Consider the following 72,089-nt stretch of genomic DNA (forward strand, 5'->3'; position numbering starts at 1 on the left):
GAGTGACATGCCAGGTAGCTTCCACACTGTGTTGAGCAGCTGATGAAAATATAATGCTGCTCGAATTATTTGAAATGAGACCTCAGCTTCCAAAACAGAGATGATCATCAGCACACTGCCCACTCCACTCTCTCCTCAGGTGCCCCAAATACATGAGGAATTGAGGAAGGGAGCATTTTTATGATGTAAAATACCCAGGGAGGTGATTTGTTTTCGTGGGGCTGATGGTAACGGCCCATATTTTAGTAGCATGCTTCATGTTTGGATGTAGTGTCTCCAACTTCTCCTTAGAGTGGGCAGTAATCACAAGGTCATCCGCATTCATAATATGATTTAACAATAGAGATTCATACCATGACCGGCTCGGGCATCGATCAGCCTCCCATTATATCTATACCAGATATATATTCTACTGGTATATCCATGGAAATCGTCTCAAACTACGTAGTCAAAGAAAATGTTCAGTCGTGTAGGGGCCAGAGGACATCCATGTCGCACATTACTCACACATTCTATCATCCCTTAGCTCCATTACGTCGATTTTTCATGAGACAGCAGTTGGCTTTCTATTGTTTATATATGCTTTATCGAAAGAAGAAAATAGTATATTTGCTTTAATTACTGTAACTCTGTGTTTTATTTAGCTTTGGTAATTTGGGTGATCCAGGTCTCTCTTGCAAATGAGACTCATCCTGGTCGCTTTAGTTCTCGCCTTGTTCAACTCAATAAACTGGTACTCACTCCATTATGAACTCACCCACTTCCTTAAATCTATGACTCACGTAAATACTCACTCTCTCTCCTCATGAGTCATATATTTACCTGATCACACAATCACCCGATCATTCACTGTGTCAACCTCACTCACGCACTTTTTCATGCTCTCAAGAATGACCCACCCATTCTATCACTACATTAATCATCATCCCCTTCCCTCATTGACCCACTGGTAAAATTAAAATGCTCGACAGCAACAACACGTGAGATTGTACTCAGGCTTACACTCACATGTGTAAAGAAGCTCCTTTGCAGGTTCCATTTGATAGATGATTTATTTCACGATGACGTATTTACAACGCAAGAGTACGACTCACACGAACCTTCCCCCGTACAGTAACCTGTACCTGTTTCAACCCATCTCCACTGCCCCCACTATAAACTTTGCCATCCAAGAGAAGTGAAGTAGAAGAAAATAGAGTCTGCTGAGAGAATCTACCGGGGAAAACTGCTGGAAGTTACCAGGGCGTGGCCATGCGGGTATATAAGGGGGAGCATGGCCCGCAAATGGGGTGATGCCTTGGGGACTGAAGAACAACTGCAGGTGGACGACATCGGGGCCGACTGTTGGAAACCAACATGGTGGAAACCATCAAGAAAGACTGTTCGAGATTAATCTACTCTATTAGAAACCACCGGGACTGCAGATAGTCATAGCCTTGTGCAACGTGTGAGTCGTACTCTCACCTTGTAAATATGTTATCGTCGGGAATAAATCATCTAGAAAATGAAACCTGCGAAGGAGCTTCTTTACACATGTAAGAATGCAGGACATGCTTTATCAGCAGGCCGTTGTTTTTGTCTACAACAGACCTACACTCAAAAAAATGATAATTGGTAGTTGTTGGTCCAAAGAATGTAATTATGTTTAAATTAAATAATGCTCTAACGTTTGTGCATTAAAATTAAAACAGTTGTGTTGACAAAATTAGAAAAAGTGATATTTCCCATTTACACAGCTCACTTGTGTTAAATGAATGAAATTCAGTTGTGTTGCTTCTGCAGTACTGCACTTTGGTCAGCAGGTGGAGCGATATCTGCGCATGCGCAGATGGAAAGCACATCCAACGATCAACTTTGATCCTTCAGCTCACTCAAATTCCCTCATCGCCATTTTGTGCAGTCAAATGCAACATTTCACAATCAACGTTTTGTCTTTGTGGACACAGAGGTGAGGTATTTTACTTTTATGCATTTATATAGGCTAGAGGCTGTCAGTAGATGGTTTATCGCGGATATCGTGTTTTGTATGGTATTTTAATGAAGTTGCCGCATTCGTGTGGTTTTCGCATTTTTGTTAGTTAGGCATATAACGTTACATTCGTGTGTTTTGATCTTATATAATATATACTTGTTGAACTTTGATGTGAATTTCCCCACACAAAGACACAAATTACTTATTAAATTGCTAGTTAATAAGAGTTTCTCCACTTATGTGTTAACGGATTGTTGTGTGTGATGTTACTGTATAAAGCAAAGCACTTTTTCTCATTTTAGTAATGTCAGTTTTAATAACTGTCTCAAATAATGGTGTTGAGCATTTTTATTTAATGTAAAATGTTAACATTCAAACTTTGGAAAACCCAAATAACAGCTATAAACACATTTGACACATGAATAAAATGGCATTGATGTTAGCTAACAAGTAATGTAAGCTTGGCGGTTCGGCCTAATCTAAAGTGTAAACTATTTACCAAGGATATATACAGATTTTTACTGTATAGCATACCACTTATTCATAATTTATGAACCTATTAACTAATAATTTATAAATGACATATCTGAATTAACAAAAGCATAGAAACATTTAGCATATCACTTATTAGTCATTTATGAATGTATAGTCATGTTTTGTAAATGATTAGTTCATCATTAATAACCTTACAACTAATTTAACAAAACATTCATAAAATGTTAGCACATTACTTATTAATCATTTATGAATGTAGACATGTTTTGTAAATTATTAGTTTATCATTAACTAATCTCTTATAAGTCACTTATAACTGAACGTTATTATAAAGTGTTACAGTGTTGTTTATATTATTATTCTTTGGTGACTTACATCTTTTTTTTCTCACAGAGTTTTGGAGTTCTAGAGTCCTACATGTGGCTGTGCAGAGATTGTGGCTCGTCTCACATATCTAGATCAAAACTTTTAAAACACTTAAGGTTGGTACATGGACAATATGGCCGCAGACACGCATATCCATGCGCATATTCTTACTGTCCATGCACTTTTAAAACCTGGAATGCACTGCGGTCCCACTTATGCAGATCACATGGTAGTGAGCAGCAACCTCAAAAGCAAAATTCTAGCGAAAGTACAAAGATAAATTGTCATGTTTGTGGTGTTACTGACATTCGTTCAGTAAATGATTACTTTCTCCACATAAGTAAGCATTTGCGCAGTCATGAGACAGTAAGTTTTATGTTTGACTGCTCGTTTAAATCAAATGTGTATAGCACATTCAAATCATATAAGAGGCGAAAACATTGTCAGTGTTCGTTGACTGATTTTAAGGAAGGAATAGTGAAAACAAGAGGTAAGAGGAATATCTGATGACACTCTTTCAAACGAAGAAATAAATACATCTACGTTAGAGGAGGATTCCAGTTGTATTGATACAGGAGAGGTTCCAGAGAACTTGCCAAAGTTGGTAGAGCTTAAATTTGCTTCTTTGCTGTTGAAGCTGGAGAATCACTATCATGTCCCAGGCACAGCTGTCGATGAGTTGTTGGAGGACTTGCATTATTTACTGAGTGATGCTTCTTTCCCTTTGTCATACAGAATTATTGTAGACACCTTACAAAAGCACAGGATTGACAATTATGAGTTTCTAGTCAAAGACCTTGTTACATCTTTAAGTACAACACATCCTTTGCTCACTGCAATAAAGCATGGTGGACCACTCGCCTCTGCATTTAAGCGTAAAGAATATTACAGGGAAAATTTTAAAGTTGTAGACTCCGTGGAGTATGTTCTTGAGGCCAAGGGAAACAGAACTTTTGAATATGTTCCAATACTTGAGTCTTTACAGAATCTACTTGGTCAGAATGACCTACTAGACAAAGTGGTCGAAAGTCACAGTTCTCAACAGTTAAGAAGAGATGTCCATCAGTACAGGTCAATTCAGGATGGTCAGTTTTTTAAAGCAAATAATTTCTTCTCAGATGAGTTGAAGATATCTGTGTGCTTATATGTCGATGACTTTGAAATTTGCAACCCTCTCGGGACATCAAGAAAGAAGCACAAGATATGTGCAATCTACTGGATTTTGGGTAATGTGCCATCCATGTTTCAGTCAACTTTGTCTTCAATTTATCTTACCGTTTTGTGCAAAACAGAAGACGTGATAACATACGGATTTGAGAAAATCTTGCGACCTCTTTTGCAAGATCTCCAAACTTTGGAACAGCAAGGTGTTTTTGTCCACCAGCTGGGAACATTCTTTAAAGGAACAGTTCAATTTGTTGTGGCCGATAATCTTGCTGCACATTCAATGGCTGGCTTCATTGAGAACTTTTCAGGAGAGTACTGTTGTCGATTTTGTACAGCTTCTCGTGCAGATTCTCAGACCAATGAAGTGAAGGCAGGTGAATTTACACTAAGGACTGCAGAAGAACACCAGGGACATGTGAAACTTGCAAAGGAGAAAGGTGTGAATGTCATGGCTGTGAAAAAAGCATGTGTTTTCAGTGACAGCCTTAGCTACTTTAATGTTACAACAGGCTATTCTCCTGATTTGGCTCATGATCTTTTTGAAGGCATAGTACCAGTTGAGCTGGCAGAGTGCTTTTCTGTACTTATTTCAAATAAGATCTTGTCTCTTGATCTGCTCAATGAACTCATCCATAATTTTCCGTACAAGTGGGGTGATAAGACAAATCGACCTCAATTGGTGCCACAGACATTTGCAAGGAGAAAATCAGTTGATGGCAATGCGCATGAAAATTGGTGTCTGTTAAGACTGCTGCCATTTATTATTGGGCATTTGGTGCCTGCAGATGAAACCTGTGTGGCTTTTGATTTTAAACTTGAAGGATATTGTGGAACTGGTTGTGTCTTCAGTTCATACAGATGAGACCATTGCATATTTGGAATGCAAGATCTCTGAACACCGTCAGATGTATCAGGAGCTTGTCCCACTTAAACAGCTGCTTCCAAAGCATCACTTTTTGGAGCACTATCCAGAAATGATTCGCTGCTTTGGTCCTTTAGTTTTTCTTTGGACATTGCGTTTTGAAGCTAAGCATAGCTCTTCTTCTTTGGTTCTTTCGGTAAAGTCACGTAGAATGAGAATAAAATAATAAATTGATAAAATAAAATAACACAATATTATTGTGGGTTCTTTCGGTAAAGTCACGTAGAAAGAACCAAAGAAGATGAATCATTGCAGTCACGAAAGCTTTAAATCGAAATCTAAGCATAGCTACTTCAAACAAGTAGTTAGGCACACAAATTGCTTCAAGAACATAACACTAACTTTGGAAAGAAAACACCAATTGATGGTTGGATATAACCTCCACATACCCAGCCCTGAAAAGACCACCTTACAGGTCAGACGTGTCTCTACCATCACGATCGAGGTCATGAAAGAGGATGTCGTACGTTGCCTTTATTCTAGATATCCTGGCATCACCACTGTCAATGTTGCTCAGAATGTTTCTTATGATGGCATTATGTATCGAAATGGCATGATAATTGCCCATGGGTCTCTTGGTGGACTTCCAGAATTTGCAGAAATTGCTCAAATTTGTATAATCGAAGACAACCTTGCTTTCATTGCCAAAAAAATGTGTTCATGGTATCGAGAGCACTTCAGGGCGTTTGAATTGGTACCAACTCTTGAAATGTGCTTAATTACCCTCAATGAGTTGAAAGACCCATACCCTCTTGCAGATTATAAGGTTTGCGGTGTCCGAATGATTACCCTAAAACGACACATACTAATTGATGAGGTGTAATAACCAGCCACTGAAGTCCTCTGTGGACTTGTATATTTTATGTATATTTCATTTTATACTAAACATCTATTTAATGTCAATAGTTTGGATTGGTCTTCTGGTATTATATTCATATATTCATCCCCTCTATCTCTCTTTCAGAAAAATTTGACAGGATGGGTACCCCAGCCAAACTTCTAGTAATCTTGGGAGAAAATAATTGTGAAAGGTTAAATCTCCCAACTGGTATACCAAACTCGTTGAATGACCTTAAAAGAGAAATCCAAACACAACTGACAGTACTTGAAGATTTTCGACTTCAATTCAAAGATCCGGACTTTAATGATTTTGTCAACCTCACTTCAACTTCAGACATACAGGATAAAGCTATACTCAAGGTCATTCAGTTGCCTTCATCTACAAGTTTCCCAACTACTTCATCTGTGCCAGAAATAAATGAGACCTCTTCAGTATCATCCTGTGACACAGACATAATCTCATACTCACAGTCATCTTTACTTTCAAGTCCAGAATCTGTGTCCTCAGAAGTCAGGCATGGCCTGAACGTTTCCCAATACCACAGTTTAGTTTTGATGCTGAGATTCAACTGCAAAAAGCTCAACTTGCTTATCAGGCTGATGGTATTGTCCTGAGCCCCAATGCCAAACTGAAGTCTGATATTTTGGATACTTTAGCTTCAGAAATAATAAAGTACAAGGCATACCCTACAAGTGCAGATCTTGATGATGTTGCTGCTGCTTTGGTACAGAAGCACCCATGCCTCAAAGAAAAAGGCTCTGTGAGCGGCTACTTTGGCTGGAAAATAAGTCTGAAATATAAGATGGCAAACTACAGAACAAAATTGAGGAACATGGGATGTTCTGAGTTAAACATCAACTCCCACAAGCGAAAAGGATCCATGGGAAGTCCCAACCAAGTGAAGAAACCTAGAAAAGCCGAGGTTAATTGCTGTCCAGATTACCCATTGGGTGGAACAAAGGATACGCTTGAAAAGCAAAGGATGACACTACTGTCTGAGGTGGCTAAAATAAACAATGAGCAGGTTATCAAGGTCCTGATGGAGAGAACATTTGTGCTCCGGAGGCATGAGGTGGTAGAAGATTTGCCGTTCATCGTTGAGTTTAGGAACAGATGGCCAGCACTCTTTACTGAGAGAGAGGTAAGTCTTTGATGTAATGGATGGTTTTTATAATTCTAAAATATGAAAATGTTCATTTGTAATTTTGTATGTCATCTGTAAGTGCTGGAAAAAAAAATGTTCAATGTTTTTTAAACATGTTTATCAGCAGCCAACATGATTTGTCCTTTCAAAATTGTATTAGGTATCTGCAGAATTCAGTAGGATTACAACTATCCCTTTGGTGTTCAAATTTATGGGTCAGCTGGATAATTTCTCAACCCAGCTCCTCAGAATCTTCAGAAAGAAAGGAGGAAGAGCAGCACAGAAGATGACAAACATCCTGTAAGTTATGGATCGGGTATGTTCTCTAAATTCATAATTTTAAATCTGACAATAATTAATATTATATTTTAAAAATATTTAACCCAAAGATGGATATTCAGTCATTATGTATAGCCTCATGTTATCGAGGTGGTTAATTTTTGGGTTAAGTATCCCTTTAAAGTCTGGTATATACAGTACTCTGCAAAAGTCTTAGGCATGTTAATATTTTCACCCCAAAAAGAAATGGTTTTAAGCCAGTTATTTAAATCTTTTACTGCAGTGTGTCAGTACAAAATATCGTTTTACATTTCCAAACATTCCTTTTGCCATTAATTGTAATAATCCAGTGACATTTTTATATACACAAGGAGTCTGACAATAGCCAGTATGATCCACACAGAGATTGGATCTCATCATCATCAAGTCTGTCTGTGATTACATGAAGAAACAGAAAAACTGAGAGATTAAATCCAGAAGAACTGCGTCAACATCTCCAAGACACCTGAAGAAACCTTCCTGCGAAGCTACAGTACTTTTTGTACTGCTTTAAAACAATGCCATAAATAGATTTTATTTACTTAACTTCTATTAACTACATAAAATCAATACTCGGTGTGACCAGCCTTTGCGTTTAAAAAAGCTTTTGTCCAGGTACACTTGCTCATAGTTTTTCAGGTAGCTTTGCAGGAAGGTGTATTCAGGTGTCTTGGAGATGTTGACGCAGTTCTTCTGGATTTAATCTTTCTCAGTTTTTCTGTTTCTTCATGTAATCACAAGAATGACAAACTTGACTTGAATGAAAACAACACAGTGGGATAATCTGTATAATGCTACTTATAATGGTACAATAACAAGTCTAAAAAGCAAAGTGCTAACTAATGCTCATTTCAATTTTTTTCAGAATGACACCATCGAAAAAAAACGTGAATGCATCTTGAAAGCCCTTACTGTTTACATGAACGAAGACCTCTCAAACCTTGTGAAGGAGTACTTGGTAAGTTATTTACTTTTTTTTAAACCTATTGTATGTTTCTTTAAAACCAACTCCCACTTTCAGCCCTGATCTGTTATTAATTGTTTCTATTTGTATTTTACTTTTTTAGGACGTTGAACATGATGAAGCCCAAACTTCAATGCGCAACACCACCCTCGACATTTATGTCATCGTACATGAAGGGGCAGATGCTACAGACGCTTATGAAGATGTTGGCATTATCATTAAAGGCGTCCAAATACTTGAAGACCTGAACAATGTGGCAAATGCTTGTTCTGTGATGCTTGGTCTAATTTACGCTTTTAACTTGGCTTACCCACAAGACCTGAGGTACACTTTTGAAGTATTTCAAAATATTTTTATGGAGCTAGATGCAAACAAGCTGTCAAACAAGGTCCAGGTCCTGAAAAATAAACTGCTTTCGTAAACGCTGTAACTTGAGGTCAGGACCAAGACCCAGGACTTATGTTTTCTCCATAATGTTGCACTGTTGGTTTGGCTGTTGCAGTACATATATTTATGTACATAATACTTTTTTATTTTTGTTCTTGTGCAATTAAAAGGAAGCAAAAGAAGACTGCTATTATTTTTCAAGTATAACACTTGTATGTGCATATTTTATTAATCCTTTAATTTAAAGACAGTATGCTTTTATTTATTTTAATTTTCTTGTAATAAGCAGATTCTTTTCATTTTTAAAAGTAAAGTTAGTCTTTTGAGATTACAGATTTTGTACCAGTTATTCTTTTTGGAAAAATGTGTAAAGTAGATGCCTTTGATTTTGAAAAGTAAAGTTAGTTTTTTTTAGATTACAGATTTTGTGCAAGTTATTCTTGTTATAATTTTTTTTTGTGAAAGTTTTCAGAATTGTTATTGAATGGATTCAATAAAAAAAACTGGAACAATGAAAATGGATTATTTATTTTGGATGAATTTAAAAGTATTAATTTTAGGATAATTGTAGTTAATTAACTTTATTGTTTAAAACAAAACCAAGACTGTTAAATTGATTCAACTAAACAACATTGCATTTACCTTAAGCAATTCACTTACGTTTACCGAAATAAATAATGTTACTTAAATGCAACATAACCCAGTTGTGTGCATCCTGTTGACATAAAAAAGTTAAGTTAGTCCAACATATCATTTTTTTGAGTGTATGCACACGATCTTGAAAATGGCATTTGATTAGGATTGTCACCTGCAACCCATTCTGAAATCGTCCAACTACCAAAACCATTGTCTGCATTATACCTGAGATTTTTGACTTGTACATCTCGTAATTTTCAGACGACGGGTTGACCAACGTGGCAATGTTATTTTCTCATTTTATTGACAGTAAACAAAAAACATGGCATAGTGTTTTATTTCCCTGTTAACTTGTGGAACGGTGTCACAATGGTTTGTGCGTTGCACTATGATTCAGGCCACTTGAGTTTGATTCTCGGTTATAGTTAACATCAAACAAACTGGCCATGAGCCTTTTCGTTATCAACCCACGTTGAGAAGCATGATGGCGTATGGTGAAACAATCTCCATGACTGATCCAGTATGGGAAGACTTCACCCATGACAATGGTTATACATTTATTATTGTTTTTGTTGTATATTACCACCAAAGGAGTAGCTTCATACCTGTCAGCCAGCCTATATATACTCATAGATAAACTTTCGCCTAAACACCACCATTGGGATGAAGCTGACTTGGTATCTTCCATACTCTTTGGTTCTTTCGGTAAAGTCAAGTAGGTATAAAATAAAATAAATCACGACGTTTCGGGTGCAACACAAGCGTCCGTCATCAGATGGCAAAGCATGATCTGCTGTTGAGGCAGAATGTTTAAAAGAGTTTGAAATGGGTGTAGCCCAAGGGCCATAAATAAGCGGGCGGGGCTAGTGATGTTAATGTGAGAAATTAGCATGTAAATGTAAGAATAGGAGAGCGGCTTCCTCGTAGAGGGCATGAAAGTGGCTATGTTAATGTGAGAGATTAGCATGTTAAAGTAATATCGAAGAGTGGTGGAATCCAAAGTCATGAGAGTGCAATCCAAAAGACATGTGAGCATGAGAGATCTAAGAGAGAGGCATAGAGAGAGACACAAAGAGTCGGAAATAACAGCTGACATAGGCAGGTAGGATGGAAATATCAGTCATAAAGAAGGTACACCACTCTGTGCTATCATCTCCACCAAAGAGTATGAATCCCTGCATTCATGAAAGCTTTAATTTAAGATTATTCCAGCAGACTTTACCGTCTTCTACCTCGAACCTTCCCTCGTGCGGTACCATGCACCTGTTTCCACCCATCTCCACTGACACCACTATAACTTTTGCCATGTACAGTACCCTACATCACCCTCTTCTGCCCATAAAAATATCTGTCCCGGCTAAAACTCTAATTTAACAGGTCCCTGCAGGGTGGGCTGGTAGGAACATTGGAATTTTGCGCAATTTTATTTTTACACCCCAATAGCACGAGATTTCACTTCGTTAAAGTATTGAAAGGGGACGGACGGACGGACGCATTAATCTATTGCAAGCTGGTACACTCATCTATTGCAGGCTGGTACACTCAGTTTACAACTTCGTTCCTACCAGTAATAGGGAACTCTATGTGGGAATCAATGGGATCGCACACGGGATTCAATGATGTGGGCATGGAGTACAAAACATTTAACCTCTGGGTTAATGTTTAACATAGGCGCTTGAATCAATGGGGGGAAGACATTACAACCCAACTTGACCCTTCAGTATCATCACCAAACTCTTATGTGGGCTGCCCTATTGAAGGTGTACATTCTTAGGCAAACAATACGCAACATCATTAGCCCTACATTTACAACAAGCCATCAATATGTACTGTAGGTGTGGTCGAGCAGCACATTCGACCTGGTGACACTCCTTCTCGGCACCTCTCGAAATTAGTCCATCGGCCTCCCTCATCGTGGCCGTCTTCATTCCGGTCGATCCTGAGAGGAGAGTGCGGGGGCAGTATTTCTGTGAGGAGGATGCTCCCCTCCCTGGCATTCGTCACGACGCCCCTAGACACGGCCTTTTTGAGCCTGAACGATCCCTTGTGACGTCAGTTCTCTATATGGTTTAGGGCGACTCGGATTAACCACCCATCTCTGGCGTCCCATTTGGATGCGAACACTTTGCGGGCAGAGGATTTTAACAATTCCACTGGGCTTTGCAAAGGATGGTGTAGTTTGGCGGATTTTCTAACCCGGACCTCAGGACAGTGTAACCAGGCCCGATCAACCTGTTCAAAGGGTACAGGCGTCTCCGTTCTTTTCCGCAACCGTTTGTTTGCTATTTGCGATCTGCCTGACTCTGCTATCGCGGCTTCACGAGCTTCACAGAGCTTTTTTAGTGGCAGTCTGAGGGAGGTTGGCGACGACACAACTTTAGCAGGGAAAGCCACCAGTTGGTCCTCAATAGGTGGCTCAGGGTCTCTCCCCTACATCCAAACGAAGGGGAAGAGCCCGGCCGATGCATGTGGCACTCTACAATATGCCCCTAGGACCCCTGGGATGTGCAAGTCTCAGTCCATCTGATCACCATTTACAACATGGCACAACATTGCGGACAGCGTGCGGTTAAGCCTATCTACTTGTCCATCACACTGCAGGTGGTACGGTGGCGTTCGAATTTTCTTAGTACCCACGATATTACAAACCTCTCGCAACAGATTAGTAGAAAAATTCTGACCCTGGCCTGTTAGACGTTTCTCAGTGGGGCCCTTGTCCAATACATAGCCATGGAGAAAGGCTTCTGCTATTATTGCAGCCGTTTGGTCATGTATTGGCCATGCAACGAGCCAGTGTGTGCAATACTCCATCCCCTCGAGCAAATATTTATTTTATCCTTGCTGTTTTAGGAAATGCACCCAGAATATCCAACGTTACTAGTTCGTTTACCCTCACCACTGCGATCGACTGCAGTGGAGGCTGTATAGGATGGGGAGCAGGTTTCCTTTTTGCACACTCCTGACAATGATTACCCGCTCGCGTACATCTTTTGACATCACTGGCCAAAAATATCGAGCCTGCAGTGTGAGTAATGTGTTTCGGTGGCCCAAGTGGATTTGTTGTTTGGCGTGCACTTCTTGTAGCAACTGTTTTTGCAAGGGTTTTTGCACCACTAGGCAACAACGCTGCATCTTCATGTCCCACCTCATCAGGAGTCCTCGCCATGGGATGAATGGCTCCCCATTTTGACCAGTTTGAGCACATTCAGCTGCCTGTGCAGCCAATGACTGTATAATTTCATCCTGTTTTTGCAATCGGATTCATTCGGTCCTTATCAGCCCAAGATCATGATCTGTTGGGTGGTACATCATTTTCTATCGTTGCTGTGTTTATTGACATCACCTGTCACGGCGAGTCAGGGAGGGTCGGTTTACACCATGCTGCTCCCGTCGCTGCTGCTACGACCGATCTCACTAACTTTTTCCACTTAGCCCGAGATGTTGGCCGAATTTTCCCTGTTGTTTCATTCCAGGTCGATGTGATCGAGTGGTGTGCTAGTGATGTTGGTGATGAGGGTTTTGGAAATGAGGTGCACGTGTGATCTGGCTGGGTGTACAGGCGACACGCCTGGGTGTTTCTTGGTTGTCTCGGGATGACTTCCCCTCGGCAACCTCTCGCGATGTGGCCCGACCTCCCGCAGTGGTAGCAGTACATCACCGCATGGTCCTGAATTCCTCCGTGGTTGTGCCATGGTCGCTGATGCTGTAGTTGACACCTTGAATCGTTGAACCCCTGGATGGCCACAGCCATCTCTTCCAAGGTCGCCTGCAGATCACCCTCCATGCTGGGCATTGCGGCGGTCCCTGTTGTTGCTGTCCCTGTTGGCTCCATTGGTCCTCCTGCTCCTCCATTCTCCATCACCCTTGTCACATGGGCTGCTACTTCACATGGTGCCCTGGGATCTGTGTGTGCCCAGAGGCATTTAGCAAACTACATTGAAGTTTGCTCACTCTCTGGCAAAATCGGCAATGTAATGCCACTTTGATAGAGGAGAGTTTGTAGCCGCTCCACCACTAGCACGTCTCAGGTTGTCATGTCCATCCTTGGAAATGCCACAACTGCAACCGCATGCAAGGTACTTCTATAAGCCATCAGTGGCTCGCTATCTCCTCTTCTCCAGGATGAAAATTGCTGCCTTGCGCTGGACGCAGGACAGAAAACATCGGCCATCCCTTGACAACCTTGTTGGGTTGTGGCAGGTTGATTTTCCGGGATCATAAAGAAGGCCAATAGTGCTCTGTCATCCAACACCGTTGGCAGCAGTCGTAGCACTTCATCGTCAATCAATCGGCTGACTCTGACAGCTGCTTCAAATCTTTTGATGAATGCAATACAATCGCCTCCCGTATTTTTATGCATGGTGGTCAAGGTCTGTTGAACAGCTTCTAGTTGTGGTTGAGTCATTTGATTGGTTCCCGCCTGCTGCTCGACGGGGGGAAGCGATGGCTGCTGCCCTATGGCGCTTTCTCCTCGCCATTGCGGTCCATGGTGGAGATGGATCTGGCTTCAGCCGCGCACTACCTGTTCCTTCCTCTTCTCTTTTCTTCATCATCGAAATTATCAGTCGATCCACCACTGAGGTAAGGTGGTCCAACCTGTCCAACAGCTGCCGCCAATTTTCTTTGTTCGGCGATGCTGGTTCTTGGGTCTTTGGCGGAGCATCCACTTCCATCGGGAACTTGGCTGCCAACGGGGTCCGGCTCTCACTCCCACCATTTGCCGAGTCTCAAAAACCTGGAGCGCTTAGGGTTGATAACTCGTCCTCTGCAGGAGCTCTTCGGCGGGTCTTCCTTCTTGAACTTGTAGACTGTATCCCACCACTGCCACCAGAAGCTTCTTTGCAGGTTCCATTTTTGAGAAGAGAGTGCAACTCACACGCTTCACAAGGGTATGACTATCTGCAGCCCCAGTGTTTTCAACTACATTCATCTCGAACAATCTTTCTTAATGGTTTCCACCATGTACAACAGTCGGCCCCGATGTCATCCACCTGCAGTCGTCTTTCAGTCTCCGAGCTAGCGCCCCAATTGCGGGCCTCGCTCTCCCTTTTCTACCCACTCAGCCTCGCCCTGGCAGCTTCCAGCAGTTTCCTTGGTACATTCTTCCAGCAGACTCAACCGTCTTCTACTTCCTTTCTCTTAGATGGCAAAGGATATAGTGGTGTCAGTGTTGATGGGTGGAAACAGATGCAGGGTACTGTACGAGGGAAGGTTCATGTGAGTCGTACTTTTGCGTTGTAAATACGTTATCGTGAAATAAATCATCTAGACAATCTAACCTGCGAAGGAGCTTCTTTAAACACGTGAGTGTTAGACTGCGTATTTCCATTTTACCAGTGGGTCAATGAGGGAAGCGGATGGTGAGTAAGGTAGTGAGTGATGGGATGAGTAGGTCGTTGGTGAGATTGTGAAATAGTGCGTGAGTGATGTTGGCACAGTGAATGATCAGGTGGTTGCCTGGGTTATCAGGTCAATATATGACTCATGAGGAAGGAGAGGACGTATTTATGTGAGTCATAAAGTAAGGGAAGTGGGTGAGTTCATAATGGAGTAAGTAGTAATTTATTTAGTTAAAACAGGCGAGAACTAAAGAGACTAGGATGATTCTCATTTGCAAGAGAGACCTGGATCACCAAAATAACAAAAGCTAAATAAAAACACAGAGTTACAGTAATGAAAAGCATATATAAACAATAGAAAAACAACTGCTGTGTCTCATGGGAAATCGATATAATGGAGTTAAGGGATGATAGAATATGTGAGTAATGTGCGACATGGATGTCCTCTGGCCCCTACACGACTTAACATTTTCTTTGACTACTTAGTAATGAGACGATTTCCATGGATGTACCAGTAGAATTTATATCTGGTATAGATATAATGGGAGGCTGATCGATGCACGAGTCCGGTCATGGTATGGCTCTCTATAGTTAAACCATATTATGAATGCGGATGATCTGGTGATTACTGCACACTCTAAGGAGTTGGAGACACTCCATCTAAACACGGAACATGCTACAAAAATATGGGCCGTTACCATCAGCCCCACAAAATCAAATCACCTCCCTGGGTATTTTACATCATCAAAATGCTCCCCTCCCTCAATTCCACATGTATTTTGAGGCAGTTGTGGAGAGAGTGGAGATATTTCCGTACTTGGGCAGTGTGCTCATGACCAACTCTGTTTTGGGAGCCGAGGTCTCACTTCGATTAATTCGAGCGGCATTATATTTTCATCAGCTGCGTAACATTGTATGGAAGCTACCTGATCTGTTACTCCATACAAACCTTCATGTCTTCTGGACCACAGTTATGCCTTCCCTTATTTCTCTCTATAGGATTATCTGCAATGGTTTGAAATATTTGGTCTAGCCTGCCTACGATCTATCCAGGGTTTAACCAGACTGGACTTTGTGAGGAGGCCAAAATTTCCTGAAATATCTGGACAAAGGCTCATCAGTGGGCTCTTCCGGCAAGTCAGGCTCCATTGGCTGGGTCATGAAGTCTATATGCACTGTCACCGCATCCCCAAGCAGCTTCAATTTGGGCGGATAGATCATGCTAAACAGGCGCGGCATGGGCTACAGAAGAGATGGACTGATGTGGTACAGAAGGATGTGGAGCTGATTGAACTTGCTGATGACTGGTAGCAGCAGTGTCGCGATAGGCCTATGTGGAGGAGGTTCATGAAAGACTCTACTGGGGAGGTGGAGGCAGTTGCCCTCCAGCAATAGCGTAGGGCAGCGGAGCGACACTCATAACAATGAGCAGAGCGCTATACGACTGAAACACTGAAAGTTGGCACAGTGGGGAGCACGGCTTTTCCATCTGCCCGTCATCACCTTAAGTCAACCCATGGTACCTGTGTCTATTCATGACTTCCTGCCAGCCATCCTTCGACACTTCAAGTGACCTCAAAATGCACCAAGCACCGCACAAAAGCGCTGTGGTGATGTCACTGCCACTTAGGGGCAAACGGCGATTATTGTCTTCTTGTTGTGTGTGTGTGCACGGACGCATATACCCCTGTGAGTGTGTGTGTGGGGAGAGATAGTGCAATGGTGAACACTGTCTACCATCCCACCGATCCCAGTTCGATTCCCACTCACGACCAACACCTTTAACGATTATATCAATGGTTGCTGGGCTTTCCGTCGATCGACTCAGCCTCAAATAAGTGCCTGGTGTGTTGTGTAAATATCACCACTGGCGAGACAAAGGCAGCCGGGCGTGGTTCTGTCCACGCACCCCCTCGTGCGACATTCCAGCCTTCATAGGCGCTGCTGGCTAACAGCACTTGCCCCAACATTCTGGTTAGGCTATTCGGGGGATGACTGTCGCTGTTGTGTGTGTGTGTGCTTGCGGGCGTTCACCCTCAACCCCCCCGTGTGCAGTTATGGGGACTCATTATGCCCCCTCCCGACAAACGGGCCCACATCCAGACTCAAGGTAAGTGACAATAAAAACATTTTTTTTTCTATTTACGTAACTTTATTTTTTGTTTACCATACAGTATTTATTACAGTATTATTTGCAAATGTATAATATTCCGTGTTATGACTTTAACAATGCTTCCAATTTTTTGTTAAACCGTAATACATTTTACAACACTTCCAGTATGTGAATTTAAATACAGTACACTATTTTATTCAGACTTATGAACTGTTCGACTTACTAACGATTCTCTGTAATGGAATCCAAAAGTTGTACTATTCATTAACAACACCTCCCATTGGTATGGTTGACTACATGTGATGCAAAATAAGTTAAACATAGATAAATATATATTGTACAACACTTTCCCCAACAGTGTGTTGAGGCTACATGGGGGACCTTTGTGTTTGTGCTTGTGATTGTATTGTGGAGGCCTTCTTCGGTGCTGCTCCTTGCTAATAGCACTTGCCCCAATAGTCTCTTGATTCTATACGGGGAACGTTTGTCTTTGTGAATAATGTTTTAATTGGGGCGGTGTCATTTTCAAAATTGCCCCAATGTTTTTAAATGGTCGACTTGCGTTTCAGCCATTTTCGGACCCAATTAATACATCTCTTCATTTCTTGAGCTTGGTGGCGGTGGTGGCAGCTGTGGCAGCGGCGGTGGCAGTGGCGTTGGTGGTGGTGGCATCTTTGTAAATTTGAGAAATGGCGCATTTCAGCTCTTTCAGCTGTCTACTGAGATGCCGGCACTCTTTGCGCATCTTCTCTTCGCCGTGCCACTTTTCCTCGTGACGCGCCAGCTTCCCGCGCAGCCTAAACTGCTTCTGCCCTCTCTGTGGATTCAGGAAGTTCAACTCCCTCAGGTGGATGCGCAGCGACCTACGGAGACCTTCCTTTTTACAGCGCAGCGACATTTGCCGCTGTGCTGCATTGCAGTCTTGGAGAAAATCCGCACGGAGAGACGCACGCTCGCAGCAAGGCACTCTCGTGGACTCCAGCTCCAACTGGTGCTCTTTAAGCTGTTGAACCAGGCCCCTGTTCTCTCTCTGGAGAGTCTCTCGGTTATCCATCAACTCCTCCTGCTGCTGCTGTAGCTTCAGATGGGGCGTCTTGTTCCTCTGACAGAGCTCCACATTCTGCTGGCCCATCATCTCCCTTTGCAGCGTCGTGGTCTCGCGGTGAAAGTCTGAGATGGCAAGCGTAAAACGAAGATAAATGAAGATCCCCATCCCAATCAGGGCCAAGAGCAGAACGCCAACGATCAGCAGCGCCATGCTCAGCTCCTGTTGACGGCACGCGGGACAGAAGCAAGTGTGAGGCAAGTCACGAAGGGGCTTTATTTATATAACTTCTTTACCGGATGTGACGTACACCTTGACGTAACAGTCATCCCTGCCCACTTATTGTCAATCATTGCCAACCACGTGACTCCACGGCCCCGCCCCTAACCGCGCAGCTCCTCCCCCATACTCTTCTTCCGCCTGCCCCACGTGACGCGAAGCGAGCCAATCACGCGAGAGGCGGCGCACGGTCGGCCCCGCGACCGCTTCCCGCCATTCTTGCAATGGGCGGTGGGGGGGCGAGATCACTCCACGTCGCGAGCGGGAGGAGGAGGGATTAGGGGGAGGGGCCAGGAGGGACGAGGGGGAGGGGCCAGGAGCGGGAGGGGGGGAGCCGTGGCGCCGCTCTTGGGCCGCGAGGCCTCCCCCTGGGCCCGCGGCGCCACGCGGAGACCGCGACAGCAGCAGCAGCAGGAGATGGTGGTGGTGTTTGTGGTTGTAGGCACGGGAGAGGTGGTGGTGGTGTTTGTGGTTGTAGGCACGGGAGAGGTGGTGGTGGTGTTTGTGGTTGTAGGCACGGGAGAGGTGGTGGTGGTGTTTGTGGTTGTAGGCACGGGAGAGGTGGTGGTGGTGTTTGTGGTTGTAGGCACGGGAGAGGTGGTGGTGGTGTTTGTGTTTGTAGGCACGGGAGAGGTGGTGGTGGTGTTTGTGGTTGTAGGCACGGGAGAGGTGGTGTTTGTGGTTGTAGGCACTGGAGAGGTGGTCACGGACAGGCGGTGAGTGCCAGGTAATGGGAGGGTGGAGTGAGTGAGGAGAATTAATAGGTTAGGAGGGTGAGTGAGTGAGTTCATGAGGAGAATTAATTGGTGAGGAGGGACCTCCTGCCAGCGGGCGTTCGACACTTCACGTGGCCTCAAGGTGCACATGGCCTGGCACAAGCGTCGTGGTAACGTCACCACCACTTAGTGGCGAATGGCAGTTGTTGTAAACGCATGTACATATGTGTGTGTACATGTGTGTGTACATGTGTGTACACGTGTGTGTACATGTGTGTGTACATGTGTGTGTAAACGCGCGTGTGTGTGTGCATGTGTGTGTCGAATCAGCCTCAAATAAGTACCTGGTGCAGCGTGCAAACGACGCCATTAGGGAGGTAAAGGCGGCCGGACGTGGTGTTGGCCACCCAACCCATCGTGTGCCGTGTAGGCCTCTATAGGTGCTCGCTAACAGCACTTGCTCCGACAGTCTGTTAAGGCTACACGAGGGATCTTTGTCTTTGTGTGTGTAAGCGCGCGTGGGGAGCGGTGGCGCCGTGGTTAGCGCACTGCGCTATGAACCACTCATGTTCGACATTGTTGACGAATATCTTAACCTGTCTCGGGCCTCCCCTAAGTCGACTCGGCATATTATCACAATTGAGGAACCAAAGGCGGCTGGGCATGGTGCTAGCCAGGTACCCCCTCGTTCGCCATTCTCTCTTTTATATATACTCACTACTCTACGGGACGTCTGGCAAAATATTACAAAGCTGCAGCATTAACAAAACTCTTTGGTACGTGTCGTGACCCGGTAGTGCAAGATCTGACCATGTCTGTCCAGTGCTCGCCAGGTCACATTGGCTTCCTGTTGCCGAACGAATCGACGATAAGGTCGCACTCATTACACACAAAGTGCTTGCCACAAATGATACACAATACCTTGCTGATCTCGTTAAGGAGCATAATCTATCACGCAAACCCCAGTCACCATCGCAGCAGCTATTGACTCACCATCGAACAAAGACGGTCACTGCATCGCGCGCTTTTCGATGCGCTTCTGCAGCCGTCTGGAATGTTCTTCCATCCGATATTATGAAGCCACTGGGAGCTATGCACTTTTAAATCTAGATTGAACTCTAATTTATTTAGAGCTGCTTTTTGTGTTTAGTTTGTTCTTACCCTGCACCTCCGATTATCATACGGTGCGAAATAAGTTCAACATACATAAATACTCACGAACTGAACTTTCACAAATATGTTCAAGCTATACGGGTTATCTTTGTCTTTTGGGAATGTTTGCGTGTGTGTGTGAATGAGTGAAGCGAGTGTACACTTACACCACTGAGTGGTGCTTTTCGCGTTGTTAATCATAACTCCTGCCAGACAGATTTCCACGAGACCCAGGAACAGAAGTTCTCGCAGTAACGCTCACCAAACGCCACTGTTTTAGTGAGCGTTGTTAAAAACGGAGATTTAAATAGCAATGCATGCTATGTAACTTGGGTAAAAATGTAACTCTTACACAGGGAGTGGTTTTGGGCTGGAGTCGTGAGCGGTTCACATGGGGGAATTTATATCCGTGCACGTGTAGAACACATACACACCTACACCTATAACAGTGCACACACTCACACAGTGTGGGGGGTGAGACTACTTCATAGCCAAAAACAAATCAGAATTTTGTCTTAAATCGCGGTTGCCAAGTGCAGGCACAAAGGTCAATAACGCAAAGCGGTCAGCTACAAACAGCACAATTCAAATTTTAATTTAAAGCTTCCGTGACTGCAGGGATTCATATTCTTGGTTCTTTCGGTAAAGTCACGTAGAAGGGAAACAATAAAACAATTCAAGTTGTAATAGATGAGAGTTAACACGTTTCTAGACATTGACCCATGATGTATCAAATAACTTGGGACAAAGACGATGGGGGGGAATTTCCAAGTGGAGCAGTGCGATAGAAGACCTGGACTATGGTGAGGCCATGTTGGTCTAATGCAGACGATATCAGCAGGGATACAAGTTCTGTTTTGTGGAGGCACAACGGGCTCAGATATTTCACATTTAATATTTAGCGTGATTTTAAAGATAAATAATATGTTAACTAACTGGCCTGCTATCTCAGTAGTAGAGTAAGCGGCTTTGCAATCAGAATGTTGAGTTCAAACCCTGGTTGTGGTTGACTCATCCCATCATCTTAATGGGTCGATAAAGTGAGCACGACTTTGTGGGGAAGTCCAGTTAGGTGAAGTCAAGTCAGTCTCATTTGCAAGTTGCCCGGGGTCAGAAAAATAATAAATTATCGTGGAGCTATAGTCTACCAGCCATTAAAGCGTCACACGATCTCAATACTGCTTGTCTTGAGAATTGAAATCGCTCCCGTCATAGAAAAGTGGAATTATCACGACCACCGGAACAGGGCTGTAAGCAAGAGATAATCACCACCTCAATGCTTATTTTAGGAACAAATCACTTTCACTTTAGACATATAATAAGTGTCGCGGAGTGAATCAGTGCATCACACGAGTTGCGTGAAAGGTGAGATGATCACATTGGTGGTTATAGTGAGGTGAGCTCGCCGAGCAATGACAAGTCACCTGGCAAGGAATTAAATCAAAATAACCAACATTGTCTCGGTACAATGTAAACAGGCGTGTCTCACTTAAACGAGCGAGATACGTTCGGAGAAAAATGCTCGATAAGCAAAAACTCGCCAAAGATCATCGTTATCCCATTGACTCCCATACTAAAAAGCCAAGCTACGTTTCAGCCTCGAAATGTTCCACTCTTGAACACCCCCCCACCCGCCCCTCCCACCCATTCCGCCCCCCCTCCCCGCAACCATTGACCCACCCCACCCACCCCTCCCCCCCACCCGCGTGGATCTGATTGGCAACCTTGGAGGCGGCCTAACTTGAAGGCGGTGCTCCCAGCGTGAGCCGAGGAGGAGGAATCGCCCCTTGCTGTTGCTGCTGGAGGAGGCTTGCTCATGCCACTGCTGGCGTCAAGGTCTCAGCTAGGGTAGCAGTGGTGGTGGTGGCGGCACGGGGAGCCGGGCCGCGTCTGCGCGTGTCGCGAGCGACAGACACGGGCGACTCGACACTTTACAGCGTGGGTGAGTTGTGGGGAGTTTGCAGTGTGTGGAGTAGGGGGGGGGGCTGTAAACAGCCTGAGGCAAGTGGTGGTAACGAGCGCCTGTGAAGGCCAGCATGGGATACGGTGGGTGGCAGTGTGGTCCAGACATACACAGCCTGCTTAGGCAACACCCGGAATGTTTTATGTATCACTAGCAGGAAGTACCCGGCATTGTTCAAGCATATACGGGGGTATCTTCGTGAAAGGGAGTCCACGTGAGTCGTCCTGGCAAGCGGACTCTTGTTCCGTCGGTCTCGTCACGAACAGTTGCAGGGCACATGGCAGCAACGCTCGCAGTTGACTCCCAGACTTTTCTTTCCCCAAGCTCCGAGCCCTTTCTGTATGTTTTTTTCGCCTGCCAATCTGTATTTCTTTTGGGGATGTTACCCAATCCTCCATCTGTTTCCCCGTGTTTCCTCCTGGTGCTTATTTCGACTTGGTTTCCGTTGGCGAAGCCCTGCCGTGACCCCTCCAACGAACCTCCCCCCCCCCCCACTTTGCACAAGAAGAGCACGCAAGTGTGGTCCACATCTCCACAAATATGGCTGTCGCCTGATAAAGCTGGTTGTAATTGCTGGCGAAACGATGTACTCGGATTGTAAATGTTGTGGCTTGGCTGTCCCAAGACACACGGTGTGCTGTACTCGTGACGAATTGACACGTTCTGTTTACGTGACAACCCTTACTAGTTGGCTGTGTTGGGTAGTGGTGGGTTTAACGACATATTTATTTATTTACGCAATCTAACCAAAAAAACCTTTATTATGGATGATATTGATCACGAAAGCCGTCGTGTTAAAAAAATATAAACAATTACCTCTTGTTACAAAATTAGCGTCTCTGAAGTGCTTCGTTACAATTGTATCCCACGCCTCTATTTTCCTAACTTTTTTTATTTCATAAAATATTTCACTTGCAAATTCCATTGACGTTGAATGTTTCGTGCACATGGATGCCCAGAGTTTATGGGGTGGAGTAGTTGCACAGTGCTTGGAGCACTGCACTACAAACCAATGGCATAGAATCGGAGGCGAGTGAAAAATGAATCAACTCCTGCCCACCCCCCCCCCCCCCCCCTTTGCTTCACCAACCCGCACTGAGCAGCATAGTGAAGTATGCTAAAAACATTACTACCGACAAGGCATCGCATACAGGTCTGGTTGTGCATTGTAATTCTTTAGTTCCTTTGTGAAATGTAATACTTGGCGAGATACTTGCTCATTTAATCTGGTGCATTTACTATTTATTTTGCGCGTCTGTGCACTGGTCACGTTACTTGGATTTGTTCATTGTCGTACGAGTTTAATCTGATGCTATCTTGGTAGAGCACCCAGTGGCCTCGGTCTCTTTACTTCCCTTTGTGTCACTGTATTCTTACCAGAGGATGTTGTGGTGCCACAGTGGCAAAATGTTAACTACCACGCCTGGTATGGAGGAGGTTGTGGGTTCGATGCCAACCATGACGCCTGTGTATTTGGAGTTTGCATGTTCTCGCCGTGGTCGCTTGAACGTACCTCGGGTTCTCTAGATTTTCCCTCCACATTTAGAAACATGCATTTCGAGTTTTTGGCTGCTATACATTTCCTCATTATAGGACATTTCGTTGAACATTCATTTGTGGTCAGGTCCTTTCTGAAAAACAGTTATATAGTTCCATGGGCCTTACCTGGTAAAAAAAAAAATAGTTTTGGGTTGTTCACAGTGTGATGTATTTAATTGCAATGCTAATTTAAAGTCCATATTTTAACAAGAATAGTGTTGTTTTTGTAAAGTTAATACTTTTGTAGTCTATTACGTCCAGTCAGTTGAGGGAGCGATATCCCCCACTGCACCCTGAGCCCCGTGGTGCCGCCTATGGGACTCATCCTCACTCAGAAGCCAAAGTTCACCACGGCGCTGTTTCGAGCAGAACCTACCTCGCTGTTTTTTCAAGTAAATAAAAAGCAGCACTTTAGCAAATGTGCCATGGAACTCAGAGTCTTGTCATTCAGCATCCTTATGTGCTGTCTCGCCCGTTGCATTAGTTAGTGAAGCTGTTTTGTTTATGATCCTTTCTCTGGCACTCGATTTATCTGGTTTTCATCATATCTGGGTCAACTTCCGAAGAGGAATGTCTCATCCCGTAAACCTTTCCAAGAGCTTTCTAGTTACATTTTTATTTAAAACTTTCGTGACTGCAGTAATTCATATTCTTAGCTCTTTCGGTAAAGTCACGTTGAAGGGAAACAATAAAATATATATAAAATAATAAAAATTATCACGACGTTTCGACCATAACACAAACGGTCGTCATCAGGTGTGTCGACCGTTTGTGTTATGGTCGAAACGTCGTGAGAATTTTTATTGTTTTTTATACATTTTATTATTTTATTGTTTCCCTTCAACGTGACTTTACCGAAAGAGCTAAGAATAAGCTTTCTAGTTGTGGGTCTTACACGTGCTCCCTCTCTATCAATCAGGTGGTGCACCTGCCAGTTTGTATTTTTTCTCCTTTTCTCCAAACCAGTCTAAAGTTGGGTGGGGTGAATAATACAGGTCTTTTTACGGGGCTATGGTTGACATCCCTGATCTGAAGACATCTAAATAAGTGTGAGTGTGAAATATCATGGTGCGTGCAAAATTGCTCAAATGTCTTCACTCTCCCTTTCTCGGTTAAAGATTGGCTACTTTTTCCAGGCCAGTCTCTTTCAAACTGGGTCAGCAAACCCCATGCCTCCCAATTTCGATGAGGAATCACTCCACAATAGGGATTGTCTGTGTATGGGGTTAGGGAAGGACATTGGTTTATTTTTGCATATTCCTAAAGTTCAGGTGACCGTCCATTTGGGTTTCATGTTTCTGCACCTGTCCTTGGAGGGGAGGTGATTCTTGATTTTGACCACGAGTTAATGGAGTCCTCTTATGCTTTTTACGTCCCATTTTTTTCCGAGTTAATCCAATGCCCAATGTTCTGGAGGGCCATCGCTTTGTGGTATTTAAGGGAATCTGGAAGGGGCTGGCCCCCCATCATTTCGAGGCAGGGTAAAAGAGTGATCGTCTTTTCGTGCCAAATTTCGTCTTCAAAATTAAGTCAGCAATGTGGGAATGGAGTATCTTAAAAAAGGCCTTCAGGAAACATGTCCGGACCATGCTAAAGTGGTATAGGAGCTTGGGCAGAGCCATCATCTTAACCAGATGGGATATTTTGGGGAGAAAGACGGGAACGTCCATCCATGCCTCAAGCGAGGTGGTCATCGGCTGCAGAATAGTGTGAAAATGTTTTTGAAAGAGCAACGAAAGCGATGAAGGATGATCACTGCCAGGTACTTCATTTGTGTAGGGAACCATCTGAAGTACAGAAGCTTCAGCCAGTTTTATCGAGACCTGGGTGAGGGAGGATCTGGCTGAAATCAATCAAGGAAGGCATGGCTGCCGGCAGAGATGGTGTCCCCTCAGAAGTCCCCAATTACTTTAGTCCCTAGGGGACTCCGATGACTGGCAAACTTGAACACTAAAAATATGAAAACCGAATGCATCTCAAAGGCATGACAGGAGGCGATGGTCATTGCAATACCAAAACTGGGCAAGCCAACTGACAACCCGGGAAGCTATAGGCCATTATCACTCCTGTTGATGACCTATGACCACCTGGAAAGTATCATCGTCCTGAGAATTAGCCCCCTCATCGAGTCAGTGATCCCTGAAGAACAAGTGGGATTCCGGCCTGGACGCAGCTTTTGTGATCAATCTTTGGCCTTTGCTACGCACAATAAAGCTGGACTCCAGAAGAAATCCAAGACTGGCACAGCCGGTCTTGGATTTCAGGTAACAAGCTGAGATTAGGAGCACTCCCTTTAAGAGTGTGCTCCTAATCTCAGCTTGTTACCTGTATAAAAGACACCTGTCCACAGAAGCAATCAAATCAATCAGATTACAAACTCTCCACCATGGCCAAGACCAAAGAGCTCTCCAAGGATGTCAGGGACAAGATTGTAGACCTACACAAGGCTGGAATGGGCTACAAGACCATTGCCAAGCAGCTTGGTGAGAAGGTGACAACAGTTGGTGCGATTATTCGCAAATGGAAGAAACACAAAAGAACTGTCAATCTCCCTCGGCCTGGGGCTCCATGCAAGATCTCACCTCGTGGAGTTGCAATGATCATGAGAACGGTGAGGAATCAGCCCAGAACTACACGGGAGGATCTTGTCAATGATCTCAAGGCAGCTGGGACCATAGTCACCAAGAAAACAATTGGGAACACACTACGCCGTGAAGGACTGAAATCCTGCAGAGCCCGCAAGGTCCCCCTGCTCAAGAAAGCACATATACATGCCCGTCTGAAGTTTGCCAATGAACATCTGAATGATTCAGAGGACAACTGGGTGAAAGTGTTGTGGTCAGATGAGACCAAAATGGAGCTCTTTGGCATCAACTCAGCTCGCCATGTTTGGAGAAGGAGGAATGCTGCCTATGACCCCAAGAACACCATCCTCGTCAAACATGGAGGTGGAAACATTATGCTTTGGGGGTGTTTTTTCTGCTAAGGGGATAGGACAACTTCACCGCATCAAAGGGACGATGGACGGGGCCATGTACCGTCAAATCTTGGGTGAGAACCTCCTTCCCTCAGCCAAGGCATTGAAAATGGGTTGTGGATGGGTATTCCAGCATGACAATGACCCAAAACACACGGCCAAGGCAACAAAGGAGTGGCTCAAGAAGAAGCACATTAAGGTCCTGGAGTGGCCTAGCCAGTCTCCAGACCTTAATCCCATAGAAAATATGTGGAGGGAGCTGAAGGTTCCAGTTGCCAAACGTTAGCCTCGAAACCTTAATGACTTGGAGAAGATCTGCAAAGAGTAGTGGGACAAAATCCCTCCTGAGGTGTGTGCAAGCCTGGTGGCCAACTACAAGAAACGTCTGACCTCTGTGATTGCCAACAAGGGATTTGCCACCAAGTACTAAGTCATATTTTGCAGAGAGGTCAAATACTTTTTTCCCTCATTAAAATGCAAAGCATTTTATAACATTTTTGACATGCATTTTTCTGGATTTTGTTGTTGTTATTCTGTCTCTCACTGTTCAAATAAACTTACCAATAAAATTATAGACTGATCATTTCTTTGTCAGTGTGCAAACGTACAAAATCAGCAGGGGATCAAGTACTTTTTTCCCTCACTGTACAAGTGGAAAATTAAAAACTCTTCAGTGTGTGACTGTGATCATCCAGACCATAAATCGTATAATAACGCAATGCCGATCCACAAATACAAAGGAGACATTACAGCCATACACAGTGCTGCTCCTGACACGGTTATCTGGCTTTACCACCTGAATGTAAATTTGTAGTTGTTGCTTTGCACTTACAATACCCATAGGAAAACAGAAGAAGACCACTTACCACCGTCACCATCATTAGCACTGTCACCAACATCATCAACACTGATACCATCATCGTGCTGGATCTAAGGCAGTGGAAGAGAGGGGGAGGTATTGAGTATTTACTTGATTTTGAAGCTCGTAAGGGACAGGGTGTCAACTTACATTCAGCATCACAGAGGTGTGCACCATGGCATGCACACACACTCTCAGCCTTATCCAGACTACCAGTCCAGAAGAAGTGAATGTGTGGCCATGTTGTCGTTTAGACCACTAACTGAAGAATGTGGCCGTCCCAGTAACAGAGAGCAGTGAGACGAAGACACAACTTTTGACAGATTTCGTCTATTTAGGGCTCGTCATTGCAGGAGAGTCATCAATACTTTATCTTGCCATATGCCTCTTGGAGCACCATGTATGGAGATTACTTGTACATTTACTCTCTGGAGACCCCATTGGCACATGTCCCAATGCAACACTTCAATCTGTAAATTATTATAAAACCCATCGGAACAAATACATTATGCAGGCTGGAAACAATAGATTTAACAATGGCAGCAGCTAAAATAGATTTGTGTAAAAGCAATGCACACCTTTGTGTGTTGTTCAACGTATGTCTCCAGCCTGCGTTGATGTTTCTCTTGTGATGAGTTTTCTTGTCATTTGCACATTTCAATGGCAGTGAGAAAACAGCTCAGATGCCGGGGGAATTGGAGTTTCAGACATTGAGGATAGCAGCGACAAATGAGCACCCTGCCCAATGTGCAATCCTTGTGTGTCCACCAGGTGGCGAACCGGTCACTGCAGCGAACAAAATATGGTAAAGTCACGTAGGTATTAAATACAATAAATCACAACGTTTCGATCGCAACACAAGTGGTCGTCCTCAGGCGGAACTGCTGAACCAGCGAGAGAGCAGTTACAACAAGGTTATATATGTGGCGATGGACAATCAAGTGGGATCTGAGCTTTGAGGTCTACAACTGTACGCACTGCCACGCAGTTGACGTCCATTGAATTGTAAATCACGCGTGGTGGTTAAGGCCCCGCGTGTGTGTGCATGTGTGTGTAAACGCACAAGCTTAGTTGTTACATATTTCAGTTTAATTCGTGGTTTCGTGGTAATTAATTGAAGGTGGAGGGGTTACCAGCCCCTCGCACCCGTCCAGAGCCCCCGTTTAGCCCCTGTGGTGGACACATATGCCATGAGGGGAGGAGCCAATCAAAATTGGATCTCCCCCCACAGCGCTGTCCACGACAGAGTTGCCCGTCCGGCACCGCGAGGAGGTAGGGGGTTGTTTTGCCGGACCATGATGGTGAGCGGGCCCGGGTAAAACTACGTGGCCGGGAGTCAGAGCCATTCCCTGTACACCTTGGGGTGCGACAGGGATGTCCTCTGGCTCCCACATTATTTAACATCTATTTTGACCACGTAGTTCGTGAAGCCTTCATTAGCTGTACCGGGGGAATCTCCATATGGTACAGATATAATGGGAGGCTAATCGATGCCCGGGTGCGGTCAAGGGATGGCTCCCTATTGCTCAACCACGTTATGTATGCTGATGACTTGGTAATAGCTGCTCAGTCAGAGGAGGAGTTGGAGACGCTGCTGCTGAGACTGGAGCGTGCCACTAAGAGGTGGGGCCTTACCATCAGCCCCACCAAAACTAAGCACCTGCCTGGGTATTTTGTACCATCGGACACTCCACCCCCACAACTCCCAATCGGTGATGGGGCAGTTGTGGAGAGAGTGGAGAGTTTCCCATACCTGGGCAGTGTGCTTATGACTGGCTCCAGTTTAACAGCAGAGGTCTCACTCCGAATCAGTCGAGCGGCAATATCTTTTCATCGGTTGCGTAACGCTGTGTGGAAGCTACCTGGTCTGTCGCTCCGCACTAAGCTTCAGGTCTTCTCGGCCACGGTCATTCCCTCCCTTCTCTACGCTTGCGAAACGTGGACCCCCCTAATGGAACATCTTCGCCGGTTAGAAACATTTAGGCTGGCCTGCCTACGATCCATCCTGGGTTTAACCAGACTGGATTGTGTGAGGAGCTCACAAATCCTTGAAAGATCTGGGCAGGGTCCCATCGGTGAGCTCCTCCGGGAGGCAAGGCTGCGATGGCTGGGTCATGTAGCCCGCATGCCCAGCCACCGCATGCCGAAACAGCTTTTGTTTGGCCGGATTGAGGGGGCTAAGCGGGCGCGGCACGGGCTAGAGAAGAGATGGAGTGATGTGGTACAGGAGGACGTGGAGCTGAGTGGACTTGCCGATGACTGGTACCAGCGGTGTCAAGATCGGCCTCTGTGGAGGAGGCTCGTGAAGGATGCTACTGGGCAGTTGGAGGCAGTCGCCCTCCAACAACAACGGAGGGCGGAGGAGCGACGCTCACAACAGCGAGCGGAGCGCCGGGTGGCTAAAGCACAGCAGGTTGGCACAGTAGGGGGCACAGGTGGTGCATCAGCCAGTCATCTCAGTCAGTCGACCCGTGGCACCTGGGTCTGCCCCGTGACCACCTGCCAGCGGGCGTTGGACACTTCACGTGGCCTCAGGGTGCACATAGCCTGGCACAAGCGTCGTGGTGACGTCACCGCCACTTAGTGGCGAATGGCGGTTGTTGTTGTTGTTGTGTAAACGCACGTGTGTAAAAGCGTGTGTACGTGTGCATGTGTGTGTAAACGCGTGTGTGTGTGTACCTGTATGTATCGAATCAGCCTCAAGTGATTACCTGGTGCGGCATGTAAACGACGCCATTAGGGAGATTAAGGCGGCCGGGCGTGGTGGTGACCACCGAACCCATCGTGTGCCGTGTAGGCCTTCACAGGTGCTCGCAAACAGCGCTTGGTCCTACATGGCTACACGAGGGGTCTTTGTGTGTAAACGCATGTTGGGAGCGGTGGCGCCGTGGTTAGCGCACTGCGCTATGAACCACTCATGTTTGACATTGTTGACGAATATCTGAACCGGTCTTGGGCAATTGAGGAGCCAAAGGCGGCTGGGCATGGTGCTAGCCAGAAACCCCCTCGTTCGCCATTCTCTCCTTCATACATACTCACTACTCTATGGGACATCGGGCTAAATATTATCAAGCTGCAGAACTGTCAGAACTCTTTGATACGTGTCGTGACCGGTAGTGCAAGATCTGACCATGTCTGTCCAGTGCTCGTCGAGCCACATTGGCTTCCTGTTGCCGAACGAAAATATAAGGTCGCACTTATTACACACAGTGCTTGCCACAATTGAACCACAATACCTTGCTGATCTCGGTAAGGAGCATAAACTGTCACGCGGACCCCAGTCACCATCGCAACAGTTTTTAACTCGCCATCGAACAAAGACTGTCACTACATCTCGCGCTTTTAGATGCGCTTCTGCAGCCGTCTGGAATGTTCTTCCATCCGATATTATGAAGCCACTGGGAGCTATGCACTTTTAAATCTAGATTGAACTCTAATTTCTTTAGAACTTCTTTTGTGTTTAGTTTGTTGTCCTTACCCCGCACCTTCGATTATCACGGTTGGATGCATACGGTGTGAAAGAAGTTCAACATACATACATAAATACTCACGAACTGAACTTTCACCAATATCATGTTCAAACTATACGGGTTATCTTTGTCTTTTGTGAATGTTTGCGTGTGTGTAAATGAGTGAAGCGAGTTTGCACTTACACCACTGAGTGATGCTTTTTGCATTGTTAATCATAACCCCTGCTGGACAGATTTCCATGATACCCACTAACAGAAGCTCTTGCAGTAATGCTCACTAAACGCCACGATTATAGTGAGCGTTGTGAAAAATGGTCAAAATGTAACCGTTTTTCACTGGAGTTGTGAGGTGTGCACGTTGGGGGGGGGGGGGATTTATAACCATGCACGTGAAGGATGCATACACAGCTACACGTATAACACAGTACACACACTCACACAGTGTGGGGGGTGAGACTACTTCATAGCCAAAAACAAATCAGCATTTTTCTTCTTTGGTTCTTTATTATTTTATTCTCATTCTACGTGACTTTACCGAAAGAACCAAAGAAGATGAATCATTGCAGTCACGAAAGCTTTAAATCGAAATTTAAATCAGCATTTTGTCTTAAATCGCGGTTGCTGAGTGCAGGCACAAAGGCCAATAACGAAAAGCGGTCAGCAACAAACAGCACAATTCAAGTTGTAATAGATGAGAGTTAACACGTTTCTAGACATTGACTCATGATATATCAAAGAATTTGGGACAAAGACGATGGGGGGGAATTTCCAAGTGGAGCAGTGCGAGGGACGACGTGGACTATGGTGAGGCTACGTTGGTCTAATGCAGACAACATCAGCTGGGATACAAGTTCTGTTTTGTGGAGGCACAATGGGCTCAGATATTCCACATTTAATATTTAGCGTCATTTTGAATATAAAAAAAGAATATGTAAATTAACTGGGCTGCTATCTCCGTAGTTGAGTAAGCGGCATTGCAATCAGAATGTTGAGATCAAACCCTGGTTGGGGTTGACTCGTATCATCATCCTTATTGGGTCGATAAATTGAGCACTACTTTGTGGGGAAGTCCAGTCAGGTGAAGTCAAGTCAGTCTCATTTGCAAGTAGGTTGAGGTCTTGAGAATAAACTCGCCCCCATCATAGGAACAGGGAATTATCATCACCGGAACAGGGCTGTAAGCAGGAGGTAAGCACCGCCTGAATGATTATTTTAGGAACAAATCACTTTGACTTTAGACATATGTAATGTGTCTATGACTGAATCAGTGCATCACACGAGTTGCGTGACAGGTGAGATGATCACATTGGTGGTTATCGTGAGTTAAGCTCACTAATGAATGACAAATCACCTGGTGTGGAACTCACAATTAAAATAACCAACATTGTCCCAGTACAATGTAAAACAGGCGTGTCTCGCTTCACGAGCGAGATACTTCACGCGGAAAATGGTAGATAAGCAAAAACTCGTCAAACAATCATCGTTACCCCATTGATTCCCATGCTAAAAGTTTAGCTTTGTTTCAGTCCCAAAATGTTCCACTCTTGAGAAACTTTGTTACCGTGAGAGCAACAAAAATTAATTTAAAATAAAGTATTAAAACATCAAATGTAACACACGCAAAGAACCGCAGTGCTTGCATATGCCACCGCTCTCCACACCCCGCACCCCTCCCCTCAACCTTTCCCCTCTCATCCTTCCTCTCTCCCCTTCCCCCACCCCTCTCCTTCCTGCTGCTACTGGAGGAGACTTCTTGGTGCCACTGCTTGCATCAGGGCCTGAGACTGAGAAAGCAGCGGAGGAGGCGACACGGCGAGCGGGGCCGCGTCTGCACGTGTCAGGGATGAGAGACGCGGGCGACTCAACACTTCACAGCGTGGGTGAGTGTGGGGAGTTTGTGGTGCGTGGGGGACGGTGGGTGGTGTGACACTTCACGGCGTGGGTGAGTGTGGGGAGTTTGTGGTGCATGGGGGATGGTAGGTGGTGTGACACTTCACATCGTGGGTGAGTGTGGGGAGTTTGTGGTGCGTGGGGGACAGTGGGTGGTGTGACACTTCACGACATGGGTGAGTGTGGGGAGTTTGTGGTGCGTGCGGAACGGTGGGTGGTGTGACACTTCACGACGTGGGTGAGTGTGGGGAGTTTGTGGTGCGTGCGGAACGGTGGGTGGTGTGATACTTCAGGCGTGGGTGAGTGTGGGGAGTTTGTGGTTCGTGCGGAACGGTGGGTGGTGTGACACTTCACGACGTGGGTGAGTGTGGGGAGTTTGTAGTGCGTGCGGAATGGTGGGTGGTGTGACACTTCACATCGTGGGTGAGTGTGGGGAGTTTGTGGTGCGTGCGGAACGGTGGGTGGTGTGACACTTCACATCGTGGGTGAGTGTGGGGAGTTTGTGGTGCGTGGATGACGGTGGGTGGTGTGGCCCAGACTATAAACCGCCTGTGTAGGCTACACGGGGGATTTTTTTTTTATTGGTGCCTAAATGGCTGTGTGTGTGTGTGGAAGATGGTGTAGTGTGTGAATGTGTGTGCGGTGGGGGGTAGGGAGGTCAATGTGTGTGTGTAACGCATATGAGTACCTGGGGCGGTGTGTAAATATCACACATTCGGGAGACAAAGGCGGTCCAGCGTGGTTCTGACCACCTACCATTTCCTGTACTATGTTGGCCTTTATCGGGGCTCAATAACAACACTTGCCCCACCAGTCTGTGGAGCTACATGGGGGTGTTTGTGTTGGAGCTCGTGCTGTAGGCGTCAAAGACGCGCGACCGTGGATCTTCTGGAGGGAGCGCGCGTCTGCTGTGTGTAGCGTGGAGCTGCACGAGCGGACACCGACGCAGCGATTCCCATAGCGAGTCACAAGATAGGCGCTGGAAAACAATCAAACTGAAGTGTGTGGCTGGGTTGATGAAGCGAGCACCACCATGGTGTGCTTGGCTTGCATGGTCAGTCGTGACCGATAATGAATTATTATAATACATTAAGTCACACCTCTACACCGTGTTATGGCAGTTTTTCTGTTTTACCTTGATTGTATTTTCATTCCAGAAAATGTTTCACCTGCAAAATCGATTGAATATCTGATGCGAAAGGGTGCCCAGGGCATGTGGGGGGTTGACCAATTGCACAGTGCTTAGCGCACATCACTACACACCTACAGTATGGACTAAATCCAGAGGCGAGTGACAAATGAATCAGTCCTGCCCCTGTCGCTTCACCAACCCGCACTAGGCATCATGGTGAACTATGGTAAAAAAACAACACGACCGAAAGGGCATAGGGTGCCCATTATCCAGCAGTGCTGTACTTTATTATCACATCCACATCTAATTGTGGATTTGGTTATTTTTCTTTAGATGTCTTTGCATATATATGTGACTTGGCCAGATGTTTACTCTTGATTTTAAGCTTTCGTGACTGCAGGAATCCATACTCTTTGGTTCTTTCGGTAAAGTCACGTCGATATAAAATTAATAGATCACGACGTTTCGGTCACTTGTGTTGAGCCCACACTCCCACCCTCTCTTCCTACTATTTGACTTCACTCATACTGTACAACAGATTTGTATTCATTCATCCAACTCTCTGCATGTCAAAAATTACTCGAGGCGAATGTTTGCTGGCCAAATTCAGACGAGTGTGGAGTAGTATGGTCCAATAACCTCTACGACTGCCACAGCGGGCGGAGGACTGCCTGGAGCAGTGCATTAGAAAATACTTGTTTATTTTTATTGTTGTTGTGAGAATTAATTCACTGCCGTATAACATCTAGTTTCAACATTACAACCACTACCATCAACATAATCAGCGCCATTAAAATTACAACTACAATGAATGATTCTGAATATCAATTTCAATGTGTGCTTTTAAATGTAATAATCAATACATTTATAATAATCAGATTTTAACCAGCAACATCCGAAGTGTGATCAACACCATAGATACTATAGCCACCACTTATGCTATTGTCTAACAAGTGTTGTGATGCTAACACACATTCTTGTGTTACTCAGAGCCTTTATTTCGGACACAACACTATTTATAGGCTTCGTTCTTGATTCTTGAACTTCGTCGTCTCTCCAATCATCCCGTCCCCTTGTGCTATCTCCTTTTATATCCTCTGAGTCCCCTTTCTGAAATATTTGCTCACTCCATTTCCTTTAGCCAACCTTCGTCCTCCTCCTCCAACAGTTGTCAACCATTGCCCCTACAGTCAATCCGCATTACCTGCCCTTTACGTTTGAATCTGTCCTCCAATCTCTGATTCTCATCTCTTGATCAATCCTCTTTGAGGCCTCCCTGCACCAACCAGAGACCTTTAATGATTTCCTGCCTGTCCGTTGACACATATGCTTATGTCAGGTAAGTGGTATGTTGCCTCGGGCATTACACAAGTAACAATTCTGGTAAAAAAACAAAAAAATATTATCCATGTTTAATGACGACTTCGACGCACTTGTCTTGAGATTTTTATTTTAGGAGCCAGGTGCTCACACTTGGACAAGCAGGGACCCCACTCCAACAGCCACGAGTCTCCCGCCCATTTTCCTTAAATACGGTGTGTGGCCACGCCCCTGTCCCCGTGGCCACCTCCCAATTCCCAAAACTTCTCGCTGGCCCTAGACCACTCGTTCTACCACTGTCCTCTTACGTCACCTGGCCACGCACCTTTTCTTGATCATTCCCGTGGCCACCAGTCCATTTGCACTGCAGGCTGACTCCCCTGACATTACCTCCCGTCGCCACTTGTCCGCTTGCACCGTAGGTTGACTCTACTGTCATTACCTCCCGTGTTTTTGTTGTATTGTTTAAGTTATATTTACTATAGTTTAAATTATGTCTCTTCCATAGACTCGATGACATGACGTCATCGAGCCTAAAATGGAAAGTTTAACATGACTAAAGCTATGGCTTGCATGAGCTCTTCAGAGGGGTATGACAGAGAGCGATTATGCAACTGGGAGGATAATAATGCAATTTATAACGCGCACAAATTTGCGGACGTAACGGCCGCAACTCAGAGGCGTGGAGCCAATCTCAGAGTCACTCGAAATCATGGTTATAGAGGTGAGTTTTTAAGTGTCTTTTGAAGGAGGCGATTCAGGTGATTCTGCGAATGTGCAGAGGGATCGCGTTCCAGACTGTTGGGGCTGCCACCGAGAAGCGGCGCATAGACATGACCATCCTGGATCTTGGCGTCAAGAGGAGGTCGTGAGTCGCGCTGCGCAGGCATCTGCCATGTGCTGAGCTGCAAGTCGTCAGTAATGAAGAAGGGTACGGCGGGCAGGCAGATGTAAAGGAATGGCGGCAGAGGCAGGCGATCTTGTATATGACTCTGCTGGCGATGGGTAGCCAGTTGAGGGTACGGAGACAGGCAAGTGAGTCGAGACGGGGATGAGTGTGGCCAATGACGACGCGTGCTAGGTTGTTTTGTAGTCTTTGAAGACCTTTTAGGTTGCCAGTCGAGGTCCGGACTAGGACGGAGTTGCAATAGTCAAGGCGAGACCCAACTATGCAACATGGCAAAGTGTTGGCAATTTCGGTGGAGATAAGAGGACGTAGGTGTCTGAGAGCCTTCAGGTGAAAGTTACATGAACTGATGATGTGATTGGTTTGACGGTCGAAGGATAAAGTGGAATCTAGGATGACACCGAGGTAGCTGATGTGATCGGTGAACCTTATGCTGTGACAATAGATGTGTATTTGTGTTGGGAGTGCTGATGAGTTGAGACGTTGCTTGGTACCTAACATGATGGCCACTGACTTTTTCCGATTAATGGCTAGGATGTGTGCAGTGAACCACTGTTGCAAGGCAGTGGTACATTCCGAGAGCCTGTCGAATCCAGATGCATTGTTATAATCGATGGCTGTGAATAGAATAGTGTCATCCGCGTATGAGTGGTGCTGAACACCGAAGCTTGCGATGAGCCAGCCGGTCGGGGAAGTGTAGGCTGTGAAGAGCAGGTGACCTAGGACGGAACCCTGGGGAACCCCGCATAATGCTTTTGTTTCAGGCGATGTGGACGTGCCCACCCTGACTGAAGATTGCCGGTCAGAAAGGTACAGAACTATCCACTTGAGTGCTGAGCCACATACAGTGAGGGAAAAAAGTATTTGGTCCCCTGCTGATTTTGTACGTTTGCCCACTGACAAAGAAATGATCAGTCTATAATTTTAATGGTAGGTTTATTTGAACAGTGAGAGACAGAATAACAACAAGAAAATCCAGAAAAACGCATGTCAAAAATGTTATAAATTGATTTGCATTTTAATGAGGGAAATGAGTATTTGACCCCCTCTCAATCAGAAAGATTTTTGGCTCCCAGGTGTCTTTTATACAGGTAACAAGCTGAGATTAGGAGCACTCCCTTTAAGAGTGTGCTCCTAATCTCAGCTCGTTACCTGTATAAAAGACACCTGTCCACAGAATCAATCAATCAGATTCCAAACTTTCCACCATGGCCAAGACCAAAGAGCTCTCCAAGGATGTCAGGGACAAGATTGTAGACTTACAAAAGGCTGGAATGGGCTACAAGACCATTGCCAAGCAGCTTGGGGAGAAGGTGACAACAGTTGGTGCGATTATTCGCAAATGCAAGAAACACATAAGAACTGTCAATCTCTCTCGGCCTGGGGCTCCATGCAAGAGCTCACCTCGTGGAGTTGCAATGATCATGAGAACGGTGAGGAATCAGCCCAGAACTACACAGGAGGATCTTGTCAATGATCTCAAGGCAGCTGGGACCATAGTCACCAAGAAAAAAATTTGTAACACACTACGCCGTGAAGGACTGAAATCCTGCAGCACCCGCAAGGTGCCCCTGCTCAAGAAAGCACATATACATGCCCATCTGAAGTTTGCCAATGAACATCTGAATGCTTCAGAGGATAACTGGGTGAAAGTGTTGTGGTCAGATGAGACCAAAATGGAGCTCTTTAGCATCAACTCAACCTGCCGTGTTTGGAGGAGGAGGAATGCTGCCTATGACCCCAAGAAAACCATTCCCACCGTCAAACATGGAGGTGGAAACTTTATGCTTTGGGGGTGTTTTTCTGCTAAAGGGATAGGACAACTTCACCGCATCAAAGGGACGATGGACGGGGCCATGTACCGTCAAATCTTGGGTGAGCACCTCCTTCCCTCAGCCAGGGTATTGAAAATGGGTCGTGGATGGGTATTCCAGCATGACAATGACCCAAAACAAACGGCCAAGGCAACAAAGGAGTGGCTCAAGAAGAAGCACATTAAGGTCCTGGAGTGGCCTAGCCAGTCTCCAGACCTTAATCCCATAGAAAATCTGTGGAGGGAGCTGAAGGTTCGAGTTGCCAAACGTCAGCCTCGAAACCTTAATGACTTGGAGAAGATCTGCAAAGAGGAGTGGGACAAAATCCCTCCTGAGATGTGTGCAAACCTGGTGGCCAACTACAAGAAACGTCTGACCTCTGTGATTGCCAACAAGGGTTTTGCCACCAAGTACTAAGTCATGTTTTGCAGAGGGGTCAAATACTTATTTTTCTGGATTTTTTTGTTGTTATTGTCTCTCACTGTTGAAATAAACCTACCATTAAAATTATAGATGATCATTTCTTTGTCAGTGGGAAAACGTACAAAATTAGCATGGGATCAAATACGTTTTTCCCTCACTGTAGCTAAAAACCAGGGACACCATCACCAAGGCTGCAAACAAAAACTTTGCCGAGAGCACCCACCCCAAAATGGACTGGCTCGTGGAGAAATAGCACAAACTAGCATAGGCGTGCCATCACCTTTTTGTGTCTCTGTGCTGTCTCTGCATGTGTGTGGGCCTTGGTGTTTCCGAGTGTGTGCTGCTGCTCCGCACTTCCCACGCCCCCCCTTTGCTCCATGCATACCTCATGCTAAGTTGTCCCATTGTCTCTCAGCCTTACCTTCTCTGCCTATTTAAGGCGACTTCACTCTGTGCTGGTTCGCTCTGCTTGGATGTCTATGTGTGTGTGTGCGGTCTGTATTTTAAAAGTTCATACTTAACTTGCAATTTAGCAATCTTTGAAATAGCGGAAGCAACCAGACTATGCGTTAATTGTGTTTTGACCAACCGTCTGTGTTGCTTTATATGGTTTCCAAATTTTGCTAAACCCTGTTTGTTTGGTGTGATTCTCTCTCTGTGTCCCCTGTTGTATCTGTGTTAGTTCCCCCTACTTGGGTGTCTGTATATACATCTGGGGTTATGTGTTTCCTCTCTCTCGTAAATTTAGCTCTTCTGTACCTGATGATGGCTGCTTGTGTTGCAACTGAAACGTCGTACGCTATTATGTTATTTTATTATTTCTTATTTATACGTGACTTTACCTAAAAAAACAAAAAGTAATTCCTGCAGTCACGAAAGCTTCGAATCAAGTCTAAACCACCTCTACGGGGAGGTATGAGGTCTGTGTCTTTGTGTTGTCTCTGCTTGTGTATCTGCCTTTGTGTCTTGGCTTGGATTTGTGTCTCTGTGCTGTCTCTGCCTGTGTGTTGGCCTTGGTGTTTCCGAGTGTGTGCTGCTGCTCCGCACTTTCCGCGCCCCCCTTTGCTTCCATACATACCTCATGCTAAGTTGTCCCATTGTCTCTCAGCCTTACCTTCTCTGCCTATTTAAGGTGACTTCACTCTGTGCTGGTTCGCTCTGCTTGGATGTCTATGTGTGTGTGTGTGCGGTCTGTATTTTAAAAGTTCATACTTAACTTGCAATTTAGCAATCTTTGAAATAGCGGAATCAACCAGACTGTGTTAATTGTGTTTTGCCCGACTGTCTGTGTTGCTTTATATGGTTTCCAAATTTTGCTAAATCCTGTTTGTTTGGTGTGATTCTCTCTCTGTGTCCCCTGTTGTATCTGTGTTAGTTCCCCCTACTTGGGTGTCTGTACATACATCTGGGGTTATGTGTTTCCTCTCTCTTGTAAATTTAGCTCTTCTGTACCTGATGATGGCTGCTTGTGTTGCAACCGAAACGTCGTACGCTATTATGTTATTTTATTATTTCTTATTTATACGTGACTTTACCGAAAAAAACAAAGAGTAATTCCTGCAGTCACGAAAGCTTCGAATCAAGTCTAAACCACCTCTACAGGGAGGTATGAGGTCTGTGTCTTTGTGTTGTCTCTGCTTGTGTATCTGCCTTTGTGTCTTGGCTTGGATTTGTGTCTCTGTGCTGTCTCTGCCTGTGTGTGGGCCTTGGTGTTTCCGAGTGTGTGCTGCTGCTCCGCACTTCCCACGCCCGTCTTTGCTCCATGCATACATCATGCTAATTTGTCCCATTGTCTCTCAGCCTTACCTTCTCTGCCTATTTAAGGCGACTTCACTGTGCTGGTTCACTCTGCTTGGATGTCTATGTGTGAGGTCTGTATTTTAAAACTTCATACTTAACTTGCAATTTATCAATCTTTGAAATAGTGGAATCAACCAGAATATGCGTTGTGTTTTGACCGACCGTCTGTGTTGCTTTATATGGTTTCCAAATTTTGCTAAACCCTGTTTGTTTGGTGTGATTCTCTCGCTGTCCCCTGTTGTATCTTTGTTCGTTCCCCCTACTTGGGTGTTTGTATGTACATCTGGGGTTATGTGTTTCCTCTCGTAAATTTAGCTCTTCTGTACCTGATGATGGCTGCTTGTGTTGCAACCAAAACGTCGTACGCTATTATGTTATTTTATTCTTATTTATACGTGACTTTACCGAAAAAACCTAAAGAGTAATTCCTGCAGTCACGAAAGCTTCGAATCGGAGATGTGTGCTGAGAAAAAGCGACTGAGCGCACGCCCTCACCCCCTTCTCCCTATTACATTATCTCCTCGTACCATTTCACTACTCATAAAATCATACGTATGTAGTGACACCGCGGGATGTCAATGTGCAGTGCCGGCCCTAACGAGGCACGGCGTGCGGTGTAGCGACATCACGGATACCACAATGGTGTGGGTGTAGTACTGGCCCTAGAGGGGCCCGGTGAGCACTGAGTGATAGCACTGGATGGCACCACGCTTGGCGTGCAGTGCCAGACCTACAGGATAGGGTGTGGGAGTGCCAGTCGCAGGAATGAGGTTACTAAAGGCCATGGAATTCTGGTTGACCCAAAAGAACACGTGACCAGTTAAGTCTACAAAGGGGCCCCAAGTGGGGACTAGGGGTGGTCACATGGTTGGGGTCCAGATCCTTCTCGAGGATTCTGGAAGGTGGTCGTGGCTAAGGGTGGAGCCAACCTCGCTGCAGAGAATATAAACCGGGTCCAAAGAGGGACAGGCGCTGTTGTTCATCCTGAAAGAACCCTTCGTCTACGTTCTCCGTTCAACGAGTCTGCAACACTTGGCCCTGGACACGAGCTGTGGTCCCGGTCCATAGGAGCTAGTTACGTTGTAATTAGTGTAGTTAGCCTGGTGGTCACCACCATAGGTTGTTATTCTGTTAAGGAGAAGTTACCCCGTGTTAAATAAATGTGATGCCTCCAAGTGTACGTCTGCGACTCAGTTGAACTCACTACAAGTACAGTACGTTATCGTACGTGAGGTGAGGAGGAAGGACAACAAACTAAACGCAAACATAGCTTCTAAAGAAGTGAGTTTTCAATCAAGTGTATTGCCCAGTGGCTTCCTAATATCAGAAGGGAGGGAATTTCAGATGGCAGCAGAAGCGAATCTGAAAGCGCGCAATGCAAACAACTGCAGGCCACCGTGTGCTCCCTGCTGCCAAAGAACACAATTTGATTAAGCCGTTTCCGCTCGTTATGCGAACATTTGCTAATTTTGCAAAAAAAATGGGTTAAATTAATATTGCTTGTTATAGCATATTCTTGTAGAAAGAACGCTGGTTAAGTCAGACCGGCCTGTATATGTACAGTATAAATATTTATTTTTCAGCAATGCAATACACACAGCTCAATACACAAAGAGTTAAATGTATACATATTTCAAACTAAAGAATGGGTCACTTGGGTTTACAAACATGATGTACAAAACTCGTTATAGTCTCATGCTCTGCATGCTGTTGTAAATGCACGTGGTGCATACTCACTGACCAGATGCTTCATTATTATTGATACTAATTAAAAATGTTAAATCAATAAAAAATGTCATTAATTTCTCACGTTAAACAAATATAGAAAGGCGTTTATCCAGCGGTAGAGAGACAATGGCTGCTGATGATGATGTAACGTGCCGCTCATTTTGAAGGACTCCTAAGAGACAATGTAGGTGGAGATTCAAAGACATAGGAAGGTGGCTGTACAGACACCTTTGCCACTGCTGTCCTGTATAAGTGATTTATTTAACATAATGAACATCACAGTAAAACTGACGCTGCCTCATGTGTGTACTTTAAGTTTTGGCTTCCCCACACAAACACACTACCTCCGCAAAAGGTTTTGTTTACTAGACAACCTCAGAGCACCCTCTACCCATAAACTGAGAGCATGGGAGTGCCCACTACTTAGGGACCACCCAAGATCAAACCTGGCTCCCACCCTCTAATCGTCATTCAACTAGAGGTGACGCTATCCCGATCATTGCACATTACAGCGCAATTCGCCGTCTGCATAGCATCACGGTGGTCGAGGCAGTGAGCGCGTGGTTTCACGCAGCTGCTAAATTTGCTAAAACTGTGTGGTGTTTTGAATTAGGTTTACATTTTTTTTACGTAGTGTTGTGTTCAAATGAATGTTCATATGCTTGCACTGAAGAGTATTTTGAGATGCCTAAGGTGTTTCGATGCTATTTAATATATTTTCATACATTTCAATACCAATTTTAAGCTTACATTACAATTTAAATAACTCAATATATTCACAATCAGGTACCTAAAGTCGCAATTTTACCTAACCGAGACCTCTCAGATTTTTGTAGCAGAATTTTATTTTAATTTTTATTATTATTATTCTTTCCCATACCTCGCTAAAATTACATGACTATGCTTACAGGTGACACGTGGTTTGTTTTCATTTTCTTCAGGTGACTGCATTTGTCGTGATGGCATCAAAAGATCCTGCATATGAGATTATTAGAACCAACAAAGTGAATCTGCAGAAATACCTCCAGGCGACGTCTTCAGAAGTGCTTGACCATTCCTATCAAACAGAGATAGTCCTGGACAGTGAATATGCGTCCCTCAAAAGCGAGAATGACCCCATTGCACGAACACGGCACCTGGTTGACCTGGTGCTCGACAAGGGAGAAGATTTGTGCATGAGATTCCTTAAAGATGTGCTGGTGCCACTGAGATCCGAGATCCCCCTCTTGGATCAGTGGATATCACAGCATGAGCAGGAACTCATCGTGATGGGTGTTGATCTGAGCAGAACTGCGGGTAAAGCCATCCCTGGAGCAGCTTCTCGTGAGTGATGCTAAACTTCACATAGCCATTCACATGTCTCTGACAAGTTTAGGTGAAGGAATTGCTTTGAACTGAGATTCTCATTTAATATTAGCAAACTGCACCACCCTTGCATGACAACATTCCTCTCAGAAGGAGGACATTTATATTACATTCCATAGCAAGGAAACTACAATTTATCAGCAATTGGGAGGAAAGGATAAATGGATAATGAAAATTAGTGTAAATATCAAAAACTTACATCCACACTGGACCCCAACATTCATTAATTCGTAATATCCCACACCTCTCTTTCCTTGTAAAAGATGTAAACATGGTGATTTTCTACCTCCTCTTCAGACACAGACACATTGTATTTAAGCTGGAATAATGTAATGACCTATGAAGCTCTCTTTCAAGTGTCAAGCCCAAGATGTTTGGCAAAGGCAGCAAACCCATCTGCTGCCATGATCTCCATGACTTGGTACAATCTGGATTCCACCAAGGCCATGTCATTGAAACTGTTCCCCTATGCAGGGTGAATGACCACTTCTATTAAACTATGGATGCTGCTTCTAGTTCTTGACCTTTGGGCTGCTTTTGACACCACACACCACTCCATCCTCTTGAATCTTCATGGCGATGCAGGTGTTGTCTGACAAACTTATGTCCTGGTTCTGCTTCAACTCCTGGAATTGATTCATATTTTTCCATGCAAGCACTGTCTTCTGTTCAGAAACCCTAATTTATTGGTGTTCCACATGGCGCAGTCCTGTGTCATCTTTTATTCTCAGTACAATCTCCTCGTTTTGAGAAAAAAATATGTTTTTATTATCGACTATCACTGCTATTTCTAAAGACACCCAGCCTTATATTGCCATTGACTCATATAACGGAACCTACTTTCCTCTTACACCCTGACTTGCATTGGTTATAACTTCCTCCAAATAAAATGTCAATATTTAAGCCCTCATCGTTTGTAAAAAGTCCACTCTAACTCATGACTCCAAGTATTTTATTATGGAGAGATTACGGAGACATAAAAATAACGCCATCAAAGTTATGAGCCATTGAGTTTGATGTTACCTTGAAAAGCTGTGATGAAAGATGTCGAGCAAATCTGTCATTAGGGAAATCTCCACTCTCCCCAATCTAGGGGATGCCACAGTGCTTGCTGATGATGCAGTAGCCAGGTTAGTTGAAGTTCAAGTGAACCTACGATGCATCACGTGGGATGCTATGAGTTATGTGATTAATGTGGTTGTTATTCTAGAGGTGCAAGCACAATGGCAGAGCCAGGATTTTCAGGTAGGGGGGTCACTCCTCCAGCAATAAAACAATGATAGGAGTTATTAAATAAGGACTTGTCCCTTGCTTTTTATTCGACGCGTGTGCGGCGATGGCGCAGCCAAGGATCGAGGGTCGAATTCGAACCGTGTGTGATCGGCATCGCGCTCGCTGAAGGTGAATGCCTTCAGGGAAGTCGTATACTGTATACGCAACTGCACACACTTATGTGAATGACTTATAACCGCTTTGCCGTTACTTATTGCCAATTATGGACTCAGACTCTTGTCCTATCATCTCATAGAGTCTCTGGCACATAGTAATATGCTACACAGTGGCAGTGGCGGTCGCAAAATGCCGATTTATCGATCGAAATTAAGGATTTCGATCGGATCATTGGGGAGGCACGTGCCACCCCACACCCCCCAACTGGCTCCGCCAGTGTGCAATCACTGCATCTTCTCTGCCTGCAGAGGACCGTGCCTGGTGTACTGCACTCCACCACAGTGTAGCCCCGGTGCTACGTGATGTAGGCCAGCTTGAGATGGGAGAGGAAACACAGCCCCAATACCAGTGAAATATAAAAAGTAAAATTCAACATTCTAAACAACAAAAATCAATAATTGTAGGACGAGGCAGGATTGAAATTTACACCCAAATTGTATTAGTTTTTGATAATGCTGATGTAAATCGTAATGCTAAATGTGGTGGTACTTTCTTTTTCACAGGCAAAACAAACGAGACAAGTGGTTGGAACATTTTTGTCATGATAAAAAAATTACTTTACAAAGGTACAGTGTTTATAAAACTTGCATTTGTAGAATACACATCGTGAAAACTTCCACGCAATAATTCGTGATGTACATGATGTTGCTGCATTATCCATAGTGAACGAATTCGCTACGCTTTTTTAATTACTTAGTTTATTTTAATAATATTTTTCTGCTATAGGAATGTTTTTTAGTATAAATGAAACGAATTTGTTTGTTAAATCATTTCTGTTTAATTTAGATAACCCTGGTGAGGATTACAGAGAATTCTTGCTGAAGCTGACATCATTAACACGAGACTACGACGCACGACCTGGAGAACCTGCAGTGTTTTTGCGAGATAGGATGGTGAAGCCAATTCTGGTTCCCTACTACCACCAGCAGGAAACCAAGGAGCACGAGTTACTAGCGAGAGGCAAGCAGCACGAGGAGCTGATGAAGAGAGCACAGAGAGAAGGGATTACTTACAAGAAGCTCTTTGATCCCATTGATTCCATTGGAAAAAAAACCCACCCCCGACTGGTTATTGTAGTGGGGACTCCAGGCAGCGGTAAAACCATGTTGAGCAAATTCATTGTGCACAGCCTTCTGTCAGGTGAGAGAGTGTTTGCACAACGCTTTGAGCACATTGTGCTCATAAGGTTCAGGGAGATAAATGATGTTGGAGAAGTGTCACTCGCAGAGCTGTTTTCTGTGATGCACTCATGTTTGGGAAACAAAGTGGATGAGGTTTTCGCAAAACAAGACAGAACCCTGTTTGTTATGGATGGGTTGGACGAGTTTGGAAAGCCCCTTCAGTATGCCAATGCTTGCACTGATCCACATAAGACGGCAACAGTAGAAACCATCATTGCTGCCCTAGTGAATGGAAATCTCTTGCCCAAGGCCTCTCTCTTGATAACGACCAGACCCATTGCCATGGAGCAGCTGAGTGAAGTGAATGTTGATCGAGCTGTTGAAATCACTGGGTTTTCCAACAAAGATAAAATATCATTCTTTAACAAATTTTACCAAGATAGGAGTCTAGCAGAAAGGGCACTCAAGCTCCTGCAGGAAAATGAAACAGTGAATACATTGTGCCAGAACCCTTCATTCTGCCATATAGCAGCCATTACACTGAAGGAATATTTACAGAAGTCTGATTATTCTGAGATTATCCTCAAGTCAATGACCGACCTCTTCACACAATACGTGTTTGGGCTAATAGTGCACCATGGACGTGGCAGCTGCGGAGCCAAGGAAATTGTTTCGCCTCTTGCCAATATGGCTCTGAAGGGGGTTCAGCAAAACATCCAGGTGTTCAGCCAAAAATATCTAGAAGAGTGTGTTAGTTCTTCTGAACTAGGCAGTACATTCATCAACAAAGTGTTCACATGCAAGGGCATTAAACAAGGGAGTTGTTATTCATTTTCACACTTGACAATGCAGGAATTCTTCGCAGCTATAGCCGTGCATCTGTCACATTCAACATGGCCAGTGAGTGACGTCATCAAGGCTATTGAGGACAGCAAAGATGGGAGGTTTGACGTGTTTCAGAGGTTTTTTTGTGGACTTGCATCAAGCACTCCATGGAAGTTCTTTGAGGGTATCTTGGATCCTCCATCTGCTGATTCTCAAAAGGAAATAATCGAGTGGCTCAATCGCAGCATGGTGACTCAGAAGTATAACAATCACAGGCTCATCAGTCTCCTGCACTGCGTCTACGAGCTGCACGACCGCAAGTCCCTGAGTGATGCCACTCGGTCCATGACTAAGATAGACCTGTCAGGCACAAGGCTGTCCCTGCCAGACTGCACTGCCATCTCCTGGATCCTGCTGCAGCGAGAAGAACCTGTGAATACACTTTACCTGTTAGGCTGCGGCATTGGCACCGATAAAATGAAGAGGCTTCAGCCTGGACTGCAAAGATGTAAACATCTAGTGTAAGACTTGCACACCTCGCATTCACTACTTCTCAAATTGTGCGTGCATGTGTATATGTGGGTGTGATAGCAACTCCTGGTGGGGAGCGATAGTGTAGCGGTTAGCGCGCTGCGCTGTGAACCTGGCGACCCAGGTTCGATTCCCGCTCACGGCCAACACCAGTGACGATTATCTGAACCGGTCCCGGGCCTCCCCTAGGTCGACTCAGCCTCAAATGAGTACCTGGTGCGGTGTGTAAACATCGCCACTGGGGAGACAAAGGCGGTCGGGCGTGGTGCTGGCCGCCCACCCCCTCGAGTACCGTTTCGGCCTTCATAGGTGCTCGCTAACAGCACTTGCCCCTACAGTCTGTTAAGGCTATATGGGGGATCTTTGTCTTTGTGATAGCAACTCCTCTTCAAATGAGTACCAGGTGCAGTGTGTAAAACATTACTACTCAGGAGACAACGGCAGCCGGGCGTGATTCTGGTCACCCACCCCATCATATGCCATGCCGGCCTTCATAGGTGCTCCCTAACAGCACTTGCCCCAGCAGCCTGTTAAGGCTATATGGTGGATATTTGTCTATAATAATCCTCACTTAGTTACTGTGCATGCACAGAGTGCAATGTAACCCCTTACTTGCGTAAACACTCGGACATGCATCGCCGACGCATGAGCACAACTTTTGACAAAATATTTCCCCTCGCCACTGCAATAATTGTCTTCACTCCTCACTTCACTCCTCTCCCCGCATGCCACGCTCTCCACTCCCCTGATACCTCCCATTAACCCCCCAATCTCCTCCTGCCTTCACTTTTCCCATCCCTTCACTCTTCTCCCCCCATACTCACGCCCACTCATCCATTGAGGGATAATGTTTGGTGAGTGAATGCGTGCCTGCTTTAGTTGGTTAGTGACTTGGTGGGTGGATCGATGAGTGAGTATGTTGAGTTAGGTGAGGATGTGAGTGAGTAGGTGGGTCAGTGGTGTGTGAGTGGTTTGGTAAATGAGTGAATTAGTGTGAGTGGGCGAGTAAATATATAGTGAGTAGATGGATCCACAGTGAATGCTGCACTCACTGTACATTAAAGTACAAAAGGAAGAAAAGTTATCCATATGCATGGCTGCTGTAACGCTTTCCATCATCTTCAGCAACATTTAATTAGCGATAATGATAGCCCTCATACTATGTGCAGGAAGTGAGGTAACTGTAGGCCACACTGCTATTGGCTCTGCAGTGGAGAGTGAGGGTCATGGATTGATCCACGTGGCCGATTCAAGCCCCTGGTTCACAGTGGATCATGGTCAGTGATGGTGCCCCCACTACAGAGACAACTGATACGTAATGGGTGTCATTCTTAGTTGTAAAGCATTAAAGAGACAAAGATCCCCCAAGTAGCCCATATAAACTGGTGGGGAAAGTGCAGCTCGTGACAGAGAACAAGCACACTACTACAATGCACTTCAGAGCACAAAGACAATCTCCCTGTGGAGCCTGCACACACTTTTGAGGCAAGTGCTGATCGCACTTCCCTGACCAGCACCGTCCTTGTCTGTTTTTCTGTCCCCTTTGCTGATATTTACACACCATACCAGGGTACTCATTTAAGGCTGAGTCACCATAGAGGAGTTCCAGGGCCAGATTTTTTATCACTCACCACAGATGTTGTTACCAGATATTGAACCCAGGTCACTTAGTAATGGAATGGTGCCAACGACTTTCTCACCATTTCCATAAACGTGTAGTGCCGTGAATTCACTCGGAAGACAACCGTCTCTTTTTCCGCCGTCACTTTTATTCCATCGTTCCGTACACACAGTAATTCTCTCCGTGCTCCGCCAACTCGGACACTCCGATTTACTTCAGCATCGTCCGTGCATCCCCTTCCACACACAGTGTTCCGTCCTCTATCTCCACACACACAGTGTCTTCCCTTCCACACACAGTGGTTCGTCTTCTATCTCCTCACACACAGTATCGCCGCTATCTCTTCACACGCAGTGACTTCCCTTCCACACACAGTGGTTTTTCTTCTATCTGTTCACACACAGTATCCTGTCTGTCTATTCACACACAGTGACTCCATCAATCTATTCACACACAGTGACTCCATCTATCTATTCACACACAGTGACTCTATCTATCTCCGCTAACGCTAACTCTCCCTATCGCTATTTACTGTCTTTGGGGTTCGGCACTCTATCTATTCTTCCCTAACATTTCCAGCTGTCTTCTTCGTATCCCTTCACCTCTCGCCAACAACTGCCCAGCAACAACTCTCCAGCAACAACTCTCTCTCCGTTCAAATCACCTCGCGTTTTATCCCCTTTCGCATTAGCCTTAATTAATTGCCACGTGGCTCGCTGGCCGTTTTCCACCAGCTCGCACCTGTCCCCTCTGTCAGACATCCAGCCGCCACCACTTAACACTAACAGCCTCTCGACCAATCACAGCCCTCGTGCCACGACTCCCTTAATTACTTCGGGTTGTTTACTCCACCTGTGACTCGACCACCTGTTTGACCTCATGTGACCCGTTCTCCTTGTCTGTCTGTATGTACTGTATGTGGCCAATTCCTATGCGTATTGTTTACTCCACTACATCACCCCCCCCCCCCCCCATGATGAAAGAACCTAGCCGTCCCCGGCTACGATATACTCGAATTGGAGTAGTGGAGTGAAGCAGACGGAACGATGACAACATATATACTTAACGCATTTGCAATACACAACCATTTTGTACAATCACACAACGACACGTACACAACACCTTTATACAGAATTCCCAACCCCCAAAGTCAATGTATTGTATTCCTCCTGGAACGGGTTCCCGCTGCCGGTCCATCTCCCCTGCACGGGATACCCTGCGGTAAGGGAGGCCCTCGCTCGTCTTGCCAATGAACCCTGCGCCCATCCCTGTCCCAGCGACAATCAGCTGGCGGGGCTGTCCGTCGTTCACGGTCGGGACGGCCATTGGTCCGGATCTGTGGCCGTTCAATCGGCGTCCGGTCGGTAACCCTGCCCAAAAAGGGCGATCCTGCAGGCACACGGGGCAGATCTCTGGCACACGCGCACTTGTGACCTCCCCACAGGTTCGTCGGACACATCCAATACAGGCCGCTCTCGGATGGGGCATGATGCATCATATGGTAACACAAATTTCTTCAGGCGCAACGGGTGAACAAACCATGTCCGACGACCGAATTTTATTCGCACACTCTGATCCCGTAAAACCTCCACAATATCAATGGGCCCCTGCCAGGGGCGGTGAAACTTCGGGGACGTTCCCACCGGCACCATGGGGCAGTGCAACCAGGCTTTATCTCCAACACTCCACGGCTCTCATGGTCGCTGCCTGCCGAACAATCTTTCGTTAGCGGCTTGTCGTCGTGCCGTATTTTGCAATGCAGCCTCTCGGGCTTCCCTTAGACGGTCCAAAGCCACCTGCATCGGAGCAGGCACCGTCGTAGATTTCTCCCGTTTTCGAATCCCCAATTTTACAATAGCTGGCGCTTCCGGTTCCCGTCCATACATCAGAAAAAATGGCGAGTACCCCATTGAGGCATGCGGGGCCAATCTATACGTGGCCAGCGTCGCTGCAACATGCAGATCCCAATCATCTTGAGTGGTGTTTACTTGGTGACAAAGCATGGACGTCAGCGTCCTATGCAGCCGCTCGACCATCCCGTCAGTCTGCAGGTGGTACGGGGACGTCCGGATCTTTTTGGTCCCCAGCGAGTCACACAGGTCCTTAATCAATTTCGATGAAAAATTTCTGCCTTGGTCAGTAAGCAAATGTTCCGGGGCCCCCTTATCTAATACGTATCCTTTTAAGAAAGCCTCAGCGATCGACGGCGCTGACTGGTCTACTAGCGGTCATGCCATCGGCCAACGAGTTAAGTATTCCACCCCGACGAGCAAATATCTGTGCCCTCGGGTGACGGGGAACAGACCCAAAATATCTAGTGCCACAATTTCGTTCACTCTTGAAACTTGAATCGATTGCAAAGGGACACGATATAGCCGTGCCGGCGCTTTCCTCCGTGCACATTCCTGGCACGCTTTTACATGCTGTTTCACATCGTTAAACATTCACGGCCAGTAAAATTCACTCCCCACCGTCAACGCGGTCTTCTTCTCCCCCAGATGCATCAATTTCTCATGTATCTCGTTAATTAGTTTCCCCCGCAACACCTTCGGGACAACAATACAAATTTTTTGTGCTTCCACATCCCAGCGAACAAGCAACCCCTCCTTTAACATCAAAAATGGGCGATCCTCCGATCCCCTTGAACGAGAGGCATGCAGCCTCATCCTGGTCAGCGAGGAATCTTCCACCTGCAGTTGCTTCCACTGCTTCAATGACAACCCCAACAGTCCAATTTCTGCTCCAAGGATTATCCCTGGCACCCCCGGACCCACTGCAGCGACCGTTTGCGGAACCTCCTGCAGCGGCGGGCCGCAACGCAGCGAGCCCTCTGTGCACCGACACGTCTCAGCCGGTCGCGGCAACCTCGACAAAGCATCCGCATTTACATGGTGCGTTCCTTTCCTATGCTGGATCGTGAAAGAGTACTCCTGGAGGGTCTCAATCCAGCGAGCCATTTACCCCGACGGCTGATCCACGCGCAGCGAGTACTGTAGCGCCGCGTGATCAGTGCGGATCAAAAATTCCCTGCCGTATAGATGCGGTCGGTACTGGCGCACAAAATGGACAATCGCCAATAATTCCCTACGCGTCACACAGTATTTTTGCTCCGCCGGCGATAACACCCGGCTGCCATATGCCACCACTCTCTCGACGCCATCAACCATTTGTGACAAAACCGCGCCTATGCCCGTATCACAGGCATCCGTGTCAAGTATAAATCGCTTTGTAAAATCCGGGTATCCCAATGGCGGTGCGTCCGCCAGTGCGGCCCGCAACGCTTCAAACGATTTTTGTTCAGCAATCCCCATTGAAACTTCACACCTTTCCCGGTCAGCGTATGCAATGGTCGAGCAATCGTGGCAAAATCCTTAACGAACCGCCGATAATACGACGCAAAGCCCACAAAGCTACGCAATTCCCCTGCTGTTCTCGGCACTGGCCATGTACGCACACAACTCGTCTTTTCCGGATCAGTGGCCACTCCTGACGCGCTAACGACATGCCCCAAATACTTCACCGATCTGTGGTTTAAATTTCAATCCAGCGCGCCGCACTCTGCCAAAAACGGTGCGCAGCCGTTGCAAATGTTCATCGAAATTCCTACTGAAAACAATCACATCATCTAAATATATCAAGCATGGCTTCCACTGCAGGCCCGACAACACGAGTTCCATTAATCGCTGGAAGGTCGCCGGCGCTGAGTGGAGTCCCATTGGGAGCACGTTAAATTGATACAATCCTTGTGTCCGAAATGCCGTTTTAGGTCTTGACTCTTTATCCAGGGGCAATTGCCAAAAGCCCGACAACAAATCGAGGGTCGAAAAGATTCTGGCGCCAGACAGGGCGTCCAGTGAATCATCAATTCGTGGAAGCGGGTACGCTTCCGCCACCGAAACTTTATTCAATTTCCGATAGTCAACACAAAATCGCATGGTTCCGTCACGTTTTTTAACGAGGACAATAGGGGCTCCCCACGGGCTGGATGATGGGACGATAAAATCCTGCTCTAGCATTTCACCAACAGATCGCCAAATACATTATTTCTCAAGAGGACCTACACGATGCGAATTTAGCCTGATCGGAGGTGCGTTCCCCGTGTCAATACGATGCTGCAACAACGTCGTTCGACCCACGTCATATTTCCCTGAACTGAACACATCCTTAAATTCCACTAGCAACGCATGCAAACTCGACCGTTGCACAGGCGATAACTCTGGGTTTTGTTTGTAAAGATCCCTTAACCATTCCGGATCGTCCTCCTCCCTTGACAACATTTCATCCTGTCCCGTAGCAAAACATGTTTTTGTTTCTGGACCCGGCGCACCCGTTGCGTGCGCCAACGTAGTGCCCCCTTGAATAACAACCTCTTCGTGCCCCGCGTTTACAATTTGAATGAAGGGATCACAATAAGTTGGTATTATGGCCAAAGCTCCTTCTACGGTGGGCATTCTCGACACAGCATTTGAGGGTGTCAACAGCACTCCCTCCTGTAGCTCATCCCAAGGCAATTCCTTCTATAACCGTAGCGGTACCAATATTTATGATGCAGGCGGGACGCGCACGGTGCGGCTCACCACGGCCCGCACCACAGCGTTCGCCACAAATTTCGAAGGCGTCCCCAAAAATTTCATACATTTCCCCGACGGTAATTCCAAACAACCTTTTTCCACTGAAATCTTAATTGGCATCTTTTGCAAAAAATCCGTGCCCAACAAACACGGTACCACCATGTTTCTATTGCTGGTTTGAATTTTAAGTTTATTTCATGAGTTATTTACTTTAGTTACTGTGTGTTTATGTAGGTGTGTAGACGAGGAGCGGTAGTGTAGCGGGTAGCGCTACGCTGGGCTATGAACCCGGCGTCCTGGGTTCGCTTCCCGCTCACGGCCAACACCGGTGACGATTATCTGAACCGGACCTGGGCCTCCCTCTAGGTCGACTCAGCCTCAAATGAGGACCTGGTGCGGTGTGTAAACATCGCCACTAAGGAGACAAAGGCGGTCGGGTGTGGTGCAGGCCACCCACCCCCTCGTGTGCTGTTACGACCTTCATCGGTATTCACTAACAGCACTTGCCCCTACAGCCTTAAGGCTATACGGGGGATCTTTGTATTTTTGTAGACGAGGTCTTGCAAAACAAGACCCTTATAAACACAAACATGTTTCAGATTATAAAGGTAAATTACAGTATAAATGAATGGATGATTGTGAGTTAATTGATATTTGTGAATGCCACCTATTATATATAAAATGTCTAACAAGCATTAAACAATCAGCATCTTTGCTCATGACGGTGTGTGCTGTGGTCACGTGCACCCCCATTGTGAGTGTCCCTCACCGCGTGTTTGACTCCGCGGTTCCCGTGGGCTCAGTGAGTCAGCGCTGTCCCTTCTCCCGTCCACCCGGGTTTAGGCTGGGTGACAACAAGATCAGAGACAGCGGACTCCAGCTCATAGCGGACGGGATGTTGGGGAGAGAAGGGAGTTTGGAGACGTTAGCGTGAGTAATGTCCAGATGCACACACACATACAGACACAAAACACAAAGATACTCAGTATAACATAATAATGTTGTATTTAACGTCTATTATATCTTTCTGTTTTTATGCATTCGTCAAATAAGTTATTAGCTACACTTATTACAGCACTTTTAACCACTTAACAATACAATTACAATTGTCACATTACCTACTCTAACCAATGATATTGTTTCAAACTATATTATGTTAATACAGTAGATCATCGATTATCCGGCAGCCGGATTAAAAAAAAAAACACCAGATAATCGCATCATTATTTAAAATGGCTTATTTTTGCATATTCTTAAATAAGATTATATTTTTAGGTGCTCTATATATTTAGTGTTATTAAATAGTTTGCGATATAAAAATCACTTAACTAAATATACAAAGACAAAATGAATATTCTGCTGTAAAATGTGACTATTTACTGTACCGCACTCACCACTCCAATATCGAAGACTCTGCATGGGGTGATGTGCGTACTACGCTCTTGTTCAACAACTTGTGTTAGGCATCGACTTGTGTTTGACATCAACTTGTGTTTGACATCAACTTGTGTTTGACAACGACTTGTGTTTGACAACAATTTGTGTTTGAAAACAATTTGTGTTTGACAACTTGTGTTTGACAACAACAACTTGTGTTTGACAATCGTCAGACTGATTCAGATCGGTGCTCTGGCGAACGCCGAATTGCACACAATTTTCAGCGGATCGCGCTGTATATTTTCTGTTTCTATGACTAGTTATTAGTCATGAAAAATGTTTATAAGTGCAGTATTTTCATCGTTTAAGTTGTTGTATGTAGTGTATAATGTACTGTATATATTATTTGACGCGGAAATGGGAGGATGTTCTGAGGAAATTAGGAATGAGAGGATACGGGAAGAGTTGTAGTGGAAATGCCGATATGCAGGCCAGGTGCTAAGTTACCTTGTGCTCAGACAATTGTCACTGGGGGTGTCCTTTCAATTACATTGTGATGAGATGATCAATTAAACGCTTTCAGATGTAACCGCTTATAGGATGATGCAATATCGAAAATAAATCATGATTATTTGATCTATATATACATACACAGAGATTCTACAGAGAGCCTTTAGCAGACTTTTCGGTCATACACTGTTAGGGAACACCTAATGAAGGCCAGAACGGCACATGAGGGGTTGGGAGGCCAGCGCCACACTCAGCCAACTGATGTTTACCTACTATACCAGGTACTAATTTAAGGCTGAATTGACCTAGGTGAGGTCCACGGCCGTTTTAGATATTCATCAATGAAGTTAGCCGTGAGCGGCAATCGAACCAGGTTTGTGGCTCACTGTGCTAACCACTGCACCACTACTTCCCACGTGCATACAACACAAATATGCATGCACTAAGATACATATGTACAAACACGCATAGAGATGGACAAATGCAAATATACACATAGTAGACATTCACACACATCACATTAAACCCAAAAACCTAAACAGCAGTTGCTATTTGCAAGCTCCTGTTAAAGTTGACATGAGGTTCATTTGTGCACAGTCTCCACAAACACGACCCTCAACCACTGTCCCATCAACCACCACCACCCCTCATCACTCCTCCTCACCCCTCACAATCCCCCACTCTGTGCCCAGACCCTCCACCCATCCCCTCTGCCCCCACTAACAGTCTCTTCTCTCCCTGCAGCCTGTATCAGTGCTCACTGACGGACAAGTCGGGTTCCTCTCTCAGTGTCATCCTCAAGGCCAACACAGGTTTGAAGAGTCTCGGGTAAGCTCTGCTGTTCGTTTCTCACATGCGCTCTGTGCACGAACTGTGCTAATTATTGGTGCAACGCGTTGTGAAGTAAACATTTAAATGTGAATACATTTAATCTTGCTGTCCTGCTTAATCGAGTTCACTTTAAAAATGTTTTACTGTAATCTTAACATATTTGTTTAGTTTAACACATAGGTTAAAGCAATATTCATATTCACAACATATTGTTAGCAGATATATTAATTGAAAACATCTCCCTGTGTTCTCGATGGAAATGTACTTCACTTGTGTGTGATCCTCTGTGGCAACTTTGTGTTTTTATAAACGCAAACACTTTTCATATTATAAAGTACAATGCAGAATAACTGAATGGATGATTGTGAGTAAACTGATATTTGTGAATGCCACCTATTATATATAAAATGTCTAACACAGAAGCATTAAACAATGAGCATCTTTGCTCATGAACGTGCGTGCTCTGGTCACATGCACCGCCATTGTGAGTATCCCTAACTCACCGCGTGTTTGACTCCGCGGTTCCCGTGGGCTCAGTGAGTCAGCGCTGTCCCTTCTCCCGTCCACCCGGGTTTAGGCTGAGTCAGAACGAGATCGGAGACAGCGGCCTCCGACTTTTAGCGGACGGGATGTTGGGGAGAGAAGGGAGTTTGGAGAAGTTAGAGTGAGTAATGTCCTGATGCACACACACTAATATAAGTACACCTTAACAAATATATACACACAGACAGACACAAAACACCAAGATACTCAGTATAGCATGATAATGTTGTATATTTAACGTCGATTATAACTTTATTTTAATGCACTCATCAATTAAGTTATTAACCACACTTATTACAGCACTTTTAACCACTATTAATTAACAATACAATTACAATTGTCACATTACCTACTCTAACCAATTATATTGTTTTAAATTATATTATGTTAATACATTAGATCATCGATTATCCGGCAGCCGGATTTTCAAAAACGCCAGGTAATCGCATCATTATTTAAAATGACTTATTTTTGCATATTCTTAAATACGATTATATTTTTAGGTGTTCTGTATATATATTTAGTGTTATTAAATAGTTTGCGATCTAAAAATCGCTTAAATAAATATACAAAGACAAAATTAATATCCTGCTGTAAAAAGTGACTATTTACTCTTGTTGGTTCTTTCGGTAAAGTCACGTAGAATGGAATAAAAATAAAACTTAATAAAATAAAATTATCACGACGTTTCGGCCACAACATTTACTGTACCGCACTCACCACTCCAATATCAAAGAATCTGCATGGGGTGATGTGTGTACTATGCTCTTGTTAAACAACTTGTGTTTGACAACAACTTGTGTTTGACAACAACAACTTGTGTTTGTCAATAGTTGGACTGATGCAGCCTTCAGACCGGTGCTCTGGTGAATGCCGAATTGCACTCAATTTTCGCAAGATCGCACTTCATACTTTCTGTTTCTATGACTGTAGTTATTAGTCATGGAACATTTATATAGTGCAGTATTTTCATTATGTAATAATAGGGTTTTTTCCCCTTTTTTCTGGCAACAAAACTGAAACCTTATTACAAGGATTCATGTCTGCATTAACCACAATACCTGCAGTCAAAATGCAAAAAAAAACTATGATAATATTTGCATTGTCTTTGAAACTGATTGGTCCACACCAAGGGACTTCCCTTCAGTTTCAAGGACAATGCATATATTATCATAGTATTTTTTTGTTTGCATTTTGACTGCAGGTATTGTGGTTAATGCAGACATGAATCCTTGTAATAAGGTGTCAGTTTTGTTGCCAGAAAAAGGGGAAAAATCCTATTATTACATTTTGATACTGGCAAAGGAGGTCTAATGATGAAGTATTTTCATTGTTTAAGTTATTGTATGTAGTGTGTAATGAACTATATATATTGTTTGACACTGAAATAATGCATAGCTGCTTGTTTTGTCACACACTTTGTGCCGATCGCCAGACTGGTTCAGCCTTTGGAGCGGTTTTATCGGTTTCACCGGATGTTGGAACCCAGATAGGCACGCTCTGAATATAATCAATGATCATCTGTATTTAACGTCATAGATTACAATTAAGAATTTTATATAATGAACGGCTGCAATCTTGACATTAATTGCCCACCCATACGTTTACATTAATTGCCCACCCATACGTTTACATTAATAACACCACAACCTAACTCTTATTAAAGCCATAAATCACCAATGGCTCTTACACGCCAACCCTATACATTTGAACATTATTTGATCCTTACCCAATATACAGTTTAAACCAGCCTTGGCCTCGTAATGGGTAGCGTGGACATCTGTAAAAGAGAGCTCTTTAGCTTTTCGGATTCTCCATTATTAATACATATTCAGATTTAGATTCTGGCTCCTCTGCCTGTATCTAGTGGCCTTTCATGAACAAATGCGATTTTTAATACAAAATATTGCAGATCTCGCCAAATGCGGTGGGTTACGTTCCTGTAAAATGCTGTGTTGGACGAAGCCGCATTAAACAATTCATAGACAAATAGGGTTGCGTTCCTGGGTCCGAAATGTTTACTCCCTCCCTCTGTTTAGCTGATTCTACGACATTTCCACCCTTATTGTACTTAAAGATGTTGAGTTGCTCTCCATTTCTTGTGAGTGTGTATACTTTTTATTGTCCAGTTTCACCCCACTCAGTGCCTCTTCTCTTCCTGTAGTCTGATACGCTGCTCACTGACGGACAAATCGATCCCAGCTTTCCATGAAATCATGATCACCAACAAAGCATTGAGGAAGCTCAGGTAAGTTATGATGCTCGTGTCTCCTACGTGCTATGATTGTTGCTACAGACAAAACAACTTAGATTCGTCAGTAACACTGTGGCCTTAGCAGGAGAAAATATGGAAAAGGCAACGTTTTGGAAATGGACCTTCACAGCATGTTTGTGTGCTATGAGAGCCGTTGCCAGAAGTGGAGTGAGTAGTGGAGTGTATTCCAGTGCATTTAATATTCTCTTTGGTTCTTTTGGTAAAGTCACGTAGAAAATAAAATCACATAATAATAGAATCGACGTTTTGATTGCAACACAAGCAACCATCATCAGAGAGAGCTGGACAACACAACAGCCAACACGCCACCAGGCTGACCCAGCTCCTCCAAATAATAAGAATATTCATTATCAGACCAATGAACATGACCAAACGACTGAGGAATGTGCCTGATCTTAAATCTGCAAGATAAACAGGGTTTAGCCTGGAGTGCTTAAATTTGTGACCACCGCACATAACCACAGGCGTTATAGGCAGCAGAGCTAAGTTGTGGGCAACAGACTGCAGTGTGCAGCACAATCCACCCTTGAACTATTCTACGATCCTAGATCTGCAGTCCCTGCCATCACAGACCTGCACTGACCCGCGTGGTGAAGTATGGTGAAGCAGCTCTAATAGCATGAGGAGACCTTCATCCAGAGTGGTTGTTGTGGGCTGCATGGGTCTCGAACGGTGCGGAGCTGCCCGAGTCTCCGTGTGAACCCGTGTCAGCGTGAGCCTCTCTCTGTGCTGCAGGGTGGAGTGCAATGACTTCAGTGAGGAGGGGAAGCAGGAGCTGAGGAGCAAATGGACTCCCAGAGAAGGCCTGCGTTTGTAGATTTAAGCGGAGAGGCGACACTGGCGCTGCAACAGATGGAGCTGTCCCACGCACGACTCGCACAGCAGCCCGGTGCATTTCACCTCAAGAGCTCCGATCACCGGCACCGACTCTGAGCCTGACTGAGACGACAATGAGCGGGGAGCTTTCTCTCTCTGTGAACCCCACACGAAGCCAAGGGAGAACGCGGCTCCAAGATTCTGATGAGCTTCGGATGGTGTAACTGTATTTATGAATGTGGTGTAGGAAAGCAATGTTGGGGTAGTGGGGGAGGGGTGGCAGGGGGAATGCGGAGGGTTGCAAGGCAGGGGGTGATTTTCAGTGGTCTGGCAGCTCACCTGTTACGTCACGTAGCTAAAAACATTTTCATAAATTTCGCATTTGTCACAATGCCATACACAGCATACAAATCATACAGCTAATATGTTTTGCTTATAACTTGCCCATTGCTTTCATCTTCATTATTGTGTCAACTCACGTTAAAATATCTTTTTTATTATTGTGTGAACTCACGTTCAAATACACCATTTTTTTTAAATATCACCTTCCTATTATTACATTACTTATCTTCACTTACAGCTTTCGTGACTGCAGGATTTCATATTCTTTGCTGCCCGGGTAAAACTGCATGGCCGGGAGTCGGACCCATTCCCTGTACACCTTCAGGTGCGACAGGCATGTCCTCCGGCTCCCACATTAATTTACATATATTTTTACCACGTACTTCCTGAAGCCTTATATCTGCTACAGCTACAATGGGAGCCTGATCAATGCCCAGGTGTGGTCAAGAGATAGCTCCCTTTTGCTCAACCATGTTACGTTTGCCGATCTGGTAATTGCTGCTTGCTCAGAAGAGGAGTTGGAGGCGCTGCTGCTGAACCTTGAGCTTTCCGCTAAGAGGTGGGATCTTACCATCAGCCCCACCAAAACTAAGCACCTGCCTGGGTATTTTGTACCATCGGACACTCCCAATTGGTGATAGGGCAGTTGTGGAGAGAGTGGACAGTTTCCCATACCTGGGCAGTGTACTCATGATTGGCTATGGTTAACCAGCAGAGGTCTCACTCCGAATCAGTTGTGTGGCATTATCTTTCATCGGTTGCATAATGCTATGTGGAAGCTACCTGGTCTGTTGCTCCGAACGAATTTTGAGGTCTTCTCGGCCACAGTCATTCCCTCACTTCTCTATGCTTGCGAAACGTGGAGAAGAGATGGTACAGGAGGATGTTGAGCTGAGTGGACTTGCCGATGACTGGTACCAGTGGTGTCAAGATCGGCCTCTGTGGAGGAGGCTCGTGAAGGACGCTACTGGGCAGTTGGAGGCAGTCGCCCTCCAACAACAATGGAGAGGGGGAGGAGCGATGCTCACAACAACGAGCAGAGCACCAGGTGGCTAAAGCACAGAAGGTTGGCACAGTAGGGGGCACAGGTGGTGCATCGGCCACTCATCTCAGTCTGTAGACCCGTGGCACCTGGGTCTGCCCCGTGACCTGCCAGCAGGCTTTTGCCACTTCACGTGGCCTTAACGTGCACATAGCCTGGTACAAGCGTCGTGGTGACATCACCACCACGTAGTGGCGAATGGCGGTTGTTGGGTGAATGAGTGTGTGAATGAATGTGTGACTAAGTCACTTTGAGTGAGTTAATGTGTGTGTGGTACAAAATACCCAGGGAGGTGTCAGGCAGGTGTCTGGCAAAACAACTCCCTACCTCAAATTTTGATTTAAAGCTTTCGTGACTGCAATAATTCATATTCTTAGTTTTTTCGGTAAAGTCACGTTGAAGAGAAACAACAAAATAACAAAATATATATAAAACAATATTTTGTTATTTTGTTAACTCCCTACCTCCTCGCAGTGCAGGACGGGCAACTCTGTCGTGGACAGTGCTGTGGGTGGAGGGCTAATTCTGATTGGCTCCTCCCCTCATGGCATCTGTGACCACCACAGGGGCTAAACGGGGGCTCAACCGGAGGCGAGGAGTGGTGGTCGTGGTTACTTATGCCCCCACCGAAGACGAAGGGAGGGATGCAGGCAAAGCCGATGAGTCAGATGCCTTCTATGACCTCCTGTCACAGGTGCTGGCTAAAGTGGCCCCTCGGGATAGAGTCATTTTGTTGGGTGACTTCAATGCCCTAGTTGGTCATGATGCTGGCACCTGATCTGGAGTGATTGGAGGGCATGGGCCAGATCAGCTCAATAACAACGGTAGGAGGCTGCTATATTTTTGTGCAGCCCATGGGCTTGTAATTACCAACACGCTGTTCCGGCATCGGCGCATCCACACAACATCATGGATGCATGCCGGGTCCAAGCAAGAACATTTGCTGGACTACGTAGTGACGGACCAGAGGATGCGAGCCCATGTCCTTGACACCCGGACCTATCGTGGAGCTGATCTGCCCTCTGACCACCGACTAGTCATCTGTAAGATGGGCCTGCCATTCTTCCACTCCAGTGGTGGGTGTACAGCCAAGACCCCATTCCAACCTAAAGTGGCCTGGTTTCAGTTTCTGATGAAAGTTGCAAGCGAGAATTTCATCATCGCTTGCGGCTGGGGTTGGCATCGTCCCCCACTCCTCCTGATGTCGAGGGTAAATGGGCGAGGTTTAGGACTGTGACTCGTGCAGCTGCAATGGTTGGTTTGGGTACGCGGTCCAGACCTCCCCAGAGACCCTGGCTGACAGAGGAGGTGTTCAGGATGGTTGAGAAAAAGCGACAGGCCCACTGTCATCGGGTACAGAATCCCACGTCAGAGAATGAGGAGGCTTATCGCAGCCTTCGCTCGGAGGTTCGAAGAGCCGTGAGGCACTGCAAGGATGGGTGGTGGTTGCAGGTTGCTGAGGAGATGGAGTCTGCCTCAGTGGCCCGCGATCACAAATCTCTATTTAACTCCATCAAAAAAGTAACCTGCAGCGCCACACCTATTACCATCATTAGAGGAAAAAACGGTGATCCAAACTCCGACCCCCAGGAACAGGTTTGCAGATTTGCTGAGCATTTCTGTGAGGTCCTGGGGTAGGGGAAATCCCTCAGCCAGGAAAACATCGTGGCACAAAGTGGGGATGACCCTGCTGAGGCTGCAGTGCCTCAAATATTGAAAGAAGTCACTCCCTGTGAGTGGCTGGCTGAGGTGCCATCTGTTGAGGAAGTACTGAAGGTGATCCGGAGTCTGAGAACAGGAAAGGCACCGGGCAGAGATGATCTCCCAAGCGAAATGCTGAGGGACGGCGGCGTTTTTTGCACAGACTGCCCTACATGACATCATAACAACAGTCTGGACCACTGGACGGGTTCCGCAGGATTGTAAGGATGCCCTGGTGGTCCCCCTCTTTGAGAAGGGTGACCGCACAGACTGTAACAACTACAGGGGTATCTCACTCCTCAGTGTGCCGGTAAAGGTCCTGGCAAGGATTATTCAACATCGCCTTTCCAGGCACGCTGAGGAGAGGCTTGCGGAGCCCCAATGCTGTTTCAGGAAAGGGCGGTCCTGCACAGATGCCATATTTTCTATCCATCTGATACAGCAGAGGTGTAGGGAATTCCAGCAAGACCTACTTCTCTGCTTTATTTACCTGGTCAAGGCCTATGATACCATCAGTAGGCCTGGGCTCTGGGTTGTTCTTCGTGCTTTTGGAGTCCCTGACCCTCTGCTCACGATCATTGAGGACCTTCTTGATGGTGAACGGGCCCGGGTAAAACTACGTGTCTGGGAGTCAGAGCCATTCCCTGTACACCTTGGGGTGCGACAGGGATGTCCTCTGGCTCCCACATTATTTAACATCTATTTTGACCACGTAGTTCGTGAAGCCTTCAATAGCTGTACTGGGGGAATCTCCATTTGGTACAGATATAATGGGAGGCTGATCGATGCCCGGGTGCGGTCAAGGGATGGCTCCCTATTGCTCAACCACATTATGTATGTCGATGATTTGGTAATAGCTGCTCATTCAGAGGAGTTGGAGACACTGCTGCTGAGACTGGAGTGTGCCACTAAGAGATGGGGCATTACCATCAGCCCCACCAAAACTAAGCACCTGCCTGGGTATTTTGTACCATCGGACACTCCACCCCCACAACTCCCAATCGGTGATGGGGCAGTTGTGGAGAGAGTGGAGAGTTTCCCATACCTGAGCAGTGTGCTTATGACCGGCTCCAGTTTAACAGCAGAGGTCTCACTCCGAATCAGTCGAGCGGCATTATCTTTCCATCGGTTGCGTAACGCTGTGTGGAAGCTACCTGGTCTGTCGCTCCGCACTAAGCTTCAGGTCTTCTCGGCCACGGTCATTCCCTCCCTTCTCTACGCTTGCGAAACGTGGACCCCCCAAATGGAACATCTTCGCCGGTTAGAAAATTTAGGCTAGCCTGCCTACGATCCATCCTGGGTTTAACCAGGCTGGATTGTGTGAGGAGCTCACAAATCTTTGAAAGATCTGGGCAAGGTCCCATCGGTGAGCTCCGGCAGGCAAGGCTGCGTTGGCTGGGTCATGTAGCCCGCATGCCCAGCCACCACATGCCGAAACAGTTTTGTTTGGTCGGATCGAGGGAGGCTAAACGGGCGCGGCACGCGCTAGAGACGAGATGGAGTGATGTGGTACAGGAGGACGTGGAGCTGAGTGGACTTGCCGATGACTGGTACCAGCGGTGTCAAGATCGGCCTCTGTGCAGGAGGCTCGTGAAGGACGCTACTGGGCAGTTGGAGGCAGTCGCCCTCCAACAACAACGGAGGGCTGAGGAGCGACGCTCAAAACAACGAGCGGAGCGCCGGTTGGCTAAAGCACAGCAGGTTGGCACAGTTGGCGGCACAGGTGGTGCATCAACCAGTCATCTCAGTCAGTCGACCCGTGGCACCTGGGTCTGCCCCGTGACCTGCCAGCGGGCGTTCGACATTTCACGTAGCCTCAAGGTGCACATGGCCTGGCACAAGCGTCGTCGTGGTGACGTCACCGCCACTTAGTGTCGAATGGCGGTTGTTGTTGTGTGTGAGTGTGAATGTGTGGGTGAGTGGGTGAATGTGTGAGTGTCTGTGGGCGAGTGAGTGAGTGTGCGGGCGAGTGAGTGATTGATTGAGTTTGTGAATGTGTCTGTGGGCGAGTGAGTGTGTGAGTGACTGAGTGTGTAAGTGAGTGTGTGGGCGAGTGAGCGTGTGAGTAAGTGTGTGAGTATGTGAGTGAGTGTGTGGGCGAGTGTGTGAGTGTAAGTGAGTGAGTATGTGAGTGAGTGAGTGTGTGGGCGAGTGAGCGTGTGAGTTTTTGAGTGTGTGAGTGTGTGAGCGAGTGAGTGTGTGGGCGAGTGAGCGTGTGAGTGAGTGTTTGAGTGAGTGAGTGAGTATTGAGTGAGTGTGTGGGCGAGTGAGCGTGTGAGTGAGTGTTTGAGTGTGAGTGAGTGAGTGTGGGCGAGTGAGCGTGTGAATGAGTGTTTGAGTATTTGAGTGAGTGTGTATATCCTGTGGGGAGCCTTTATGTCTGTGTATTAATAGATACCCACTTAGAGTTAGACTCACGTGGACTCTGCAAAGACAAAGATCTCCCGTATATCCTGTAACAGACTATAGGGGCAAGTGTTGCTAACGAGCAGTACCTATGAGGGCCGCCACTGTGGCACACGAGGGGGTGGGTGCCCAGCACCAACACGCCCAGCCGCCTTTGTCTCCCCAGTGGCGAAGTTCACAACACACTGCACCAGGTTCTCATTTGAGCCTGAGTCGACCTAGGGGAGGCCCAGGACTGGTTCAGATAATCGTCACACACACACTCGCTCTCACACACTCAGTTTCACTCACACACTCACACTCTCGCACACTCTCACACACTCAGTTTCACTCACACACTCAGACAAACTCTCGCACATACTCTCACACACACTCAGACACACTCTCACACTCACTCTCACACACTCTCACACACTCACACTCTCACACACACTCAGACACACTCTTACACACACTCAGACACACTCTCACACTCACTCTCACACACTCACTCACAAACACTCAGACCAACACTCACTCACACTCAAAAAATTTGGCCGTATAGCCTTAACAGATTGTTGGGGCAAGTGCTGTTAGCGAGAAGCAGCACCTATGAAGGCCGAAACTGTGGCATACGAGGGAGTGGGTGGGCAGCACCACGCCCGACCGCCTTTGTCTCCCCATAGGCGATGTTTTCACACACCACACCAGGTACTCGTTTGAGGCTGAGTCACTTGGTGGTGTTAGCCATGAGCGGGGATTGAACTCGGGTCACCGGGTTCGTAGCACAGCGCAGCGCTAACGGCCACACTGCTGCAGCGAGCGACGTGTTTATTCCTCACACTTGACAGGCACAATCACTGAGCGACGTATGCACACTGGGCTACGCATGGCTGACCCATGGCGTCTAAACTACACAGCTGGCTGACTGATACAGCGACGACGACGATGGGAGCCGTACAGCGGATCGGCCATGCGGCCGGGCGATGGAGAAGAGATGGCGGCGAAGACAGCGACGGCAGCCAGGACTCGGACCCCCACCACAGCCCCGAACCTCCGGTCACGTCCCACTTATATGAACCTTATGGGGGTCGCCCAGGGTACCATAGCACCCCGGCTCTCGAATAATGTCCGTGACGCAGTCATTTTTAGTCTGTTGATGGTCGGTGATGTGGGAATCGACTCATCTCGACGAGCTGTACACTATGCACCACCACAGTGCGTACGAGCGTTCAGGGTTTCGGCGCAATCGTTCTCGCTGCGTTTCGACATTGTGGAGTAGCACTCATTTCGGATTGATAGGTAGTGAAGTAGACCCCTGGAAAAAATATAGTGTCCCGGCCACGCGCCCTTCTAGAACCTTCGAGCAGGTTGTCGGAGCTTCCCGACTGATCTCTGACCTTAGCGCAGTTACGCCCCCCGTTATGGTGGGATGTTATATAACGCACCCATACCCTTAATTATCCCTCCTGGTCAACAGATGGCACTCTGTCACTTCACTACCTCTCCCCACTCACGCACTTACACACACTGTCACACACTCACACACATGCACACACTCAAACACACTCGCTCACCCACACACCCACACAGCCACTGACCCACTCACACACAGTAACACACGCACTTACAAACACTTCCTCCCCCATTCACACTCACACAAAGCCACTGACCCACTCATACACAGTAAGAACACACACACCCGCTCACAATACACTCCCTCACCCACACACTCATCCACACACCCACTGACCCACTCACACAGGAACACACTCATCACACACACTCACCAACACAGCCACTGACCCACTCACACAGTAACACACTCACACACAGTAACACACTTATACACAGTAACACACACTTCCTCACAAAGATCAAAGATCCCCCGTATAGCCTTAACAGACTCGAGGGGAAAGTGCTGTTAGCAAGCACCTATGAAGGCCGGAACGGTCTACGAGGGGATAGGTAGCCAGCACCACGCCCGACCGCCTTTGTCTCCCAAGTGGCGATGTTTACACACCGCACCAGGTACTCATTTAAGGCTGAGTCGACCTAGGGGAGGCCCAATACCTTTTCAGATAATCGTTACTGGTGTTGGCCGTGAGCGGGAATCGAACCCGAGTGGCCAGGTTTATAGAAAAGCGCGTTAAACGCTACACTACCGCTCCCCAGACCCAAGTGCCACGGGTCGACTGACTGAGAAGACTGGCTGATGCACCACCTGTGCCCCTACTGTGCCAAATGGCTGTGCTTTAGCCACCCGGCGCTCCGCTCGTTGTTGTGAACGTCGCTCCTCCGCCCTCTGTTGTTGTTGTTGGAGGGCGACTGCCTCCAACTACCCCTCAACAGAGGCAGATCTTTACTCCTATGTTACCAGTCATCAGCAAGTCCACTCATTTCCACGTCCTCCTGTACCACGTCACTACATCTCTTCTCTAGCCCGTGTCGCGCCCGTTTAGCCCCCTCTATCCGGCCGAACAAAAGCTGTTTAGGCATGTGGTGATTGGGCATGCGGGCTACCTGACCTAGCCAACGCAGCCTTGCCTTTCGGAGGTGCTCGCCGATGGGACTTTGTCCAGATCTTTCAAAGATTTGTGAGCTCCTCACACAATCCAACCCAGATTTGAAGCTTTCGTGACTGCAAGGATTCATGCTCTTTGGTTTTATTCGGGAAAGTCATATAGGTAAAAACGAATTAAAATAAAATAAAATAAACAATTAAAACACGACGTTTCGGAGGCAACGCAAGCTTCCGTCTTCAGGTGGGACCAGTCACAGCCAAAATCGCTGCACCAAGTGGCGAGGCTCTGGGAACCTAGCGCTTAAATACAGGTTAAGGTAGGGGGGCGTGTGGGAGGGGCCATGTTGGGGGACTTAAGTGGGGTGTGGAGCTGAGTTAATCCGTCTTGGCTGAGTAAATCCATCTTTTATTGTGTAGAGGGAGCGGGGCATGGGTCGTTGTGTGTGTGCAGGGATGAGTTAATCCGTCTTTTGTTGTGTGGAGGTTGCGGGAGATGGGTCACTGTGTGTGTGCAATATAAACGGACAATATCGGCCAGGATGTGCTGTAAGGGAGCAGTAAAAAAAAAGGAAAATAGAAAAGTTCGGAAAGAATAAATTTGGTATACCACTGCTTTAAATTGCTGTTAGAAATTAGTTAGTGTTTGGTATGATTCAAAACGTCTTTCCAATGGTCGCTTAATTTGAAACCATCCTCTCAGTTGAAATTATGCCTGTGTTTGTATATCTGCATGGCTTCGTGGACAAATCTTTGGTGATAATCTGTAGGTTTACAAAGAACCTTGGTATCGGAAAAGACAATCTCATGATCACCCATAGCGTTGTAACAGTGATCGGCCACAGCAGATGAAGACGGAAGCTTGCGTTGCCTCCGAAACGTCGTGTTTTAATTGTTTGTTTTATTTTAATTCGTTTTTTACCTAAAAGGCTTATTTGAATTAAATCGGCTTCCGATGGGCCTTCACTCCGCTCGGCTAGGTTCCAGCGATTGATGGAACTAGTTCTGGCAGGCCTCCAGTGGGACTCATGCCTAATATATCTGGACGATGTTATCGTTTTTGGCCGTACGTTTAAAAAAACATCTGGAATGGTTACGTGCTGTCTTTCTTAACATGCATGCGGCGAATCTCAAATTTAAACTACAGAAGTGTCAACTGCTCTAAAAATCGGTTCGGTATCTTGGCCACATAATCAGTAAATCAGGGATAGCGATGGACCTGAACAAAACCACGTGTGTTCGTACTTGGCTGACCCCACAACGGTGGGGGATGTGCGGAGTTTCATTCGATTTGCGTCCTATTGCCGTCGTTTTGTCACCGGGTTCGCCACTATCGCCAAACATTTCCACGCCCTGATGGCAAAAGGTCAGAAGCTCCATTCGGGGGAGTAGGAGGAGGCCGCATTTGTTGTGCTCTGGGATGGCTTGGTTAACGCCCCTCCCCTCCACTACCCCGACATTTCCTTTGCCGTTCATCCTAGCAACACCGGAATTGGCGCTGTTCTGTCTCAAGTCGTTAATGGCATGGAAAGTGCTGTAGCATATGGCAGCAGAGTGATGTCTCCGGCGGAACTTTTGGCAATTGTTTATTGTGTGCAACAGTATCGCCCCTATCTTTATGGCAGACGCTTTGAGGTGTTATTTGACCATGCAGGGCTACAGTACGTGCTGCATATTGAGCAACCGTCTGGCCAACTTTCACGTTGGTTGGAAGTCCTCCAGAACTCTTCCTTTACTGTTTCCTATTGCAAAGGTACCCAACACACGAACGCGGATGTCCTGTTGCGATTACCAACGAGCGACGGGTGCACGTGTTTCTCGGGCCGGGGTGCTGTTAGGCACCTGCTGAGGACTCGCCTCGTCCCCTTCCGGCATTGGCTGAGGTTGACACCTTTGAGGAAAGCCGACGGTCCTGTGGCGCATAACGTCGTTATTGGCATGAACCATGCGGACTTCGGACGCCTTCAGGTGGAAGACGCTTCCCTGTTCAAGTTACAACGCCGTGTCAAGGAGGTGGACGCGGGTGGGGATCGACGGGGTGTAGCCTCTGTCATTCTCAGAGGCAGATTGCTCATGCATTGGAATGGAGGGTTGCAGCGTTACAACATTGTTGTGCCTACTGCCCTACGAGGTAAATGCATCTGGGCTGTGCACGAGCGACTGTTGCACCTGGGGGTGCATAAGACGTTAGCCACACTTCAGCTCGACTTCTTCTGGCCCGACATGGTGGAAGATGTCACTAATGTATTGAAGGGGTTTGTGCAGTGTGCGCAGCGGAAACCCCCGTCCAAACCATGCTATCCAACATTGCAATCCATTCAGGTTTCCCGCATAAATGAGCTGGTCGCTCTTGTTATCCTTGGTCCATTTCCTACCATCCCTCGTGGTAATAAGTATTTACTGGTGGACGTCGAAAATTTTTTTGTGGTGGCCGATGGCCTGGCTGCCGTCCAACCAATCGGATGTGGCCATCACCGAGGCATTCCTTGATTGCTATGTGATGGACAAAGGGGCCCCTGAGCATCTTCTGACCAATCAGGGCAAGACATGTTCTTCAAAATTGCTGCGGGAGGTGTACGACTTGTTGGGAACAAAGAAAATACGCACATCACCATACCACCCCCAAACGGATGGAATGGTAGAGCGGCTGCAGAGGACTCTGACCTCCATGTTGAGCCTTCAGGTCAGTGAGTCCCAGCTTGACTGGGACTTGCATGTTACCGGGGTCCTGGCTGCCTATAGAATGGCCCCTCACCCATCCACCGGCTTCTCACCATTTTTTTTAATGTACAGAAGAGAACACGACCCCCAGATTGATGTCCAATTATGAGCCGAGCCAAACAAGGCTAAATCTAAAATATCGGAGTCCAGGCGCTTTACCCTTCAGAGGCTTTCAGAAGCACGCGAGGCTTCCAGAGAAAATTCCAATTCGTGCCAATTGTCAAATGAGCGGTAGAGGGGTCTCCGTCTTTCCGGACATGACTGGGCTTCAGGTGACAGAGCCTGGCTGCACTGTCCCCAAGTACTGGTGGGTACGTCACCCAAATTGTTTAAACCCTGGAGGGGGCCGTTTGACGTGATTCGGGTCGTTTGGCTCCAGTGTGTTAAAATTCGCTTGGGTCGGCGGAGTTGGTTTGTACATCCCTCTCGCCTCAAGCCTTTCATCACGCTGCGTGAATTCATCCCATCTACACTACACAGGGGCCAAGTGTCAGATGTGTCTGGCGAGCTGAGGTGTGTACCCACTGAGGTTGGTTCTCAGGGGAGTCATGTGATCCCGTCCCCCAAGCCGCCACCTGCGCCATCTTCACAAGCTTCGGGAGCAGAAGGTCCGTCTGCCCTGCCGACTGCTCTTTGCTCGATGGGACATTTTTTAATTCCCCCTGGGACCCCCGAGGAGAGTATGCCCACCTCTCCTGGGAGCCTGGTCACAAGGACTCGATCAAAGACTCTTCGGTTTTTGTATATATTGTATATATTGTATAGATGGGTTGAAGTATTTATTTGTTGATGGACACTAACGAGTTGTTCGTTTTGTTCTTTTTTGAAGGGAGACTTGACAAAGGGGCCCCAAGTGAGGGCTAGGGGGGGTCACGTGGTTGGGATCCAGATCCTGCTCGAGGATTCTCGAAGGTGGTCATGGCCAAGGGTGGAGGCAGCCACGCCACAGAGAATATAAGCCGGGTCCCGAGAGGGACCAGGGTTGTTGTTGTTGTTGTTCATCCTGGAAGAAACATTCGTCGACGGTCTACGTGCTATGATCTACGTTCTCCGTTCAACGAGTCTCCAACACGTGGACCTGGACCCGAGCTGTTGGTCCCAGTCCGTAGTAGCTAGTTACGTTGTAATTAGTGTAGTTAGCCTGGTGGTCACCACCATAGGTTGTTATTATGTTAAGGGGAAGTTACCCCGTGTGTTGGAGTTAAATAAATGTGTTGCCTCCAAGTCTACGTCTGCGACTCAGTTGAACTCACTACACATTTACAACTTAGAGCGTTATTACTACGGCTATCAGTCAGCCCTGATGGTTTCCACCTTATCGCTCCACAATTAGTCTGTGCCAATCTCGTCCACCTTGTTATTTGTGCATCCCCGGGCAAGTGCGGAGATCGGGGGCCTCGCTCCCCTAATATACCCCCTTGGCCCCGCCCCTATCAGACAGTGCCCCCACTCCACTGTGGCAAGTGTATTGTTTATTGGATAATTTATTATCATCAATACAGTACCTTCCGGCCACCTGTTTCTAATTATCTCAACGTGTACGCTCTAGCACTTTATCTTTACAGTCCCTACACAAATTCAATGTCACTGCTTATAGTCAACACATCTTCTATCCTCTCACATATATTCCTTCTGCATTCTCCAATCCGTACTCACCAGCAACGTGAATTATGATGAAAAAGCAACAATCGACAACTCACTTGGCATTGAAAAACCCTCTCCCAGCCTTGTTGTGATAAATTATTTTCCTGATCCTGTTCAGGTAATGCCATGAACAATTGTATATTTCTCTGTGCACTTGCACCAACCTGGATCCATGGTACCACCGTCAAATAATCATTGCAAATTTATCACCTTAATACAG

General features: G+C 46.1%; 1 protein-coding gene across 5 annotated transcripts; it reads left to right on the plus strand.

Moving 5' to 3' along the window:
- The first annotated feature begins 18,554 nt into the window (after positions 1 to 18,554).
- On the plus strand, positions 18,555 to 60,057 carry LOC116936847 (NACHT, LRR and PYD domains-containing protein 3-like). Of its 5 annotated transcripts, none has more exons than XM_076059140.1 (11): positions 18,559 to 18,874; positions 21,588 to 21,798; positions 32,410 to 32,544; positions 42,620 to 43,001; positions 44,996 to 45,058; positions 45,279 to 46,959; positions 54,005 to 54,091; positions 55,793 to 55,876; positions 56,457 to 56,543; positions 58,587 to 58,670; positions 59,433 to 60,057. In XM_076059140.1, exons 4-11 carry the CDS (start codon positions 42,638 to 42,640, stop codon positions 59,512 to 59,514), a joined length of 2,532 nt encoding a protein of 843 aa, XP_075915255.1. In that variant the 5' UTR covers positions 18,559 to 18,874; positions 21,588 to 21,798; positions 32,410 to 32,544; positions 42,620 to 42,637; the 3' UTR covers positions 59,515 to 60,057. The 5 variants fall into 5 exon arrangements, with proteins under 5 accessions (XP_075915259.1, XP_075915255.1, XP_075915257.1 ...); XM_076059142.1 differs by having other exon boundaries at positions 32,413 to 32,544; XM_076059141.1 differs by having other exon boundaries at positions 18,559 to 18,846.
- Positions 60,058 to 72,089: the final 12,032 nt, after the last annotated feature.

This window comes from Petromyzon marinus, assembly GCF_048934315.1.
Source record: "Petromyzon marinus isolate PM22_M1 ecotype Great Lakes invasive population chromosome 84 unlocalized genomic scaffold, UKy_Petmar_22M1.pri1.0 chr84_unloc.3, whole genome shotgun sequence".
Taxonomy (NCBI): Eukaryota; Metazoa; Chordata; class Hyperoartia; order Petromyzontiformes; family Petromyzontidae; genus Petromyzon; species Petromyzon marinus.

Excerpts from the sequence above, each read along its gene's own strand:
- LOC116936847 (XM_076059140.1), top strand. The coding sequence starts at position 42,638 with ATGGCATCAAAAGATCCTGCATATGAGATTATTAGAACCAACAAAGTG. Across the intron at positions 43,002-44,995 it reads CATCCCTGGAGCAGCTTCTC|GCAAAACAAACGAGACAAGT; the intron begins GTGAGTGATGCT and ends TCTTTTTCACAG. Across the intron at positions 56,544-58,586 it reads GGGAGTTTGGAGAAGTTAGA|TCTGATACGCTGCTCACTGA; the intron begins GTGAGTAATGTC and ends CTCTTCCTGTAG.